The 70,111-nt window shown below is 52.4% G+C and overlaps 1 protein-coding gene and 2 long non-coding RNA genes across 6 annotated transcripts; 2 read left to right on the top strand and 1 right to left on the bottom strand.

Annotated features, from left to right (window-relative positions):
• The first annotated feature begins 19,237 nt into the window (after nucleotides 1-19,237).
• LOC123608431 lies at nucleotides 19,238-24,322 on the top strand. Its single transcript, XR_006717231.1, has 5 exons — nucleotides 19,238-19,405; nucleotides 22,560-22,656; nucleotides 23,194-23,350; nucleotides 23,465-23,536; nucleotides 23,771-24,322. It is a non-coding gene; the product is annotated as an uncharacterized LOC123608431 (long non-coding RNA).
• An 8,385-nt stretch (nucleotides 24,323-32,707) lies between these two features.
• Nucleotides 32,708-49,458, bottom strand: VEGFA (vascular endothelial growth factor A). Of its 3 annotated transcripts, XM_045498382.1 has the most exons (8): nucleotides 48,325-49,458; nucleotides 45,178-45,226; nucleotides 41,764-41,960; nucleotides 40,942-41,018; nucleotides 40,589-40,615; nucleotides 38,342-38,413; nucleotides 37,082-37,213; nucleotides 32,708-34,636 (listed from the first exon to the last, which is right to left on the bottom strand). In XM_045498382.1, the coding sequence occupies exons 1-8, from the start codon at nucleotides 48,388-48,390 to the stop codon at nucleotides 34,615-34,617; spliced, it is 642 nt and encodes a 213-aa protein (XP_045354338.1). In that variant the 5' UTR covers nucleotides 48,391-49,458; the 3' UTR covers nucleotides 32,708-34,614. The 3 variants fall into 3 exon arrangements, with proteins under 3 accessions (XP_045354338.1, XP_045354339.1, XP_045354340.1); XM_045498383.1 differs by lacking the exon at nucleotides 38,342-38,413 and having other exon boundaries at nucleotides 48,325-49,457; XM_045498384.1 differs by lacking the exons at nucleotides 37,082-37,213; nucleotides 38,342-38,413.
• On the top strand, nucleotides 47,705-55,158 carry LOC123608430. Of its 2 annotated transcripts, XR_006717230.1 has the most exons (5): nucleotides 47,705-48,079; nucleotides 50,128-50,250; nucleotides 52,721-52,886; nucleotides 54,483-54,616; nucleotides 54,717-55,158. It is a non-coding gene; the product is annotated as an uncharacterized LOC123608430 (long non-coding RNA). The 2 variants fall into 2 exon arrangements; XR_006717229.1 differs by having other exon boundaries at nucleotides 54,483-55,158.
• The last annotated feature ends 14,953 nt before the right edge of the window (nucleotides 55,159-70,111 follow it).

Below are 70,111 nucleotides of genomic sequence, written 5' to 3'. Positions count from 1 at the left end.
AAACTACTTCAGGATCACAGCTATATTTCTCCATCTTGCCCGTCAAAGTACCGGAGAGACTTTATCAAGGCCTTTGTGGAGTTCCCACACTGCCCACAATTTCTGCATCTGCCAGTCTCCAATCTTCTTGAGAGTCAGAAAATCCATTAGTCAGAAATCTTAAGAGAAACACCCATTAAAACTAGAGCTTCCTTCTCTCTGACCACCAAGCAGCAGTAAGACCTGAAAGTTTGAACACGCACGGTTAGCCGAAAAATATGGGGAAGCAGACCCTCTCGTGTACTAGGATGGGGACAAAAATCGACAAAACGTATGGGGGGCTGGTTGAATCAATGACATTGGGCCATACCACAGTACTCCCACAGTGTTGAGAGAACGACGCACATGCACTGTTGTGTAAAAGTCTCCACAATCTACTGTTAGAGGAAAAGAAAGTTGGATAAAACCTGGCAAGTGAAATATGCCACAATTTGCCTTTTTTAAAGGGTAGGTAGATAGGTGGATAATATATATAAGCAATGGTAATGCTGGTTGCCTTTTTTTTTTTAGGCTTATTTATTTATTTTGAGAGAGACAGAGACCGCATGAGTGGGGGAGGAGGAGAGAGAGGGAGAAAGAGAATCCCAAGCTGGCTCTCCACTGTCAGCGCGAAGCCAGATGCAGGGCTCGAACTCACGAAACCATGAGATCATGACCTGAGCCGAAACCAAGAGTCGGATGCTTAACCGGCTGAGCCACCCGGGCACCCCTACACTGGTTGCCTTTGAGGAGGGCATCTAGGGGACTAGAAGGCAGGGGTGAGAGGGGGACTTTTCACTGTATACTCTTTGGTACTTTTTGAATTTTATTCTACGGATATTTCTCATCTATTTCACAACACCCTTGTCTTTAATTGGCCTGACATACTAGTTCTGGTGAGCCCGTGCTGACCCCTGGGCACCCCCTCCTTTTCTAAGCTCATGAACCATTCCTTTCCCAGTCTGCAAGGATCCTGGCCCCGGACTGCCCTCAGCTGTGTGGTTACAGATTCCAAACTCCTCCTCTTTGTGAAACTCAGAGGCACATTTCCCTGCACCCAGCCCTGTGCTCCGAGAATCCTCAGAAGACCCAGCGGTCTTGTCCAGAAGCTTCTCTTGTACCTGAAATGTGGTTTTATGGGGAGAGGCTCCCTGCACACCCCAGGAGCAGCTGGTGGGGAGGGGCTCCTCCCACCTCCAGGGGCCCCTGGGCTTCTCTTTCCTCTCCCAGTGTGGCCCCATCCCTGGTCTCTGGCAGACTAACAACACAGCCCCGGGAGCACCATTATGTAGGCCCAGCCACAGCCCCTTCCTGCCCTGGTCTCCACGGGCTCTGATCTTGGCCAAACGAGCTTGGGTTGCCCCTAGTATCTTTCAAAAGTTCTGTCTATCTTTATCTACCAGGCACCATGTTTATAGGCTCACAACCTTGTCTCGTATTTGACCTTCCCTTCCCTCTGTTCGGACCTTCTTAAAACAGCAGCCCAGCAAAGAACCGCCATGCCGCCCACTGATCTCCTTAGCGACCTCCCCTCTTTCTTCATCCTTGGGACACAGACAACCCTGTGTGTGATTGCACAATCTGATGTACATTTTGGGGAGCTTCCCAGCCCTCTTGAGACATCTGTCCCTCCAGAGATTCATGCCATGGAATCCTTCCTATCTTGTCGCTGAAATATTGGCAGACCGGTTTGGAAAATCTTACTACGGGCCCGTCTGGATGGTGCAAAAACCTCCCGGCTTCAGTCTGAGCATCTCTCAGCCTCTTCCATCCATTTTCCACACCAGAACCTTTCTAAAATCACAGCTAACCATGCTCCTCCACGGCCGAGAGCCACTCAAGACTCTACAGGGTAGAATCCAAGTCTGCGGCCGGACTTGCAAAGCCCACCGTGGTCTGGTCTCTTACCGTCTCCACCTGCACCCACCTCTACCTCCCTAACTTCATCCTTTAACTAAATATCTACCTGTGCACACTTCCCTGGACACACTATACTATTCACATCTCTGTGCTTCTGTTCCTGCTGTTCCTTCTACCAAGGTTGACCTCCCAACGGGTCTTGATCGGGGTGTTCAAGACCTCGTTCAGGGATCACCTTTTCCAGGAAACTTCTCTGACCCCTCAGGTAGGGCTAACTCTGCTCCTCCTGTGGCTTGTTGCATCCCAGGCCCGATCTTAGCTCTTACTGCATGTGGTAAATACAGTTCATTTTAGCTAACTGTCATTCCACTCCCCCCCTTCCTCCAGAAACCCCACCTTTCAGGTGGCAATGTATCCGGGCCCCAGGGGCGAATCAAGGCTCCTCAAAGCTATCGCGAGCACCCTGTTCCCCCACCCCCACCTGACCCTCCTTTTAGTCCTGGCCAATCAGACACAAGAGGTCATTTTCTGAGGGGGGTTCTGGGAAGCGCTTTTCTTCCCGGATAAAAATACAGCCCTTTCTCCTTGGCCTTTTTCTTTTCTCCCTTGAATATAACTGTAGGAGGTTCCGTAACCGCCATCTTGCCACTGTGAGGCAACAAGCGTGTGGACAATAAATGTGTTGAGGAGAGCAGAGCAGAAAGCTAGAAAAAGCCTGAGCTTTTGATAACATCACTGAGTCCTTTCACCAAACCTGGAGCCACAGCATGTTATGGGGGATGCTCTAGGCGGAGTCTGTCTCCATGGCTATATGATAGGTTCTGGAGGTCAAGAACGGCGTCTTATTCCTCTTGGTGTTCCCAGAAACTAACACAATGACTCAAAAAATGATGGTCCAGGGGCACCTGGGTGGCTTGGTCGGTTAAGCGTCTGACTTCGGCTCAGGTCATGATCTCACGGTCCGTGAGTTCGAGCCCCGCGTCAGGCTCTGTGCTGACCACTCAGAGCCTGGAGCCTGTTTCAGATTCTGTGTCTCCCTCTCTCTCTGCCCCTCCTCTGTTCATGCTCTGTCTCTCTCTGTCTCAAAAATAAATAAACGTTAAAAAAAAAAAATGCTGGTCCAACTGAACTGGACCAAATTCTGTTCCTTGACTATTCTGAATAAGGGGCAGGTTCACTTTTATCCCACGTTTCCTCAATCACTGCCACTCTGCCAATGCAATCCTTTTTCCTTCACTCACTTCCCTCAATCCTCTGAGAGATGAAGTGGTCCCCAGCACCAGTCAAAACCTAGTCAGACGCCTGGCAAGGCTTCACAGATAAGGTGCCCACCTACCGTGTCCTGCCCTGGGCCAGGTGGGCACTGTGTAACAAGAAAGCACCAATCCTTGTCCTTCTGCTGTCCCTACAGGTAGGGGACAGGGCACCCTGTCAGCACGGACCAGAAGGTCACGCCTTTCTGGAGTCTGGACCCGATCCAGATGGCTTCAGGGAAGCTCATCTTCACTCTCTTTAGGAACAGAAGTTCTTTGAAGGCAGAAACCTGGCCTACCCAGTGGCAGACCCCTAAGTAACAAAGAGGGCACTGCCTCAGCCACCCCCAACTACACTACCGACTACTCTGCCTCTCACTGTGTTTGGCTCAGGAAAATGTGAAGTTCCGGAATGAACTGCCAGCCCCGTGCCTCAGTCGGCTCGTTATCAATGGAATCAATTATTTAAGGTATAAAGCATAGTTTTTAATTTTTTTTTAATTTTAAAGAGAGAGAGAGAGAGAGAGAGAGTGTGTGTGTGTGTGTGTGCATGTGTGTGTGTATGTGTGTGCAAGCTGGGGGGAGGGGCAGAGGGGGAGAGAGAGAATCCCAAGCAGGCTCCACACCCAGTGTGGAGCCCTCCATGGGGCTCGATCTCATGATCATGAGATCATGATCTGAACCAAAATCAAGAGTTGGATGCTCAACTGACTGAGCTACCCGGGTGCCCCACAAAGCATAGATTGGTTTTTTTAAACGTTTTATTTTTATTTTTGAGGGACAGAGACAGAGACAGAGAGAGAGTGCAAGTGGGGGAGGGGCAGAGAGAGAGAGAGAGGGAAACACAGAATCCAAAGCAAGCTCCAGCCTCCGAGCTGTCAGCACAGAGCCTGATTTGGGGCTTGAACCCACGAACCTTAAGATCATGAACCAAAGCCAGATACTTAACCAACTGAGCCATGCAGGTGCCCCAAGCATAGTTTTTAAAACTAATTGGGGATGCCTGAGCGGCTCAGTCGGTGAAGCGTCCAACTTCAGCTCAGGTCACGATCTTGTGGTTTGTGGATTCGAGCCCCGCATCGGGCTCTGTGCTGACAGCTCAGAGCCTGGAGCCTGCTTCGGATTCTGTGTCTCCCTCTCTCTCTGCCCCTTCCCCACTTGTGCGCTCTCTCTCTGTCTCTCAAAAATAAATAAATGTAAAAAAAAAAATTAAACTAATCGACGCCGAGCATTTAAACCACTGATAGCATTTCACATTGATTTCCGAGGGCTCCAAATATGTGTACTAAATACTAAACACGGACTTCGTCTTCTGGTAAAACATCACAGAGAATGTCACCCCAGGACAGCTCTCTACCTTTCCCGCCCAGGGGATCGCCAGCGTGCCTGTCCACTTCTGTTCCCACAGCCAAGCCATGTGTGTCCCAAGAGCCACTGTGTTTGTCCCCAAACCTGTTTGCCAGTTGCTCTTATTACTGTAATTACATAATTTGGTTAAATACAACACAAAACAATGAAAGAGGACTGTGAAAAGAAAGAACTTTCTTGCTTTCTCAAAAATCCAAGTTGAACGCTTTGGAAAAGTCTGCTAACACGAACCGCTGAAAACATTACCATCGAGTCAGACGTGAGAAAGTCAGGCCATAAAGAGTGGGGCTGGCAGGCCAAGCGGTTGGGGGTGCTGAAAATCTGGAAGAATCCTGCCCTTGATCGGTTCTTAAGAGGTGTGAAGTTCTTGCACTATTTTAGATCAAAACTGGAACCCAAAGAAGACAGAGTGTCACCAGGTGGTTTATACAGAAAGAACATTCAAGGCTCAGGAAGGCCTGTGCCCAGGGGAGGCCTCAGCCACACATCCAAAGGCTAGCAAATGTTAGCACATCCGTAAGTCTCCAGTTAAAATGAAATATTTACCCTGTACATGTCTATGATCCCTGTTCTTTTTTAAAATTTTATTTTTATTTATTTTTGAGAGAGAGAGACAGAGCAGGAGCAGAGGAGAGGTAGAGAGAGAGGGAGATACAGGATCCGAAGTAGGATCCAGGCCCTAAGCTGTCAGCACAGAGCTCAACGTGGGGCTCGAACTCACGGACTGACTGCGAGAACACGACCGGAGCCAAAGTCAGACTGAGCCACCCAGGCACCCCACTATGATCCCCGTTCTCACAAGCCAACTACAAGCCTTGATGGTATTAGGTGTTAGGAGGGCTTCACTGTGCCAAGTGTAAATCCTACAGCACGGGACTTAGCACTCTGAGCCTCTATTTCCTCATGGATGACATCCGACCTGCCTCAGACGGCTGTGAAGATTAACTAGGAGAGTGATGTGGTTAGCCAAGCACCCAGCACATAGTAAGCACTCAATGCCAACCAATGAAGCAAGCGAGAAATCTCGGAACCACTCCAGGCAGCTCCCTCTCCGACACCTCCCAATGCCACCCAGCTGAGCCCCGGAGAGCCCACCCCGTCTGCTCCTGAAAACCCCCTGACTCTGTCCTAGGGGCTCCATCCCCACAACAGCTACCTACGCCACATCCTCACCATCTTTCTCCTGGTAGACAGCACCAGGTCCCCACCTAGTCCTGCTGCTTTCATTCTCCCCACCTCAGAGTCCAGCCTCCTCCAGCAACAAGACGGATGTTTTTATTTTTTTTTATTTTTTTTTCAACGTTTATTTATTTTTGGGACAGAGAGAGACAGAGCATGAATGGGAGAGGGGCAGAGAGAGAGGGAGACACAGAATCGGAAACAGGCTCCAGGCTCTGAGCCATCAGCCCAGAGCCTGACGCGGGGCTCGAACTCACGGACCGCGAGATCGTGACCCGACTGAAGTCGGACGCTTAACGGACTGCGCCACCCAGGCGCCCCAAGAGGGATGTTTTTAAAACACAAATCTGGGATGCCTGGGTGGCTCAGGTGGTTAAGCGTATGACTCTTGATTTCGGCTCAGGTCATGATTTCACGGTTGTGAGTTCGAGCTCCGCATCAGGCTCCACGCTGAGTGCTTGAGATGGAGTCCACGTGAGATTCTCTCTCTTTCTCTCTCTCTTTCAAAATAGAATTAAAAAAAAAAACAAAAAACCCACAAATCTGATCATGTCACTCCTTTATGTAAAACTCTCCAGGGGCACGTGGGTGGCTCAATTGGTTAAACGTCCAACTTCGGCTCAGGTCATGATCTCGCGGTCTGTGGGTTCGAGGCCTGTGTCGGGCTCTGTGCTGACAGCTCAGAGCCTGGATCCTACTTCGGATTCTATGTCACCCTCTCTCTCTGCCCCTCCCCCACTCATGCTTTGTCTCTCTCTGTCTCAAAAATAAATAAAACATTAAAAAAAATAAAATAAAAAAAAACCTCTCTAGCAATTTTCCAAACTCCTTAAAATAGCTGAGAAAGCCCTGTATGGATGCCTGCATGTACACACGCACTCAAGCACACACAGAGCACTCCAGCTGCACCAGTCACCTGTCGGCGCCTCAAAAATGCACTCTGCCCCCTCCTGCCTCAGGACCTTTGTACATACTGCCTGCCACCTAGAACAGTCCTTACCCCTCTTGACCTGGGAAATGCCTCCTCATCCTCCGGGCCTCTACTTAAATGCCATTTTCTCAGGAATAGTTTCTCTTTCAGTTATACAAAAAAAAAAAAAAAAAAAAAAAAAAGTTTATTCAGCACCTTCTACATGCCGGGCACTATTCTAGCCATTGGAAATATAACATATGCAAGACAGACAAAATCCCTGCCCTCATAAAGATTATTTTCTAGTGAGAAAGAAAGATAATAAACAATTAAATAAATAATATTTTCAGACAGTGGTAATAAAAGCATCTGTTCAAAATAGGATTCATTTTATCATCAGAAGAATAAATTATTAGAAAAAATGATTTATATTTGGGGCACGTGGGTGGCTCAGTCAGTTAAACACCCGACTTTGGCTCAGGTCATGATCTCATGGTTCGTGGGTTCGAGCCCCGCGTCGGGCTCTGTGCTGACAGCTTGGAGCCTGGAGCCTGCTTCAGATTCTGTGCCTCCCTCTCTCTCTGACCCTCCCCTGCTTGAGCCCTATCTCTCTCTCTCTCTCAAAAATAAATAATAAACATTAAAAAAAAGAAAAAGAAAAGATGATTGATATTTTTATTTGTTTAAGAAAATTAAGTTTCAACAATATATCAAAGGCATTTATTTTGATATCTGTCAAATACACGGTATAAAAATATGCACACACACATGTGCATGTAGTAATGTCACAATGACTGTCAAAATTTAGTTCTAGAATGTTGTTTCTGTTCGTGTAATTGTGAAAATGTGACTGTTGTGTTCCCCCAATCAAAAAGTAAAATCAGGGACGCCTGGGTGGCTCAGTCGGTTAAGCGTCTTCAGCTCAGGTCATGATCTCACGGTCCATGGGTTCGAGCCCCGCATCAGGCTCTGTGCTGACAGCTCAGAGCCTGGAACCTACTTCAGATTCTGTGTCTCCCTCCCTCTCTTTGCCCCTCCCCTGCTCATGCTCTGTCTCTCTCTGTCTCTCAAAACTAAATCAACATTAAAAAAACTTTTTTTAAGTAAAATCAAATACAATGGCACTGTTCGTGGGTATACACACGTGAACGCACATCCCTCAAAACCGAAATGCAGAGCCCATCATAGGCCACAGGCCACAGAAAGGTATGCCAGACTTAAAACCTCACACACACGCAGCCACAAACACACAGAGGCCAGGGGCCAGGGTGTGAGCATTCCCCAAAAAAGGCTGGCCCTCCCTGCCCGAGGTATGGTCGCCAAGGGGGGCAAATCTCTCTTCTCCTAAGACGTCATCGTTCTGATGATAAGCAGCAGCTGGGGTGGCAACAGGAGGCCCTAAGTTCTCCCCCCACTCCCGACAGTTACCCAGCAACCTGACCCCTGGCAGAGGCTGAGGTTAAATTAAAATAAAGAGAGATCAAGGTACATTGTAATTTTGTGGTCACTCTCCGCTCTGGCCTCCACGCAGCCCCCAAGCCCAGCAGCCCGCTCCGTACCCACCCCATCACCAACACAGCCCGCCTCACCCACCACACTCGCGCGTACACACGCTACATGCTGAACACACGCCTCGTGTAATCCCCCTCCTCCCCTCCCTGCACTCACACTCGCGAACCACACTCTCTTACACAAGCCCATCTCACACACGTAGAGATGCAGTGCAGCTGCCAGGCATCGTGAGAGACGGGAATAACCCGGGCTCCCCACCCTCCTCACCACTCTCTGAGTGCTCTCTCTCCTCACCACTGCCTGAAAGATGTGACTCACTGCTCTTACAACCAGAGCCAGCTGTGCAGGGCGCCCCGGCCCCAAGCCAGCCTCCAAGTCTCCCCACTGTTGTCCACTGGCACCTGACCTACCTGCCACACTGCCCATCGACATCCAAAGAAAGGCCAAAGTCTTCAGGGACAAGGTCCCTCTTGAGCGAGGCGGGGCAAGTCACAGGATCTGAAGTGACGTCAGGGGACTTGAGACATCAGGAACCCAGGGAGGATTGAACCCTGGGCCGAGCGTACAGCTGACTGCCCGGGTCCATGGGGGCCTGGCACCCTTCGGGCACAGCTGACCATGGCATCGGTGCCTATGAATGGAGGGCAGTGAGAGAGGCCACAGAGGAGCCTGCCTCATGGCCACTGGACTGAGGGATGGGTCCCAGGTATCAGGGATGGTTCTCCACCCTCCCTCCAAGGCTTGGCTTCAGGGGGCCTCTGGCTCAGCCAGTTGAGTGTCCAACCCTTGATATTGGCTCCACCCAGTGTAGAGCTTGCTTGGGATTCTCTCTCTCCCCCTGTCTCTGCCCTTCCCTCATTCTCTCTCTCCCTCTCTCTCTCTCTCTCAAAATAAATAAATAAACTTAAAAAAATGCCTAGGAGATCATCAAAAGAGTCATATCAGAGAATGTCTGGAAAGAGACACGGCCAACACCCATTCAGAATGCCTAAGAGTCTTCTCCCTGATCCCCTGGTTCCAGAGAACCAGGCAGCCAACAGGACCATAAGAGCAGGTGCAGAATGGTCCAGGCCCTTCTGTGGGAGAAAAACAGAATTGAGAATCCATGATTCTGTGAGTTGGGGCAAGGAGATATGGAGGTGGAAGAAAACGGAGAGTGGGAACCTTCCTCTAGCCGCAGCCCCTCTTGACCGGCCACCCCAGCCCGCCCAGGCCCTGTCCTAGCCCAGCCTCAGGATCCCTTTATTAAGGGTTGGGAACCAGCTTTTTTACCTCTTGTGGCAGGGTGGGAGGAGACTAAGCCCCAACTGTGAAGCAGAACGATGGAGCACAGGACTAAACATGCCGGGGAACCGCAGCAAGAGAAAACGAGGGTAGAGTAAGGAAGGACTGCCTGGTCGACAAAAGACACTTAAATTCATTCAATTAACAAATAGCGACCGAGTACCAGTTCTGCGCTGGATACTGTGCTAGGTGCTAGAGCCACAGAGACGTAGGGAATGTGTTCTCTGACCTCAAAGACCTGAGACTATAATAAAGTAATAATAAGACCCAGTACCTGTATCATGTTTATGATATGTTAAGCCCTATTCTAAGTGTTTTATGAGTCATCTGATTCTCATAACCAACCTTCTAAGCTAGATACTGTTATGACTCCCATTTCAAAGACGGCAAAGAAATCGAGGCCTAGAAGGGTTAAGTAACCTGCCCAAGGCCGCACGGCCAAGAGGAGGATTTGAACGAGGCCCAGAGTCTGTGCTCACTGCCATCTTGCTCCCCCTCCTCCTGGATGGCCACCTCACAGCCATTCTCCATGGCCCCGGGAGCCCCTCATCTCCCACCATGCCACCTCCATCCCAAATCATGTGTCACAACAGATTATCCTCACCCTTTCACCAGACACACACAGAGCACTTGCTGTGGGTAGGCCCTCTGCTGGTGCTGGCCAGGCCAACCTCAGCCAGGCCAGGGCCTGACCCCTAGGGAGCTCTCTGGTTGGTGGGTGAGGTCAGCCAGGTAGTCTGGCCGTCAACGCAGGGAGAAATAGGTATGGAACACTCTGGAACCCCAAGCGAAGGAGCCAGCACCAAGCACGACAGCCTCAAGAACAAGGGTCACTTGTGAAACTTACAATCTTTTGTGCATCAGGGTGCCTGGTGGGCTCAGTCGTTAAAGCATGTGGTTCTTGACCTTGGGGTTGTGAGTTCAAGCCCCACTTCGGGTGTAGAGATTGGTTAAATAAATAAACTTAAAAAAAAAAAACTTTGGTGCCTCAAAAGACACTGTCAACAGAGTAAAATGGCCACCGACAGAATGGTAGAAAATATTTGTAAATCACATATCTGATATCTGATAAGGGATTGATATCTGGAATATATAGAGAACTCCCCAAACTCAACAACAACAACAACAACAACAACAACAAAATAACCCAATTCAAAAATGGGTAAAGGACTTGAAGAGACATTTCCCCAAAGAAGACATCCAGATGGCCAATAAGCACATGAAAAGATGCTCAACATCAGTCATCCTCAGGGAAATGCTCATCAAAACTACAGTGAGGTACCTCCTCACACCCATCAGGATAACAGCTATCAATAAAAAAAAAAAATGAGGGGTGCCTGGGTGGCTCAGTCGGTTAAGCATCAGACTTCTTTGGCTCAGGTCATGATTTCACGGTCCATGAGTTTAAGCCCCAAGTCGGGTTCTGTACTGACAGCTCAGAGCCTGGAGCCTGCTTCAGATTCTGTGTCTCCCTCTCTCTCTGCTCCTCCCCTACTCATGCTCTGTCTCTCTCAAAAAAAAAAAAAATGAATAAACGTTAAAAAAAATTTTTTTTTAATTCTTTCTTCCTCTATCTTTCCCCCTCCCCCCTGCTCTCTCTCTCTCAAATAAAAAAATTTTAATGACAAATACCGTATGATTCCACTTCCCTGAGGTACCTACAGTAGTCCAATTCATAGAGACAGGAAGTAGAATGGCGGTTGCCAGGGGCTGGGGGCAGCGGGGGCAGAGGACAAGGGGCGCTGGTGTTTCATGGGCGCCCAACTGCAGTTGGAAAAGACGAAAGAGCTCCCGAGAAGGACGGTGGTGATGGTGGCGCAACGATACAAATGTACTTCGTGCCACCGAATCGTACGCTTTAGAGTGGTCAAGACAGTCATTTTTATGTTAAGTGTACTTTCCCACAATAAACAAAAATTAAGGAAAAGAATCCGAGGCCAAGTGTAACTCCAAAGCTGGCGAGGCTAAGATGAGAAAGTTCCCTGAGGCAGGGCCGGTGCCGAGGCAGCGAGAGGCCGCACAGGGGGGAAGCTGAGTGAGGCAAGGCCTGGTCTCTGCCACCAGGCCCCGGTGAGGCTCCGGCCGCGTCACTTCCTCGCTCCGGGGCTCAGTGTCCTCATCTGTCTAGTGGGGTTAATGGAACTTGTTCTGCCGTGCCCATACTGCGGGTGCAAAGGGCTTGAGAAAGGACAGGCTGCCTGCCGGCCTGCGGTCTCTGAGCCAGACGCTAACGGTTAAAAGCCACAGGCAGGAATCTGGTGGAAGTCATTAGATTTCAATGCCTGAGAAAAGACGAAAGGGTTCATGAAGAGCTCTGGGAACCATGAGTAGGAAAGAGCGAGCTTGAGGTGAAGGCTTCTCAGAAGTAGAGACAGCCTTGTCTGCCCCAGGCTTTCCTGTGAGGGTCATCTTCTTGTCCATCCCCCTGCCTCCTCCAGGCTTGTGCTACAGGACAGCCCCTCAGAGCCCCTGCCTCTGCCCCTGGGGAGCCCCCAGGCTGCAGGGAGGACACAGCCATATGCAACCACGGAGCCCAAGGCAGTGACAGACAACCCAACAGAGCTGAGCTCAGGGCCACTGGATTCCCATCACTTCCCACCCATCCTCGCAAGCACTAACAACTGGGGTTATTGTGACCCAATCCTTCTCTTCCTGTGGCTTTGTCTTTTTGTGACTGGCTTAGTGCACTTAGCAAAATATCCTCAAGTTTTATTCACGTCGTAGGGTATGTTAGAACTTCCTTCCTTTGGAGGGCTGAAGAATACTCCATTGCAAGTATAGACCGTGTTTTGCTTATTCGTCCATCCATTTCCAGGCTGGATGGGGCAAATCATGAAAGTCTTCTGGAGGCTTGGCTGAGCCAGCCTGCTGGAGAAACAGCAGGGCCGCAGCCCATCACCCACAGTGGCAAAAAGTACAACACTTTGATGCAACACAGACCAGGGGTCGAGTCCTGCTCTGCCCCTGGCTCTTTGTGTGATCCCAAGCCGTTACATAAGCTCTCCCTTATCCACTCCGGTAAACGTGGGGGGTGAGATTTGTCCCCTTCTCCCGGGGCTGTTGGAAGGATGACAAACGAATCTACGTATATCCCCAGGGCCCAACAAAGGGTGGCCCTTATAATCAATATTATTACTCATGATTCTGCTTCTCAAGGCTGGGGGGTGGGACAGAGATGGAGAATGGAAGGACTGGGGTGTTGCCAGGTCAGGATGGAGTGATGTTGGGGTACCTTCCAAGTGTGTGGGACACGAGTACGTCTGGTGGTTGGGGGTGAGGGGCCGGGAACTGCCTAGCCAAGGCCTGACCTCCTAAGGTTCCAAGACGTGTTCTTCCTTCTCATTTGGCTAGAAGACCCCCCACCCCTACAGTGGGAGTCCTCAGCCCAGCAGGTTTTCCCTCTCCCAAACTGCTCTTCTGCCAGAGCTGGGGGGAACAGCACCCTGGACTTTACCCTCCCTTTTGGGCTCACAAGTTCCCCAGGCCATCTGCCCTTAAAGGCACACATGGCCCAAGGCCAGCCAGGAGAGGAGGAAGCCCCTGAGAGGATGTGTTCAAAAGCACCACCATCCTCTTCTTCGGGTGTCACCCCAGGCCACCCCTTTATCACCACCTCCCACCCATCCTCATAAACACTGACATCTGGGGCTATTGGTGACTGGACAGGTAACCATTAACCCCAAGAGAAGGTCCTGGCCCTTTAAGGCTGCCCTGGGAAGAAATGACAAAATCACCCCACTGGACTTTGTGCCCTGAGGCTGCCGGGGAAAACACGGCCTGGGAGCTGCACGAAGCCTGCTCAGGCAGGCCCACAGCCAGGAAGTCCCTTCCCCTCTCCCTTCCTCTGACAGGTTTGCCCTCTGCTCTTGAGACATGGGGACTCTGCTGTGCACGCAGGTCTCCGAGAGGCATCTTCTCTCTGATGGGCATCCTCTCTGCCCCAATCACTAGGCTTCGTTCGTACCCCCACCTCCTTCCAACAGGTATCTCAGCCTGAGCCGTCCTTTCGATGACCATTGACCACTGTGCGAGGAGGGGACCCTGGTAAGGACCACCCTATCTGGGCCCAGCACCCAGCCCAGAGCCTGAGTGCAGCCCAGTGAAGGCACTGGCCTAGTGAAGACAAAGGGAGCTGGGCGATCTCTGGGAGAGAGCACGGGTGGGAGTCGGAACACTTGGATTCTGGACCCGGTTCTACCCTGAGTCACTGCCGGGCCTCAGGAGTATCTCTGCCCATCTCTGAGGCAGCATGTCTGCCTGCAGGGGACGGGCCCTCTCATTGCTAGCTTGTGTGTGTGGCTCCAGACGGAGCAGGGGTTGCTGATACAGGATATGACCTCCATTCTCCTCCTCTCCATGAACCAGGCCCCCAGTCGGGTCACAGGCTAACGGAGATGGGCAAGAACTCTCTTAAACAGCTTACACCAAATGAGGGGTTATGTAAGAATCTTTTAAGGGCCTACGTGCCGCCTCCTCGGGGAAGCTTTCTCGGACCGCCCCAACATTTGGTTCCAGCGCCGAGGACTGCTCTGATAAACATCTCACCTCCTTGAGGTTAGGAACTGTATCACCTCCAGCTCTGAGAACCGGAGCCTACTATCGAAGGCTCTGGCCAAACATCTTTCGAGTGAAAAACGAGTAAGTATCAATGGTTTTTAAACATCAGCGCCACACACAAAAGGAGCCCCAGATCTGAGTCGTGATATGCAGGTTGGGCCAAGACAGGCCCAAGCTCTTTCATTCAAAAGCTGGGTGACCTTGAGAAATAATCTGACCTTCCTGGCCTCCCTTCTGGCACAGATCCCACAGGCCAGTTAGTTAGTAAGCATCAGTTAGTGGTCTGCTGTGTGAGCGGCACTGGGGTTGGGGAGGGGCGGTCAGGGGGCCACATGAGAGAATTAGAAGACACGGTCTCTGCCTTCACAGAGCTCGCTCATGGTTGAACATACATCTGAAATAAAAGCAACAGTGAGTAGAAGTCAGGACAGGATAGACAGGCAGACCAAAGGTAGGAACGAGAGGATGATAAGAGCACGGTGGAAGTAATCCCAGGAGGTTTCCTAGAGGAGGTGAGCTCTGAATTGTAGACCCAGGACACTAGTCTCATTCCTCCATTCACCCATATCGGTTCCAACAGACATTGGCACAAGCCGGGCTTTGAGGATACAATGGTAAAACAAACAAACAAACAAACAAACAAACAAAACACTGCCTTTCCCACCAGTAGCTTACAGCCTCACTAGGAAGCTGGCCTCTAAACTCAGGTGACCACATAGCCTGAGATCTGACCTGACAGATATATAGACCACATGCCACAAACCGGAAGAGTGGGGAACGTCTCAGAAGGCTCAGTCTGGAAGAAATACCCACCAAACTCTGCTAGTAGAATCTGAGCTTCTAAGGGAGCAAGAGACACAGGACAGCAGGAACCTTATAAGGCAGGTAAACAAAGTTATTGAGGACCTGTTGTTTCTCTGGGTTCTTGGTGACCTCACCTTTGACCAACAATTTCCTGGCACTGGCTCCGGCTGCCAAGGGGGTGGGGGTAGAGGGGGAGGAAGAGGAGGGTAAACAGCAGGTGAGGCCAAAGGTGGCTTTGGAAGGCAAGGGGCACATTCCGAAAAGTCTCCCCAGCCTAGGCCGGCAGCAGGAGCCCAAAGTCCGATAGCGAACCCACACCTGCATTCCAGCCATCTGAAGAGCCATAAATACCTGAGAACCCACCAGAAAGGATGCTTCCAGCCGCCTGGGAGTTGCTCCCCTCCCCAACTCCACAGTCCAGCTCCTGTGCTCCCCAAACACCCCTTTCTCCGGGAGGCCTACTGGATTCAACAGAAGGAACCAAGGATTTCCACCTGGGAGTGACCTCTCCCTACTCCACCTCCTCATCTTCTCCCTTCTCCTTACTCTCCTTGGCCCAGACTGCCAGTAGGAGACCCCCCAGAGCCAGAAGCTGGGTTCCACGCCTGATCTGCCACCCACAAGCTCTGTGACCTCAGGCCAGTCACCGAACCTCACCAAACCTTGTCATCTGGAAAACAGGGATGCTGACAGGGAACACTGTCACAGGGCTTTTGGGAAGAATAAATGAGATAACGTACACGAAATAAAAGTAGGCATCATGATTCTAAAAGCTGGATGCTACTATAGTATCACCCACATGTGTAACTTACTGAGGAGGAAACAGGCCCAAAAGAGACATGAAAAGGTTAGGAAATAGGGTACTCTGTCTTCTTCCTCCTCCTCCTTCTATTACGCATCTTAGTCAACCTCGCCTTCCAAATATGGGCTCCTAAACTTTAGGGGGCACAGATCCCTCCGAGAAGGCAAAAGCAAATAACTTTCCCTCCCCCAGATACATTCATTGGCACATCCCCAAGCCCGCGTGAGTAATTTCAGACGTTCATTTGCCTCAGGTTGGAGATGTTTGCTCTGTGACAGACTAGAAAAAGAAACTGTCACGGTCCTGAAGCCATGCTTCCATGGTCACGGCCCCAAGGAAGCAGGAAACTACAAAGGGCAAATCCTAAACTTGGGGGAGCAAATCTCAGCCAAAGGGTCCCCCAAAGCCAGGCCTCAAGGCCCTGGGAAGGAAGTCCTGTCTGAGCCCTCCTCCAAACTGCTCCCATCCTCTCCCTACCCTCACCCATTCCCAATGCACAAAACCTCCCTAAGCTCGTTAATTCATCCTGGTCCTTGAAAGTCAAACAGAATCTTAGAGACGATCTGTACAAACCTCTTTATCTTTCCAGACGCGGAATATAAACAACAAAAGATATAGTGACTTGCTGGAAGTCACACGGATAATCAATACAGGAGCCAGGCTGAGGTAACCAGCTCAGTCCCACAAGTGTGCCCCGAGAACCTACCTTGTGTTCTCTGCCCTGCTGGCAGGGGTGGGACCACCAAGAGTTGATGAGCTGTGACTTGATTGGCCAGGCAAGCCTAAAATCCTTGGAATGAGAGCGCACACAGATTACCAAGCTCCTGACTATGTAAGAGAAGTTGCAAAATCCCTACAAGTTTAGCAAAGGCAGAGTCGGAACATTCGTTCGTTCATTCATTCATTTAACAAATACGTATTGAACCCCAAACGCTAGACATGAGCATGTGGTGGTAAATCACCCAGACGAGGTTCCTGCTCTCCTGGAATCCTAGAGAGGGAGAAAGACAAGAAACAAGGAAACAAATAAAATTAACTTAGAGAAACTAAAAAGTGACATAATTGTGGATGTAAGTGATATTGTCAAGAGGTGCTCAGGGGAAGCCTCTTGGAGGAGGTGATATTTGAGCCAAGTCCTAAAGGTGGGGAGGAGGCATCCATGCAAAGGGGTGGAGCCAGAATGTTCCGGAAGGAGGGAACAGCAAGTGCAAAGTCCCTAAGGCAGACATGAAACTGATACGTTCAAGGAACAGAGGGATCAGTGTGTACAGGAGGCGAGAAGGGCCTCGAGGAGGAAGGGGTGGTCAGGAGGCAGGTGAGGAAGGCAGGCTCGAGTGTGGAGGGTTTAGGCAGAGAGACAGCATGATCCCACGTGTTGTGTCAAAGCTTATCCTGGCTGCCGGGAGCAGCAAGAATCGGAGGCACCGGAGAGGAACAAGGAAGCCACAAAACCCAGGAGAGATGGTGGGAAGAGTGGACAAGTGACGGAAATATTTTTGAAGTCAAACAGGCCCCAGGATTGCTGATGGATTTGGATGTGGGGATAAAGCAAAAGCGGAGATCAAATACGAAAGCCAGGCTTTGGGCCTGAGCGACATGGGGGCGGCAGGACCATTTACAGGTATAGGAAAGTCACAGGTTACAAGGGAAGCCAAGGGTTACCAGTCATATTTCAGGAAAAAAGCTCAATGTCCTTTGCTCGCAAACCTGTTCCATTTAATGTGCTATATAACAGTGAGCCCACATGACAACAAAAGGTAGAGCCTTTTAAAGAATTCAAAGGAGGTTGTGACTGAGGATGGGGAAGAAGAGGCCTGGCTCTGAAAAATGGCCAAAATGGCCAGAAGTGTATCCATCACAAGTAGAATTTCAGAATTGTTTTCCTTCTGGGTTTTCCACACCGTGCGGCAGGCGGCCAGGCCTCCCCCTCGGGCCAAAGGAGAGGGGCAGTGGGGCTGGCAGGACAGCCTCATGCCTGGTGTTTGTGGTTCTTTAACTCTTGCTCGCCCTCTCAGCCCATTTTCGTGTTACACAAGTGCAATTATTTGGATTTGGGCACGGTTCTTTTTTATAAGCCAAGAGTTTCTTTTTACTGGAAAAAACTACCAGCTGGGATCAAATACGACACCACACTCTCGGTGCCACCTTCTGAGGGAGACACGGGCTTTAGACCCTGCCACCAGAGCTCCCCTTGGGAGCCTCCTGCGTTGCAGGGCGACGCTGACCGTCTCCCCTGTGCTGGTTCGTGCAGACCCCAGAGAAAGGCGACAGATTCCTCCTCTAGGGATTCTGGTTGGGAAACCCAGCCTCTTCCTCCACCTCTGTATCTTGTAAGGCCCCATTGAACCCCAAACCTAAGCCCGTGGGGTCTGGACCAGCCCATCTCAGCCCTGCCTCAGCTCTGCCTGAGGCCTCTGCTGACCCCGGCCACATCCTTCCTCTTTCTACCCCACCCCAGTTCCTCCACATGGTCCTTGTCTACTTCTGACTGGCGTTGTCAGATGGTCTTCCTCATGTGCCACTCTAGCACTAGGCCACCTCCTCCAGAAAGCCCCCAGGGGTTAAGGCTGATGCCATCATCAACCTGGCCATACAGTTTCTGGCCTTTTTTCCCCCTCTCTGCTGTGTACACAGATGTGTGATCATCCTGGAGTGTATGTGTGTGTGTGTGTGTGTGTGTGTGTGTGTGTGTCTGTGTGTCTGTGTCTGTGTGTGTGTGTCTGTGTGTGTGTCTGTGTGTGTGTGTGTCTGTGTGTGTGTCTGTGTGTGTGTGTGTGTGTGTGTGTGTGTGTGTACAGGCCTGGATGAGTATGTCCCCCACTCAGAATGGGGGATTCTTAAGGGGTCTCTGAGTGACCGATGGATACCCCTCTATCCTCTTCTGCAGGAATACCCCCACCACCACCACCACCCCCGCCCCATAGGAGCCTGTTCCTGGTCACTGTCCTGCCTTCCTACTCTCCCTGGTTTCCACCTCAAGTCCCTTCCATCAAATATTTACTGAGTGCGTGCCCAAGAGATGCCAGGATCACACCAGGGAAGAAGGTAGACAAGGCCCCAGCTCTCGTGGAACTGTTATCCAGGTGGGGGGGACAGATTATAAACAGAGACATTGATGGGTGAGTGGGGATAAGTGATAGAGGCAGAGAGAACAGGTCCCTCCAACAGGGTAAGTGCTAGTCACTCCCCCCATAAGATGAGCACCTACTATGTGTTGGGTGCTGTTCCAGGGACTTAAGAGATACATCAGTGAACGAAACAGACGGAGATACTTGCCCTCGTGGAGCTTAAATTCTAGTTGGCTGCGGGGAGACCGACAACACATAGCGCACATAACAAGTAAGTGCGTTTTATAATGTGAGAGCATTAGGAAGGGATCAACGTTTAGGCAAAAGGGTAAGGTAAGAGATGGGGGGTGGGGTGGGTGATGTTGCCATTTTAAACAGGTGGCTCAGGAGAGGATTCATTTTGCAGGTGCTGTTTGAGCAAAACCCTGAAAGACGGTGAGGGAGTAAGTCCTGTAGATATCTGGAGAAAAACATTCCAGGCAGAGGAGAAAGGTTGTGCAGAGGTCCTGGTGCAGGAGCAGGCTGGATCTGATTGAAGGACAGTAAGGAGGCCAGTGGGGTTAAAGCAATGGAAGGGGAGGAGCTGGAAATGGAAATCAGAGAGGCAGCCAGTCCTGGAAGGGATCATGGAGGTGCTTGAGGGCCACGTGAGGGCTTTACTCTGAGGGAAATGAGGAGCTGCCGCAGGGATTTGAGCTCCAAAGTGACAAGATCCGAACCACCCTTTCCTCGCTAAAGGATGTAATTGTAGAAAGTGATGGTGGAGGAGGCTGCTGCTTGAGGCCACGAGGTGAGTGGGTCTCTCCAAGGAAGAGCATCTAAGCCAGGGTCTGAGGGACAGAGAATGGATATCCTCCCTTCCCCCCGCTTCCTCAGTCTGTCAACCCGAGAAAGCCTTCTGCTGTCGAACTGCACCTCTCTCTTCTCCCTTCACCCCTCCTTTCTGCTCCTCATCCTCTCTCCCTCCTTCCCTCTTTCCTCCCCCGCCCCCTCGCTGACCCTCCCTCTCTCCTCATCTCCCTCCTTCTTCTCCTCACCTCTTTTTATCTTTGGCCTCACCCCATGGGGATGAGGGCTTCCCCCTTCCCAGAGTTCTTAAGAAACAGTTGGAAAAAAGCACTCGGAAAGGCTGCCACAGGCCCTTGGCGGGAGGGAGGGTGGCAGATTACAGTGTCTGGTCGTGGCTGCTCACCCTGTAATCAGGAGGGTGTCTCAGGTGGACGGAGACCCTGGGGCATGCCCTGCCAGGCCGAGACTTCCCATCCCCAGTCTGCTCCTCCCCAAACCCGGGATGCTGTCTATGCCCCACACTGTCTCATCCTGTGGCCCAGGCCTTAGGATCAAGCGGCGGGTCAAGGCTGTGGCGTTTCTGACACCGACCGTCTAAGGGCAGGGGCAGGGCAGGGCAGGGCGCCGCTGAGTTCTGGTTCCACAGGGGCGGGGAAAACTCTCTCCCATTAAGAGCAACCCTAACCCTATACCTCAGGGGGAGCAGGGACAGCTTGGTACAGTTCCGCCTCTGTCCCCCTAGAGGACCGCTTGGGCGGCCAGTGGATCAAAGATGCAGGGGGAAAGGAGAGCCCCACCACAGAGGCCCAGCCTCGAAGCTCTGACTGGGTGTCCTCTAGGAATGGAGACTCACAGAGTGAGCCTCCCAGGAACAGGCCCAGCTCTTCTCGGCTATCATGTGCCACGCGTGGCTGTGGCCTCCAGCACCTGAGTCATCTGTGACTCATCGGCCTCTGCCCTCGGTCCCAAGAGGGTTGGGCCGGGTGGCCTTGGCATGGGGATGGTATGTATAAGACCTGTCCAGTGTCCCTGGTACAGGCCTGTCCCTGCCCTCCCTGCCCCGAGACAGAGATAGCCAGACCTCTCACGGAAGACCCCCATCTGCTCACAGAGGGCCCAGAGCAGCTTGTACTGGACCCCTTCCGCCTTCACACGCACACACACACACACACACACACACACGGTCACAGTGCCTTCCCACTCACGCATGTGCTGAGTGGACCCACATCCCCCAGAGTCTCCATCTAGCCCAGAGCACATGCCTGGGAGTTAGGGTCTGCAGTTACTTCCTTATATGACCTCAGGAAGCATTCATTCCCTTTTTTAGGCCTCAGTTTCCTCCTCTGATCTGGGGCTCACAGACCTCCAACATCCCTTCTAGCCCTAAATCTAAGGAGGGATTTAATGAAGTGGTTTCAGACCTGTAGTCAGCCAGTGATGGGGAGAGCTAGCAGGGTGATGGTGGGTATGGCCGAGGGAAAGGACTCTTCCCTGGCATTCTCCAGACCATACCGCTCCTAAGGCTACAGGCAAACACTGCAGGGAAAAGGATAGTAATGCCCTGCTATACTCTTTGTCAAACCAGCCAGCTCAGAGCCTCCAGGGCCCTGCTGTAGCCACCATCCTAAGGAGAAGGATCAAGGAGATAGACTTCCACAGGCCTCCCCCTCAAAATGGGCTTCCCTAAGGGCAGGGATGTGTCTCCCCCTCAGACTGGGGCTCCCTGAGGGCAGGGCTGTCTCCCCTCAGACTGAGGCTCCTTGAAGGCAGGGCTGTCTCCCCTCAGACTGGGGCTCCCTGAGGGCAGGGCTGTGTCTCCTCCTTCAGACTAGGGCTCCTTGAAGGCAGGGCTGTGTCTCCCCCTCAGACTGGGGCTCCCTGAGGGAAGGACTGTATCCCCTCCCTCAGACTGGTGGCCTGAGACAAGATGGTTCTCTCCCTCCAACTGAAAGCCCACAGGTTAAGAGCTTTTGGTTTTACCTTTTTTTTTTTTTTTTTTCCCCAAACCAAATCTTCCCCTCCTTGACTGAGCCTGACCCAACTCCAGGGTCTATTCCCATTCTGCCTGTTTTACCCTAGGTGAGTTGGACCCCAGGATGACAGCACCCGCAGAGATCGAGGCAAGCAGGGATATAACATCCTAGCAATCTGCCAGGTCTTTCCCAACTTCCTCCTGTTTCATCCTCAAATTCTCCCCCAGAATATGGTTTACACCTGGATATTATTCCCCAGAGGAAAGACAGAGCCGTGAGTTTCAGAAAGCCAGAGATTTGTCAGCACAGCAGAGGGTCCCCAGGCCCTCACCCTCTCTGTCCTGTCCACCCACCCAGACCCCACCACCCCTGAAGGAGGCCCCTCCCCCAGTCCCCAGGAAGGGGTTAATGAGTGTTAGGCCTGGTAGGGTGGAGGGAAGTTGGGAAAGCTAGGGAGGGAGCGGTGTTTCTCCATTTGGCCAGAGCTTCGGTTTCCCAATACAGTATTACTGTTGGGCAGAGACAGGCAGCTGGGCAGGCTGAGGATCCCAGTACCTTCTGTGGCATTGGCCAGGGGACCAGATCAGGCCCCTGAGGGCTCTCAGCCGGGAGATGACCTGGTCTCTGGGGAGCATGGGTCTGGGCCCACAGACGCCAGCAGGACGACGGCCGCCCAGGAGAGTGAAAGAGAGCCCAGAGAGGGGGTGGCCAGCCAATCTGGCACCCAGGAGGTGGAAAAGTAGCAGACACCCACTTCAGGGTCTCCAACTGCCCTTGCCACCTTCTGTCACAATACCCTCTAAGGTACTGTCTTCCCGACATTTTGTTTTACCATAACCCACGTGAAAAAATACATCCTACACTGCGACCCCTGAACACATACGAACACACATATTTCAAGAGTTTCAACAAACAATATCTATCCTTACTGCGTGCAAGCCTGTCTGCATTTTTTTTTATTCTTTTTTCTTAAATTTATTTATTTTGAAAGGAGGGGGGGGGTACGGGGGAGGGGCAGAGAGAGAAGGAGAGAGAGAGAATCCCAAGCAGATTCTGTGCTGTCAACACAGAGCCCAATGTGGGGCTCAGTCTCATGAAACTCAAAATCATGACCTGAGCCGAAATCAAGAGCCAGATGCTTAACCTACTGAGCCACACAGGTGCCCCTCTGTTCTCTTTCAGATTTAAGAAAAAGCATAATACTGGTTGCAAACCACTAAAATGACCTCATGTCCCACTGACAGGTCACAGTTTGCAGTTTGGAAAACACTACTCCAAGGTCAGCAGGCTAGATACCTTGCCATCGTACCTGTAGAGACATTGAAGCCCTAAGAGGAACCCGAGCCTGCCCAAGGTCGCAGGGCTGCTCTGTGACCTGGCCCCAGCCAGAGCTCAGTAGGCTCCCACGGCAGAATTTCCACTGTAAGCTTCCAGATCCCGGGGATTTCTTGAGACCACTGCCTGAAAAAACAAGGCCGGGGGAGAGGATTACCACTGGCGGACCATCAGAAGAGAGGAGATGGAGGTTTGCTGAGTAACGGGCTCTGCCAGGACTCCCCCAGGCCCCAGCACTCAAGACTCTATTGAGCCTACAGAAAGGGTCAGGCCTGGGGGTCAGTTTCAGTTCCTCCAGAGAATGGTCCCGATCACGATGGGGAGGAGAAACAGAGGCTCCCGCTCTGATGGGGCCGGGGGGCGGGGGGGCGGGGAGTGGTGACACAAAGCCCCTCCCTCTCAGGGAGCCCCTAGTCTGAGGAGGGAGACTCTGCCTCTGCCCTCAGACAGCTCCTGATTTGTTTCACATGGCTTTCTGCAGGCAGACATTATGGACATCCCCAGAACAGGGACCCAAATGCAGTGTCTACACTGGGAACCTCACTGGCAAAGCCACAAGAAGGATGAGGAGGAAGGAGAGAAACATCAAAGCACCCGAAGGAATCACCTAGGGGGAAGTTTCCAGCCACTCCTTTCAGGTAGGGTTGCCAGACTAAGTACAGGATGTTCAGTTGGACTTGAATTTCAGACAATGAAGATTTAACTGAGCGTCCTGTGTTTTTATTTGCTGTGTCGGGCAACCCCACGTCCAGGACTGACGTGGCATGAAAGGGCCAGGCTGACCAGTAGGACTAACGGACAGCAGGAGAAGCTGAGGTCTCCGGGTACCCGGTACTGTTCGGCGGGAGGGGGGGTGGGGCAGAAACGAGAGTCCCTTGGAACCTTCTCAGCCGCCAGCAGGCAGCCCTCAGACCCGTAAACACCCCCAGCTTGAGTAGCCGCCTCCCCTCCCTCCCTCAGAAGTGTGGCAGGGACACAGAAAGCCAGGAGGAGCCTTTGGAGTAGGCATGTGGTGATGGGCCAGGGAGCAAATTGTTTCCTTCGTTCCTTCTCGGCAGCTGCACCAGGCCGGTTGAGATAAGAGAGTCTTCGGGGAAACTTCCTTTTAGGCACAAACCAACGGCTGGGCCAGGCACACCACCGGCATCTGTGGGCAGTTTCTCTGAAGTCATGGGGCCTGGGGGAGGGTTTTACCAGCATCAAGCTGAGCTCTCCCCCCCGCCCCCCCCACCCCGCTCATGTCTCTTCTGCCCTCCTTCCTCCCTGCAGCCCCCAACACGCCTCCCTCCCCCACAGTTTGGGCTTTTAGTATGGCCGCTAGAGTTGGGCAGTGCCAAGGGTGTGGCTGAAGCAGCCACAGCCAGAAGGAAAGGGGGTGAGCCCACTGGCCTCACCAGGAAGGCATGCCCTGATGCTCTCATAACCTCTGCGGGCACAAACATCCCCTCTCCCAGGCCCGGGAGCAGAGCTAAGGGCTGGGTCCCAGGCCCTGCTTGTCCCCCGTTACTAAGAGGAAAGGAAAAGCTGTTTCTGTCTTCCCTTGTGGGTTTCTACACGGGCTGTTTCCACATTCCATACGGACCAAGGGAATAAATCATCTGAAATGCTGAGCCTCGTTGGGTTCTGTAGATGAGCCTCAAGGAAGCAAGGCCAGAAGTTGCACCCCTTCCTCGGGGAGCACCCGGGCTGATGACGGAGAATCTGTCCCACCCCTTCGGGACCCTGACAGAGCGGTGTGATTCATGTTCATTCTTTCATTCAACAAGTACTATATTTATTGAGCCCCCCCTTAAGTGGTAATCACTTTATATTCCCTTATCTAACTTAATCCACATGAACACCTGGGAGAAAGGTAGTATCGTGCCCATTCCACAGGTAGAGACAATGAGGCCCAGAGAGGTCAATGACTTGCCCGGGGTCAGAGAGCCAGAAAATGCTACTGATGGGAAAAGCAGAGCCAGGCTCTGTTGGATCCCAATGCTCTCTTTCCACCACCCTGTGCCCAGTCACGATAGTGACAACTGACGACCTTTTCTGGGCACTCACAACATGCCAGTCACTCACCCTTCCCCCAGGGATCACATTTCTCTGATCCTTAGGTGTAATGGTACCGGTTTTTGTTTTTTAATTTTTATTTAATGTTTATTTATTTTTGAGACAGAGCATGAATGGGAGAGGGTCAGAGAGAGAGGAGACACAGAATCCAAAGCAGGCTCCAGGCTCTGAGCTGTCAGCACAGAGCCCGACATGGGGCTCGAACTCACGAACCGCGAGATCATGACCTGGGCCGAAGTCGGAAGCCCAACCGACTGAGCCACCCAGGCGCCCCAAGTCATGGTACCTATTTAACAGACAACGACTAAGGCTCAAAAAGGTAATTTTGCCCTGTGACACGATTTAGAGGCTGTCAGAGTTGGAGCTATGTTTTAGGTTTGGGTTTTGGACAGCGGGGACGCAGAATTAGCAGCTGGGATTTGAACCCAGGCGGTCAGGCCAGGCAGGACCAGAAGTGACCAGGCGTTATCAATTCTGTGGCTGCCAGATAGAGGGTTATTAATATCCATGAGGTGACTATTGCAGAATAGTCAGTCGCTCCCACAGGACAGCTCTGGGTCACAGAATTAGAGCCAGGTCAGCATCCCCCCCACCTCCACCCCCCAGCCCCACAGGGGCTCATCCTGAGAAGCCAGATCCCTCAGCTGGGCCTCACAGCCCCTGCCCTGGGAGCCCTTACCCAACCAGGCGGCCGCCCCGTGACTGGGAGGGGTGACCCCTGTCACACTTGCATGTGTGCGAGCCTGTGGATGTGCTTGTGTGGAGGAAGACCTGTCTAGCCCTGGGTGAGAGGATGCCTCGAGGGTGTCCTGCCAGAGGAAGGCCTTTCCCCACCGATCCTAGCCTCAGCACGCCCTAAATGCAGGCCCAGCCACCCTCTCCCTTTCTCAAGCCGGATGAAGGGGAGTAAGGCTAGATTCGCTGGGAGGGAAGCCTAAGGGAAGGGAGCAGAGGGAACTAGAGTGGGGATGCAGGTTCCTTTGTCAGAGGCAAAAAGAGCCTCGAACCCTCTCCCTGAATATTTCCCCAGAAGACATCCTCCTGCGGCCTCCTTGGGAAATGGAAGCTTCCAGCTCTGAGAGTCCCAGGGAAAGCCTTCCTCTCCCTGCCCCAATCCCAGAGATCTTTCCCCATACCTGTACCACCAACCTTGTCCCCCAAAGATCCTGGAACAACAGGACTGTAATCTTGGGGTGCTTCTGAGATGGACCCCCGAGAGCCTCCTCCACTGTGGACCCCTCAGACGTAAGCTGGGAACGGTTTGAGAGCGGCCGGCCCAGGCAGCCCCGCCTCAGGCCTCCAGGTTTTCTGCCCAAAGCCCAGCTGTGGAGAGAAGGGTGGACACAAGGCATCCTCTTGCAGACTGGAGGCTCTTGGTGTGTTTGGGGGGACAGGGCGAGAATGGCCTTGTGCTCTGGTCCTGTTCATTGGCTCATTAATTTCTCAAATACTGATGGCATGCCCACCTTGTGCCTGGCCCTGGGTTCAGAGCCACAGGGCATCATCCCTGGCCAGGAGGTCTCTCTCCACACCCTCCCTCCCCTCAGGACAACCCAGCTTCCCCACTCCTGGGCTCTGGGCTGAATCTGCCCTGGCTTGCCTCACTCCTCAGTGAGAGAGGAAGGCCCTAAACTTAACAAAGATCGGTATAAACCCCAGCTATGGGATTTCAGTTTAAAATTTTAAAAGTGAGGAGGGAGGAAAACAACCAAATTATACCAAAGGAGGAACTCAGAGAAGAAAAGGGCATTGACGTGGGGACTAGACATAACAGCATAATTAGAAAGACCGGCTTTGAACACAACCTTGAGCACTATATTAGCTTTCACACATCAACACCACCTCACAATGCTGGTGTGATTGTCCCCATCTTAGAGAAGAGAAAGTTAAGGCCCGGAGAAGAAATTTAGCCAGTGGCAGACACAGGATTCTAACCAAGATCTGTCCAAAGTCTTGGTGGGGCTCAGGGCAACCCAGATGGGCTCTGCAGAGGCACCAGGCAGGGCCTCACAGACCATCACTCCGTTGCCTCAAGAGACTTCCAGTCCTACGATGATGGCATAGCTGTAAACAGGGTGGGGAACAGGGACGCTGTCTCCCTGCAGCCTGAGGAGGTGGCGAATGGGGTTCTCAGACCTCCCCAGCAGAGGAGACGAGCGGGGCCCCAGGAGGAGGACACATGCTGGCTTCTGTCCCACTTGGAGCCAGACCCAGAGGCTGACAGGGGATGTGTGTCAGGGCCCAGGCTGGTGAGCTATGCTCGCCTCTTAACAAATGGGAAGAGAAGCCTTGCGGGACTGTAAATGTGTGTTGGGAGAAGAGAGAAGGAGAAGGGTGCAGGCCCCGAAAAGAGCTCCTCAGACACGGATACCCGGTGATTCCAAACATCTACCAGGCCAGATGAAGGCAAGGGAGTGCCTTCTTGAGAGTGGTTTCCATCTCAATCGACAACGAAACGTCTACTGGAAGGGCTTCTGTCTCCTCCCTCAGACCGGAAGCTCTGTGAGGACAGGGCGCAACCTGAGGGCAAGGGCCATGTCACCCCCTCAGACTGGGAGCTACCTGAGGGCAGTACTTCACTTCTTTCATTAATAGGCTACCCCCCTTCCACCCCGCCACCATCAAAGGCAAATACAACCGGGGCACCCGGATGGCTCAGTCGGTTGAGTGTCCAACTCTTGATTTTACCTCAGGTCATGATCTCACAGTCTCGTGAGTTTGAGCCCGGGTCTGGTTCTGCACTGACAGCACGGAGCCTGCTTGGGATTCTCTCTCTCTCTCTCTCTCTCTCTCTCTCTCCCTGCACCTCCCCCATTTGTGCTCTCCCTCCCTCCCTTCCTCTCTCTCTGTCTCAAAATAAATAAATAAACTTTCAAAAAAAAAAAAAGGCAAAAACGACCTTTTAAAATCTGTTTCAGATCTCAGCCCTCTTGTCCTGAGGAGACCCAGGCCCCGCCCTCCTTCCATAGGCTCCAAGGCCTGATGGTTCCTTTGCCGTTGAACGACTGCTCCCCGCCGTTCGAGCTCTTCCCCCTTCCGATTGGCTTCCATCCCTTCCTCTGCAGATGTTCAGCCAGGTCCTATCTTTGCCTTGCATTTTCCCTTTCCAGGCAGATTATAAATATTATAAATATTTACTGATCCCTTCCCTCCCCTCTCCTATTTCCCGAGTCCTGATGGATGATGTCCCGTGGATGTGGCTGAGTTGTCTCTCTCCCAACAATTCTGAGTCCAGCCCTGCAGGGCCTCTCAAGGATCACCTCCTCCACCCCCCATCTCTAGGCTGGTGTTATGCTAAAGCCACTCCTAGTGAAAGAGAGGTCATTCTATACCAGGCACAGCACATATGCCTGGTATTCCATAAATGCTTGAGGATGGGAGGGAGAAAGGAGGGAAGGGAAGGAAAAGATGCCGCAGGTTTTTCCTTCAAATTCCTCATGCTTCTCTCTCAGACTGTTCTTCTTATCCTCTAGCCTCTCCCCTCATGCTGTAGATGAGGCCCACTTTCTCCCGGTGAGATCTCATTAGAACTGACTTGCTCTCCTCACCCCCAACATTGGACAATACTTTGTCCTGCCTGGGGCAGCACTTGTCCTGACTCTTCCCACCAGGCTTCCTACCAGGGCAGACCCCTGGTCTCTGATTCTGTTATATCTACATCCCTCCTTTCTTGAACCTCGCTCTACCCCCTGAGACCATCACACATACCAATAAAACCCTATGGAGAGGAACGGACAAAGGTCCAAGCACTAGGATGTGATGGTTTAGTTGGATGATTTATAATCGCTAGGTAACACCCATCCCAAAACTTCACAGCTTGAAACAGCAACAGTCCATGTATTTGTTCACAACTGTGTACATTTGGGCAACAGATGGTTGTTGGCAAGAGCAGCTCCCTTAAGCCTAGAGAATCCAAAATGACCTCGCTCATATGTCTGGTGCCTCAGCCTGGGGTGGTTGGAATAGCTGGGAAGCATTCCTGCCTCAGCCTCTCTCTGTCTCTCTGCATGGCCTTTCTCTCCAACATGGTAGTTGGGCTTCCTTACAACATGGCAGCTGCCTTCCAAGAGGACAAAATGGAAACTGTAATGTCCCTGAAAGTCTAGGGCTAAAAGTCCAAGAACAGCTCTTTCGGCACATCCTCCTGGTCAAAGCGAGTCATACGGCCAGCCCAGATTCAAAGGAGGAAAATAGACTCTACTTCTTGATGGGAGGAGCGACACGTGTGCACAGGCATGGGAAGAACAGTTGGCAGCCATGTTGGCACACAGGCCACCAAAATGGTCTTAACAGGAAACTGATGCAGAATCACCAAGGTCTGTATAAATCTACCCAGCTTCCTTGCAGGAGGGAAGTGGGTAGGCTGGAGGTTCCTCGGAGAAGCAAGTACTCCAAAGGCCTTTGGGACTATGGCCAGGGTCTGTCACTGCTTAGGAAAAAGGAGAAGGGACTCAGGCTGGGCAGATCAGAGTTGAGAAGGAGCAGTGTATGTGTCCAGGGAAAAAAGTGGTCAGGCCAGAGGGGAGGGTGTGAATCCCGAGGGGGAGATGAGCAGGGATAGCTTGGCACTGGGCCTTCCTCTGGGGTGGGGGATGAGCAGGTCTTATACAACCAGGGGATGCAGTATTTTCATTTTATCCCTCTTTTCCCCATAGTCTATTTAAAGACTGCTTCTCTCCTCCAAGGCTGCATGTTGCAATTTCTTTCGTGCTTAGGTTTCGGATCTTCCAATGACAAGCCCCAGCCCCTAGAGACATCTCTTGCCTTGCCTTGCCTTACCACACTTGGGGAACTCTGGATTTCAGCCTGGGTTTGGCCACCACCACATCCTCCCCCTGTCCCACTTTTCTTCTGGCTGTTTGTATTCAGTCTAGACGATTCATTTTTATTTGTTGATGCTCTGCCTTAGCCTGGGGCAACCATGGTGTGGTGGAAAGAGCACTAGAATTGGAGTCAGGAAAGCTGGTTTAAATTCTGGCTTGACCATTTACTGGCTGTGCATAAATTCGGGCATGTTATTTACCTTCTCTGAGCCTCCTGCTTCCCATCTGCCAAGCAGAAATAATGAGCCCCATCTCCAGGGTGGCTAAAAGGAGGAAACAGTGCCTGGCATTGACCAACAGGCCTTTGTCCCTAATCCCTACCATCTACTCTGAGTCCCCTCCTTGCCCAGCCCTGTTCACATCTCTACCTGTCAGCCCCTCCACCAACCACCCCCACCATTGCTGGCCTCACTCACCTCCACAGCCTTGGTATGAAACCCTCAGTCACCAGGCCTCAGTTTTGCAGTCACTTGAAAAACGTGAACTGAGGATGAATTATGTTCCAGGCACTGTTCTAGGTGCTGGAGGTACAATGATGAACAAAACAGACAAAAGTCTCTGCCCTCGAGTGGCCTGCATTCCAGTGGGAGTGGCGGGGGGTCAGGGGGGAGGCAGACAAAAGAGAAAGTAAATTTTAGAGCCATGTGGTCCAAAATGGTAGCCACTAGCCACATGTGTATATTGAGCCCTTGAAATGTGGCTGTTCCCAACTGAGGTGTGTGATAAGAACAAAATACACGGCAGATTCGGAGATTTTGTACCACACAAAAGTGAAATCTCTCCTTAATAATTTTTATATTGATTAAATGTTGGAATGATATTTTTAGATATGTTGGGGTTAAGTAAAATATATTATTAAAATTAATTTCTCCTGGGGGTGCCTGTGGCTCAGTCAGTTGAGTGTCTGACTCTTGATTTCGGCTCAGGACATGACCTCATGGGTTCGAGCCCCACATCGGGCTCTAAGCTGACAGTGCAGAGCCTGCTTAGGATTCTCTCTGCCCCTCCCCTGCTCTCTCTCTCTCTCTCTCTCCCTCTCTCTCTCAAAAAATAAATGCCCTAAAAAAGGGTTTTTTTTTTTTAATTAATTTCACCTGTTTCTTTTTAACTTTTTAAATCTGGCTCCTAGAAAATTTCAAATTACACATATGGCTCACGTTACAGTTCTACTAGACCTCTCAATTCTAGAGTAAGCGAGAAGATGGCACACGCCGTGAGAAAAAAGAAGGGATGGTGAAAAGGAGCATCCAAGTGCAGAGTGAGGAAGGGGTGTTGATTGTAAACGCAGTGGTCAAGGTAGCCTCACTGAAAAGGTAACAAGACTGAAAGTAAGAGAGCCACAAGTTGCCCCATCTAGGAGAAGAGTGCTCCAAGAAAAGGGGACAGCCTGTGCAAAGGCCCTGAGGTGGGAGAGCGCCTGCAGTCTGAGGAACAGAGAGGCCAGTGTAGTTGAGCTGAGTGACCAAGGCAGATCAGAAGTCATAGAGGCAGGGAGGTAGAGGCTGCCCGGAGAGTACAGGGCCTTTTCAGGCTGTTGTGTAAACTTTTGTTTTTTCCTCTGAGTAAAATAGAGTCTCTGCAGAGTTTTGAGCCAAATGGTGACATGATTTGGCTCACAGTTTAACAGGCTCACTTTGGCTGTTGTGTGAGAATCAACTTAAGGGGGGGGGGGGCGGTGGCGAGAGGAGAATTGGGAGGCCAGTTTAGAAGGCTCCAGCAAATATTCACTTGGGATGACAAGAGCCTCTATCTCATGGGGCTATGGTGTGGATTCTGTGTTAACCAATGGAAAAGCCGACAGGTGTGATGCGTGGCTGCTAGACCTAAAGCTCTGTGGGTCAGGGGCCTTGCCTTCTGTCTTCCTCACAATGTAGCCAGGAGAGGCAGAAGTCACCACCACCCCCTCAGCACCTCCCCCTGGAGGGGTGCAACAGCCTCCTTCGGGCCTTCCTGCCTCCTGCCTGACCCACTGCTGGGGTGCTCCTTTTAAAACCCCTCAAATGCTGCTCATCCCCGACAGGCCAGAGCCTCTTGGCATTGCAGACTCCCTGCGAGCTAACCCTGCCCCTCTCCTGCCAATATCCCTCACCCCTATGCACCTGAGTCCCCCCCTAATACCTTGGCTCATACCATCCCTTCCGCCTGGGCCATCTACTTCAACCTCCCCCCCTCCCTGTTCTGTCTTCTCCTGCCCATTCTTTATGGGGCTACCAAGAGGTCAGGTCAAGAGAAGACCCCAGATTCAGCCAAGCTGGATCAGATGCCCCCTCACGTTTTATGTATCTTTCTACTGACAGATTTATAGACTGTTTCTGTGACTCCTCACCCACCCACCCTCACCAGATCGTTGAGGAGCGGAATCATCTTATTTATAACAGCATCCGTGCCCCTAGCGTGGTAGCTGGCCCAGGAAATACGATTTGAAGGAATAAAAGAAGGCAGGAGGAAATGGATTTGGTAGCATTGCTCATAAATGCCAAAGACCCAGACAGCTTCTGCCCTGGCCAGGACCGCAGGAGAGAAGGGCCTATGCAGCAAGACAGGGTGGGGAGTCCTCTCAGGAACAACCAGGGCTGTGAGTCCATTTCCCAAGGGCTCAAGAAACTCCCGGACCCTCTATGTAAAACTTAACAACACCGTGGAGTCACAGGCCCCCGTGAGCACCCCCTTACCACTCCCTAGCCTACTGCAGCCAAGGCCACATAGCCAAACTCAGCCCTCTCCTGTCTCCCGGGGCAGTAAGCTCAGACACATGGCCGGTTCCTTCCTCAACCAAAGGACCGGGCCTGGATCATGTGATTCCTGAAGGCAGCACTGCTCCCGGTAGGCCCTTGCTCCTGTCTAAGGTGCTGTCTCTCCGTCCCCCCATTTCAGAGCCCATCCCCCCCACATCATGGCAGAGGGTGAACGGGGTCCCCCAGGACCAGCTCAGCCAGAATGGAAGCACCCTGGCCCCCAGCACAACAAGATGGGCCACGCCATCGCCTACCTACCTGGGACCCTTTTCCCAGACCTAAGACAAAATGCCACTTTCCCCAAGGGAGGAGGGAAAGGGGGCAGGAAGGAGTCCAGAACAAGGACCCAATGGAGAAGGAGAAACCAGGAGGAGCTTTGAGATCAGAATTAAATTCTTTAATACAAAATGCTTTTTTTAAGATATATCTGTATTTCTTTGTTGTTGTTTAAAAATAAATATGTACTACGGAATATCTCGAAAAACTGTACTAGAGACAAAGATGTGATGTTAATATCTTTTTCCCACAATTATTACGGATAAACAGTAGCACCAATAAATAAATGATAACAAATATTAAAATTAAAAAAGGAGAGAGATTTAGTATGTAGAATTCTCTATTTTTTCTTGTTTTGTTTTTACATATAAAAAACAGAATAGCCATGTCTATTTTATCAGAATCACATATATACATAAACATATATATATATATATATATATATACACAAAAACGCAAGTTGCCAAATATATATATAGTATGTAGATGTATATTGAAACCTTATTTCAAAGGAATGTGTGGTGGGGAACCAGGGAAAAGGGGAGGGCAGAGCTGAGTGTTAGCAAAATTAAATATCTGTTCAGGACAAGCTAGCGACTGTCCCCGATCAGGGAAAGAGAGATTGGAAACATGAATTTTATACACAAAGACCAGTACAAATAAGAGTGCAAGAGAGAGCAAGAAGAGAGACATCTCATAAATAGTTGAAATTAAATATTAACCAAGAATACTGAAAAAAACCCTACTCTTTAATTAAATTAACTGTTTTAATTTCTAATTAAAAAGGGGTATTAAATAAGTATCATATATAAAACACTTTCTCTTTTCTCTGCCTCCACGGTGGGCACGTGGATCCTGCCCTGTCTCTCTGTGCCGCGGGAAGGGTCGGGTCTGGGGACAGAGGAGTTAACCACTCACACACACACAGCCAGGTCTCCTGGGGGGGGACAGAACTAGTGGTTTCAATGGTCTGAGGACATCGGGCCCTCCTGGGCTGCACCCGGGAAGGGCAGGAGGCCCTTCCCTTGGAGGACAAGCTGTCACCAGGCGGCCCTTCCTCCATCAATGTCTCTCTTCTCTTCGCCAAGACATCTGTCAGCAGCCTCCAAGGCATCTCAGAGCAAGTGACGACGAGGTGAAGGCTGCCCAGTCTCCTGAATCTTGCAGGCAGTGCCCCTGGGGGCAAGATGCCCGTGCAGCATGTGGAGAGGATCCCCAAAGTACAGCAGTGTCCTGAGGCTCCCCAAACTCCTGGTCGGAGCCAGCGTCCTCGTCCCTGTACCTGTCGTCTGTCCATGTGACTCGGGGTAGAGGCTTAGGGCCAGGGCTGGGTTTGTCGGTGTTCCCAAAAGCAGGCCAAATTTGCCCCCATGCCCTGGCCATGCACGCTTCTGGGCAGGGGAGGGGACCCTGGCCTTCCCAAGAGGGACCAAAAGATCATGCCAGAGTCTCTCCTCCCATCCTCTTCCCTGTTGGGATCTGGGTGGGGACATTCTCCTCCCAACTCAAGTCCACAGCAGTCAAATACATCCAGTGAAGACACCAATAACATTAGCAATGTTAATTTAAAAAAAGAATATATATATTTTATATATATATAAAATATATATATTTATTTTTATATATATAATATATATATATATAAATGTATGTATGTGGGTGGGTGTGTCTACAGGAATCCCAGAAATAAAACTCTCTAATCTTCCGGGCTTGGTGATTTAGCAGCAAGAAAAATAAAATGGCGATCCAATTCCAAGAGGGACCGTGCTTGGTCACCTGCCCGGGAATGCTTCTGCCGGAGTCTCACCCTCCGGACCCAAAGTGCTCTGCGCAGAGTCTCCTCTTCCTTCATTTCAGGTTTCTGGATTAAGGATTGTTCTGTTGACGATGATGGTGGTGTGGTGGTGGTCGTGGCGGCGGCATGGTTTCTGTGTCAGTCGTTCTGTATCAGTCTTTCCTGGTGAGAGGTCTGGTTCCCGAAACCCTGAGGGAGGCTCCTTCTTCCAGCCCGGCTCACCGCCTGGGCTTGTCACATCTGCGGGAGATGGGAAACAGAGGCCGGGGGTTAGGGCCAGGCGAGGGGACGCGGCGGTGAGGCAGGCAGCCTCCCCTTCCTGGGAGCCCGAGTCCCTGCAGCAGAGAGGAAGGTGAAAGCATCGTTCTGCCCAGAGGAGCCCAGCGTTGAGGGGAGAGCCAGACCCTGCCCACGGAGGCCCCGCTGGAGCAGTAGCTACGTCCAGACTCCCATCTGCCCTCCAGAGCTTACAGTCTAGTCGAGACAAGACAAGGACGAGGGGACATTTCATCACAGGCAACAAATGAGCACGAACTAAAGAACAGTCCCTACTTGACATTTCAGAGCTAGTGGTGACCAGAGTTGGACCGAGTTAGTCAACAAAGAGTCCCCGCAGAAAGAGGGGTTTCAGCTCTGCCTCTATGGGGCTGGTTTGGACAACAGAGTGGGGAGAGGACCCCAAGCAAGGGGTGGGGCTGCCCCCAGGAAAGTGAGGCTCCCACGGGAGCGGGAGCCAGAGAGGCGGGGAGGGACACATCTCCCATCACCACGCCCTCCCCTCCAGGCTCCGGCTGCAGGCCCCATCTTTCTTGAGCATGTTGGCTGCAGCAGGCCTCAGGTACCGGGGTGCCCCTCCTTCCCCGTGTGCTGTGTAATTGATGGTGGGGGAGAGACGATCATCAACTGTGAAAGCTCCTGTCTAAGCAGAGGGGACGCCAAGAACTTTCTCGTCATGCCCCTGGCTCCTGGGCTGATTATCTTTTACCTTCTCTACTGTGAGAGATCACAACTGGCCCTGCCCTTCTGAGAGCCTGGGAATGAGGATCCTAAGCCTCCAATTTGGGGTACTGAAGCTCCCCCTTACAGGGGAGGGCTCTAGAGGTTGGGGTGACTTCTGTCAGCCCCCAGGTCACTTCAGACACCCCATCCCAGACATCTCTCTGCAGAATCATCACCACAGAAATCCTAAAATGACAAGTCCCTTATCCACCCTGAGGCCCCTAGGGCATGTGGAGACCCCTCATCAGACCCTGGAGGTGGGCAGAGCCCAAGCCCAGCACTCATATACACTTCCTGTCTTCACATACTACCAAGACAGACAGAAGTCTGCACAAACACCCCAGGGCCTCATCCCCAGCGCCCCCAGAACATCCACAAGCCACACGAACATGGGGGTGGGGAGGGCAAGCACATTCTAAGAACTTTGATAATGGAACATCTGGACTAGCTGGGGGACCCTGACCCTGCCCAGGAGTCCCCATAAGCCCCCCACTAGGTGAAGTTTACACTGGCCCAGAGGGCTCCCAGCCTTTGTGCCCAGGCCGGACTGGTATAAGCTCCATTCAAGGCATCAAGATTGCCAGCCAAACTGTCAGGGCTCTGCGCTCCTGACCTTCCCCCCGAACTCAGTCATATATTCACTTGCACACTTGCCACTTTCTAGGTCCTCACTGTGGTCAAAGGACAGTGGTACAGAGGCCTGGAGGGTTACACAGGTGAATAAAAGCCAGGCCCTGCCGTGAGGAGTTCACAATCTAATGTCAGGAAAGTGGGCACGCCAGGGCGCCTGGGTGGCTCAGTCGGTTAAAGCGTCCAACTTTGGCTCAGGTCATGATCTCATGGCTCACAAGTTCGAGCCCTGCCTCGGGCTCTGTACTGACAGCTCGGAGCCTGGAGCCTGCTTCTGTTTCTGCGTCTCCCTCTCTCTCTCTGCCCCTCCCCCCGCTCGCACTCTCTTTCTCAGAAATAAATAAAAAAACATAAAAAAAAAAAAAAAAAAAGGAAAGTGGGCACGTCCCACCCCCCACCCCATCCTGGGGGCATCTGGAAATACGTGGGTTGTTTGAGGCTGTCACCATGACTACTGGAGTATTAAAGGTATCTAGTGTCCCCAAATGTTAAATATCTTAACCACCCTAAACCAACAGCCAGAGCCTGTGCCCTCTGGGACCCCAGTCTAGGAGGGACTCAGACCTGCCCCTATGAGAGACACCGAGGGGATGAGATGCCCAGCGGTGTGGACTCCAGAGGGTGGTGGCAAGGCCCTCGAGAGTGTTTGCACTTGGTAGACGGCAGCGTCCCCCGCACCAGGAAGGGCCCTCGATACTAGTAGCAAAGGTAGTACTAACGACGTCAGGACCAACAGCCACCACAGGACACCTCAGGACCACAGGACACAACACTCAGCCTGCGTCCACACCGTCACATTAAGCCACACCAGCCTGCCCCCTCAGGCAACCAGGGCCACCTCTGAACAGGCCCTCCCAGGCCAGGCCAGCACCTGGTGCCCACCACAGGGGCCTTGCGAGCAGAGAAGGCAGAGGTCAGTCACCAGGCAGGCAGCTAGAAGCCGAGCAAGCAGCTGGCCCCTCTCAGATGCGCCCGTGCGCACTCTCTCTCTCTTCCTCTCTCTCCCGGTCTCTGTGTGAAGCCCCTCTCTGACTCGCTCCCCCTCTGGGAACCAACCTGCAAGTACGTTCGTTTAACTCAAGCTGCCTCGCCTTGCAACGCGAGTCTGTGTTTTTGCAGGAACATTTACACGTCTGCGGATCTTGTACAAACAAATGCTTTCTCCGCTCTGAGCAAGGCCCACAGGGACTGCAAAAAGGCAAAAGGAAAGACATCTAAGCTAGAGCATCAGCAGAGAGAGAGAGAAAAAAAAAAAAACAAAAACCATGCAACACCCCCTAACAGTCTGCAGCTACGCCCCCACCCAGCTTGTTGGCCCCCATACCCTTCCATGCCCTGGAAGGATCCAAGTGCTGTAGCAGAAGACAGAGAGAGCGGCGGAAAGAGGCAGCACTGGCTAGGAAGCCTGCCTGCAGGAAGAGGCAGACATAGATGGGCAGAGAGTGCAAGGAGAGGGCCACCATAAGGGGACTGCTGTCCCCTGGGGACAAGTACAAGCCTTGAGCCACAGGGCTCAACCCAATAGCCACCACCCCAGAAGGAGCACACATTGACTCTCCACCTGCTGGCGACAGCAATCTGAGCCGCCTTCTCCCCGTGCAAGGACTCACGCCCAGGCCCCTCCACCGAAGGTGGGCCGAAGTGGGATATGTCGGCAGGCCAATCCCGGAGGCAGCGCCCACGGCCAGGCCACTGGTGACCAAAGGGCCCACCACAGCCTCCGACCCAGAGGAAGAGCCTCCAAACCGACAGGGAGGTTTCATTGGGTGCCGTGGGTTCGACCAGAATATGGGGCTCCCCTCCAGAGGCCCCAAATCCACGAGAAGGGGCTGCCATATGGTGCCTGACCCCACCCTCAGATGACAATACACTGCCTCACGTCATTCGCGCCCCTTCCTCGTGCCACGTCTGCCCTCCCCACCACCCTCAGCTTCCAGACAAGTGCAGAAGCCTGGAGCAGTGGAAACCAGTTGGGTGAGCAGGCACCAGTGCCTGGCACCCGTGCCAACGTGGGCCCGCCACCAGTGCCCAGTGGGTGAGAGAAAGGTGGTGCCCAGCCAAGCCGGTGTCCCCTCCTTGAATCCCCCAGGCCCGCTCTGCCCACCTGCCCACCCCGACCCCGGACCAGCACCACCACCACCAGGTCTAGCCACTGGTGCCAATTAGTGGAGCGAGAGTGAGAGAGAGACACTGGGGGGAGAGGAGGAGGAAAGCCGGGAGAGGAAGGCAGGGGCAGGGTTAGGGGGTCCTGCAGGCGGGACTTTGATTGGGGGCCAGGGAGGCTCCAGGCAATGAGACAGCGGAGGCACCACGTACACGCTCCAGGATTTATACCGGGATTTCTTGCGCTTTCTTTTTTGCCCCTTTCCCTTTCCTCGAACTGATTTTCTGGAAAATAAAAAAACAGAGACAGACAAAGAGAGAGCGAGGGGGAAGGGGAGAGGAAAAGAAGCAGTGAGGAGGGCACACTTCCCGGAACGAGGCATCAGGAGGCTAGGGGACTCCAGGAAAGAGCTTGCGCACGAACACGCATGCACAGGCTGGGGTAGCAGACACTCAATGGCTTCTTCTTCTCATTTTGGCCACCCTAGGGTGGCCAACCCAGCCTCCGGCAATGCTTGGATGGGAAGCAGAGACTGGGTGGAGGGCACAGGACCCAAAGGCCTGCATGCTCCTGGCAGCTCCTGGCAGGGGACAAAGCCCCCTGGGCAGGATCTTTGTCCAGAACCCTGTGCAAGTGTGACCCTGAAGGTCGGGGGCTGTAAAAGGTAGGCCAGAGTTTGGGGAGGGCAGAGACTTGATGCGATGGGAGCAGGGGTGGGGGGTGGCAGGCTGTGCTTCAGGCACCTGCCTTCATTTCCCAGTGCAACAGCAAAGGGGTCCCTCCAGGGGCCCCGCCTCTGCAAATCCCAGCGTTGGGGGGGGGGGGGGGTGAGCTACATTGGGAGCTGGCACAAGACCAAGGGCGGCACATGAAAGGCGCCAGCCTGCCCAGCCATACCCTGGGCCGAGAGGCGGGGACGGGTGCCCTCAGAGCCCCAGGCGGGCGGTAGGGTGGAGTGGGAGTTAGGGAGGCATGGGAGGAGGAGCCTGGGCGTTACTTGGCAGGGAGTTCTCTCCCCAGCCTGTCAAAGCCTGCTACACCATCTCACCAGACTCTCTTCCGAGCCCAGGCGAGCCCCCCACTCTCCCTGTGGGCAAAGCAGGCATTTGGGAAACCGGCAAGGGGGGCAGGCTGAAGCCTGTCCCCCTCAAGGGAACCAGCACTCTCCACACCTGCCAGGCCAGAGGATGCCCAGAATGTCTGCCACATGGGGAAGAAATGAGGGGAAGGCACTGAGAAGAAGGGCCAGACTATTCCCTCCAGGAGAAAGCACTGGGAAAGGGGAAGGTCTACACACACACACAAACTCACTCTCTCTCGCTCTCTCTCTCTCTGAGCCTGCTCTCCCAAACCACTGCTCTGGTAGCCACAGCAATTCTGGAAGTTGGGGACTTAGGGAAGAGGTAAGGGGCTGGGGCCTAGGAGTTTCTATGTCCCTAGAGCTTTGGGGGCAGACGGGATGGTGAGGTGGGGGGGGGGGGGGAAGGGCACAGGTGCTCTCTCTCATTCTCTTTCCCTGCAGGCCTGCCCCCTTGCCAGTTGCTCAGCCAGTTTTGAAGCCTCGCTGCCCCCAGACTATGCCCCCCTGCTCCATCCTGACCCAACCCTCCACACTGAGCAACTGGAAGCCTCAGAAAATGACCAACATTCAGGGGCGCCTGGGTGGCGCAGTCGGTTAAGCGTCCGACTTCAGCCAGGTCACGATCTCGCGGTCCGTGAGTTCGAGCCCCGCGTCAGGCTCTGGGCTGATGGCTCAGAGCCTGGAGCCTGTTTCCGATTCTGTGTCTCCCTCTCTCTCTGCCCCTCCCCTGTTCATGCTCTGTCTCTCTCTGTCCCCAAAATAAATAAATGTTGAAAAAAAAAATTTTTTTAAAAAAAAAAAAGAAAATGACCAACATTCAACTCACTTCTCCCTGGCCAGGAGGGCTGAGTGTCTCTGGCCTGCCTCACTGCTACAGGAGGGCATCACCAAGGAAACATCTCAGCCGGACCCAAGTCCAACTGCGCCACCACAGCAGCCGCCGTAAGAGGCCGCTTCCCCTGGCACACAAAAGGTCTCTGTCACCTACTCCCTCTCCCTGCGGTGGGTGATGGGAGACTAGAGCAAGCCAGGGAGCCAGTGTCCACACTGCCCCCTGACACACCAAAACTTCAAGTCCCGGCCAGGAATGACCCGGAGACCTGGAATGCATTGTCTCTTCCAAAGGAAGCTCCAGGCTCCAGGCTGGGTTTTGTCCCTAATTCTAGAGACATAATCCTCGAGTCTGCTCAATCCCACTGCTACCACCACAAGTCCTCAGGAGACCAACTCCCTGACCCAGTGAAGCCATCAGACCCCCCTCCCACACACCGCCCCCTCCCCCCCCCCCCCCCCCCCCGCCCGACAGAGGAAGCCAAGAACCCCAAACCAAGATAACGGGCCAAGGAGAGGGAGAGGAGCTAAAGTCATGGCTACTTACTTTTCTTTCGCTCTATCTTTCTTTGGTCTGCAGCGGGCAGAGAAAAAGAGAAGAACAAAACAGAGAAGGGTTGAGATGGTGATGAGACCAACAAGAAGAGTCACATACTACTATGACACATCAACGCAGTTTTAATTTCTTGACGCAAACTAACGCGTTTAATCCTTCTAACGATGCTATGGGGTACCTAGCGTTATTATGCCCGTTTCCAGATGTAGACTCTGAGGCACAGTGAGGTAAAATTAAAGTCGCCCAAGGTGCCACAGTGGGAAGGTGGGCATGGGCCAACACGTGGCACGTGCTCAACCCTGCCGCCACGTACTGAACGAATGAGCCCGTGACCCCATCCTCACCTGCATTCACATTTGCTATGCTGTAGGAAGCTCATCTCCCCTATGTGCTGGCCTTGATGAGGTTTGATCCGCATAATCTAGAGGGAAAGGAAGCAGATCACAGAGGTTAGTGACCCAGCCAGCCATACCCAGATGGGACACCCCATGGCTCTTGCCACTCAGCACCCAGGGGTTCTACAGAGCAGGGGTGGGGGACAGAGGTAGGAGGGACCAGGGGCTCCGCCAGAAAGAGCCTCGGGCCCACCCCAACGTCCCCAACCCTGCTGATCTCAAGGAGCCCCTGTTCTTCTTGAGGGCAGACATGGCTGCACGGGTTGGCCAGGCTGGGAATTCAGGTCCTGGGTTCTCACCGGTCCCAATCCCTCCCCTCCTTTTATTTCCTCTAGGCTTTACCCTCATCCCTGGTAGCTACCCAAGAGCCACCCTCCCTGGGGTCTCAGAGCTCCCTCCCACCCTGCTCAAGCTGAGATGTGCCCTGTCGCTGCGAAGCACCAAACAACTGGCTTTTAAACCTCTCCATGGACCAGGCTCATCCAGCTTCCCAGATAGAGCCCCCAAAGAGGAAGGGCCCTCTTCCTCCAAGCGAGGAAGAGAAGGCCTCCTGTCACAGGCGTCAGCCCCTGTGGGACTGGGGAATGTAGGCATCTTTTTCTCCAAAGAAAGCAAGACTCCCCCACACGTCCCTGCGACGGACTCAGGGGCAGGAGCGGAGCAAGTCAAGTCTGGCTCCTCCTCTCAAGAGCTGCCCAGCAAAGGACCTGGGACCACCTGTTCCCCAAGTCTAACCCCCCCCTCCCACCCCCACTCCCTGCCGATGCCCACCTGCATGGTGATGTTGAACTCCTCCGTGGGCACACACTCCAGGCCCTCGTCATTGCAACAGCCCCCGCATCGCATCAGGGGCACGCAGGATGGCTTGAAGATATACTCGATCTCATCAGGGTACTCTTGGAAGATGTCCACCAGGGTCTCGATGGGACGGCAGTAGCTGCGCTGGTAGACATCCATGAACTTCACCACTGCGTGGGATGGGGTGACACGTGAGCCCAGCAGGTCACCCGAGAGATGGCCGGCTCCTAACTCCGCCCAGCTTGGGAAGGCCGCCCCTCAAAGTTCCTGTGAGAGGTACCCACTTTCGGGCCGGTCCTTCCAAAACTCTAACCTAAGTCCCTCCGGCTGTGGTTGGCATCCTTCCCTAAGCTTTCCACTATCAGCACTGATGAAGGCCTGGTTTTATTCCCAAGATCACACCAGGCTGTCAGGTTCTGCCAGAGATAACCTGCCACATGTGATCCCGCTGCCTCGCCATGACAGCCGAGTGCATTCTTGGGTCAGCCTCGATGCCAGGACATAGTTCGAGCACGAGTTTACTTGTTGAGGGGTGATCTAAGTTGCCCGTGAAAGGAGCAACAGCCAGCTTGGCAAACCTACTCCCCGTTTTCCTACGACCACTGCCACACCACCCTCCACCCCGACAGCCAATTAATGAGCACTTATTATATGCTGAGCAAGGTGTGCTGTAGTCCATAGTTTTCATGGCCAACAATTCTCCCCGCACGACACCATCAGGTTCCAGTAGGAGGCCCATTTTACCAAGAGGGAACTGGAGGTTCAGAGAGGCTGAGTAACTCGCCCCAAGGCCACACTTCACTAAGTGTTAAGAGTTCAAATCAGTTCTGCCATGGAAGCCTTCCCAAGGCAAGCGACATCGTGTGAAAACAGAGGGGAAGCACCACAGGGGGCGCTGTGCCACCTGCCAGACCCCTCCCCAGACGCAGGCTGGGAAAGCGGTAAGCATCAGCACAGGGCCTGGGCCGGCCGGGAATCAGCAGGTGGCAGTGGGTGGGCACACTATGCAGGCCCTGCCAGCCACCGATAACCCCGCCCAAGAGGGCAAACTGCTTGCATCATGGAAAAAACGGTGCTGCCATTGCAGCCACGGAGCATTTCTAGAAGCTGATCTGGAGGGAGAGCAGGGTAAAGACAGCTTCCCAGGCCGGCCGTGGAGCCTGGGGTGCATTGGAGCATGAAGGGGTAATTCTAGGCCACAGGGGCGGGGTCCTTGAGAATAGATGCAATCAGGACCTGGACTGAGGACTCCAAATTGTGGCCCAGACTGCCACTCTCCCTCTCTCCCTTTCTCTCTGACACACACACACACACACACACACACACACACACACACACACACCACACACAGTAATCCTGTCCCTGAAATGTATTTCCCCTGCACAGGAAGAAGGAGCAGCACCTAGGCCATGAAGTAGTCCAAGCTCAGTCCATGACTTGGTGTAACCTTGGGCCAGTTCCTCCCTCTCTGGGCCTCAGACTGCACATCTGTGTAAATGGGTTGGCGGGGGCGGGGGGGGGGGCATGTTTAAAGACACTGAGAGCGAGGCTGAAATGTGGGGTTTTGTCTTCCCTTTCTAGCCCTGTGAATAAGCATTCTTTCTCAGCCCAGGTAACAGTCTGGAACCTCACCAAGGCATGTGAAGGGCCACCCCCTAGCCTGCCTCTCCCAGAAACAAGCTGAGCCTCCTCCTCCCTCCAGAGGGTAAAGGAAGATGAGCCCGGGGAGCAGGGTTGGGGGGCATATACACAATAGGTGCGTTGAAATTTGGGAGCTGAGGGGAAGGCCACAGTTGTGACAACAGCAGGATAGTCCCTGGCCTTGCCTGAGATCTACTTCCCCTATGCAGACAACAGGCATAGAATTCTCTCCTCCACCCTCAGAGGGGTTAAGGCAAAGCACCTTCAAAAAGAATGAAGCCCAGGGATCTGAAGAAGCCCTTTTCTAATCCAAGTCTATATCGAAGATGACTGAAGAATTCTTGACCTGACACTGTGTTATGGCTGGGGACACAGGTGGCCAGGTTTGGGGCCCCACCCAAGACAGGAAAGCAGAAAGGTCTGGCCTGGGCCGTGGCCGTGGGTTGCTGAAGCTAAAAAGACACAGGCGAGGAATTCCTTGGAAAAGCTCCCTGGAATCCCTAAGGGCCGTGCGGCGGAGGAAGGTAGAGGGGAGAACCTCACCCAAACCCTTCACGCCCCAGCCACTGCCTCTAAGGAAAACCGTCCCACTTCTGCACAGGCCATAGACATACGTCTACTCCAACATCAAGCTGTCTTGCTTTTCCTTATTTCTTGAAGACAATCTTTTCCCCAAGCAAACAAAGACCATTTGCTTGCCTCTCCCAGACCACAGAGACCACCGAGAGACTGATGGCGGGTGGGCACACACTGGGAGCCAGGAGCTGTGAGTGGCACAAGCTGTAGAGTGGCTGGGAAGCCAGGCCCCCGGCCAAGGAAAGAGCTCCTGAGGGAAGGAGGCAGAACCGGCTGGGCATCACCACCGGAGTGCAAACACCGCCCCTGGCCACTACCCCGGGCTACGGGCTACGCTGGCTTTGGGTCAGAAAACGCGCCCCAAGGAAGACCCCAGGGCCTCCTCTCCTCAGGGGTGGGGAGCTGGGGGAGTGGCATCAGGCATTCCTCCTCCAGGCTGAAGCAGAGGCCGCATTCAGTGTTGGGGGAGAGCCAGGGCTTCCCTGGAGAAACGGGAGGGTCCCTGCTCCAAACCACAGAGGAACAAAAGGCAGGCAGACTCTAGTTGGGCAGGGGGCGGGGCACCTGGGAGCTACAGCCAGCCCTCTGCTGGCCCAGGAGGGAAGTTCACAGCACCTAAGCCTATCCCACCCAGAGGGCAGAGGAGATTGTAGGGCCTTCTCTCCACCCACTAAGGAATGCAGACTGTGGGGAGGGGTCCCACGAGGTGGGGGCCCCCCTGCACCTCCAGCTCACCACACAGCTAGTTCGCTGGACAGCAAGGGTCACAGCCCCCTCCACAGAGGCCCCACAGGTGTGATGCAGCTGGGTTGGATGTGACAGAGAAGACCCATCCTCCCCTGAGGGCAGGTGGGACAAGGGACACCTCCCTTGACACCGGGGATCTTTGAACACTGCCTTCCTGGTCTGTGCTCACGGCTGCCTCTCCAAGTAAAATTTTACTGGAAAGAGCAGAAGGAAAAGGCAACACGTCCTATTTGTAGCAGAGGCCTGACTAGGAAAGAGAGTCCTCCAGAACAAAGGGTTACTCTCATGGTGCTCCCCTCTTCCCTTCTTGGTCCCCATCCCTGCACCCCTTCCTGCCCCCATAGCCCTGAAAGAAAGGAATTGGTCCTCCCCACCCATCCCCTGGGGAGACAGGTACCCCACCCAAGAGCCAGGGGGACTCACCTTCGTGGGGTTTGTGCTCTCCATCTGCCATGGGTGCAGCCTGGGACCACTGAGGACAAAACAAAGAGCAAGACACGGGCATGAGCAGGATGCAAAGGCCCAGCCACCTGCCCAGGCAGCAGCTTCTGGCTTCTCCAAGGCTGCTGAGTGGAACAAGGCACCTGCAGGGCTCCCCACAGCACAGAGCATGCCCTCCACCCCTGCACTGCTCTAATTCTGAAGGAAGAAAGAAACTAAGCAGATATTGGGGGGTGGGAAACTAAAAATACAGGAGAAAAACACCAGAATGCTGTGCTGTCCAGGTCCCCGCCCCTTCCCCACATTACCTCCCTCCCAACTCCCCCCCCCCACTCCCCATCCCCCGCCCACACACACCCCTGGCCACAACGGTCCATTGCTGAGTTAAGTTAATTTTCTCAGACCCCTGACTCCCTGGTCCAAAGCCACGGTAAGTATTAAGGTCAAATAGGAGGACAAATTTGGACTGAGGCAGGAAGGAAAGACTGGGGGCGAGAAAAACAACATGGTGACCTTCTCTTGCTGACATGACAAATACCAGGGTGAGCTGGTGCTGGGGAGGGAGGGGGGGTGCAGAGGAACGAAGGGCACCAACCACCCTCCCCCATCCAAACTCCTCCTTCCTCGGGAACATTCAGCAGATATCCTCAGGTATATTCAGCAAACCCACAGGTTGTCTAGATGGTAAAACCAGGGAGGAAACCCTGCAGGAGGGGAGAGCCCATTGCTCCCAGCACACAAATCTCCCCAGAGCCTGAATGTATCTCCAGAGCCCCAAGCCTCACACTCCCACCTCACTCTCTGGTTTCTTCTCCCTCCCAGACTGAGGGGGGTCTCAAGCCCCTCTCACCTGGCTGTGCACTCTCCTCAAAGGCAACCAGGAAAGCCTTCTATGCCTTAGCACTACCCAGCCCCTAGGGGGCCCCCTGCACCTCCTAGGCCTGAGGCTTCCCCTATCCTCCCCATCCCTCCCCACCCCCACGAGATCATTCCTCCCCTCCCCACAAGCTGTGAAGGTCAACAAGCCCAACCATGTGGACCTGACAGCTAGGAGCAGGCAAAGGCTTCTCCCAGCCCTTCAAGGAGGCCTTTGGTTCTCACCAGCTGGCCACCTCACTTGCCCTTCTTTGGGGGCAGATCCCCAGCAGCAGAACTGTACTCCAGCCCACGGAACTGCAGACCCCCCTGACAGAGTCTCACTGTCTGTCTGTCTGTCTGTCTCCTTCCCACACATCCCCAGGGCACCCCAGATCCCCCAGCCTTGTCCCTAGGGCCAAGGTCAGGTAACAGTTTCCAGGATCCCGGCTGGATAGACTTCCATTGCAGCTCTCCCTCAGGGACCCCCTGGAGTCTCCACTTTGCCTCTCACCCATCCCAACGATACCCTCTGGTTTCCTTCTGCCAATGTCCTCTCTATGTCCTCTGCTCCTCTTGGGCCCCAATGAGGAAAGGGGACAGAAACTTCTTAACCCCCTCCAAGGCCAGGGGGCACTGGGAGGGGTGGCTCTAGGCAGGGAGAGGCCAGGTGCCCTTCTCTGGGGGCCTCTGAAGGTCACAGTGTGGCCAGGCTGCCATTCCTCCCCCTCCCCCCCCCCCCCTCTTGGAGGCCTGGAGCCAAGGCCTTTGTGCCAGGGTCTGAGGAACTCAGAGTGGCAGCAGGGACCCCAGCCCATTTCCTTCCTTCTGCCTCTCTCCAAGGGGACTCTGGCTGAAGGAAGGTACAAGAGAAGAGCATAAAAGGACCCCTTCGGTGACTTTGAGAAGCAAGTTGGATGGGCAAGTTTGGAGTTCCAAAAAACCACCTGCTCCTGCTCCAACACCCCCCATTTCACCAGGACAAAGTGTGTTTGCAAGGCTGGCAGGAGCTCCTTCCAAAGGTGCGGGGAAAGCTGGTCCCACACTATCCATATCACAGCAAAATTTAAGCCATTTTTCCAAAAAGTGTAAAGTAAAGTGGAATAATGACACTATTTAATTCCTCCCTTAGCCCATCCCCATAAAAGCTAAAGGCACAGCTCGGAAGTGTGGGGGAGGGGAGCAAAGCAGACTGTCACCGAGTCCGGACTTTAGGTAGTCTGACAAAGCACCAGGGTGGGCCCTTGCACCCCGACCTCTGACAGTGATCATCCTTTCCCCGGCCTCTGGGGTCAGAGGCGGGTTACACGGGTCTTCTCATCAGAGGGTAGTGAAAAGTAGAAAGGTGGCAGGGGCTTCTCTCCACTTTAGGGAAGAAATGGGGAAGGGGTGTCAAGAAATTTCCTCCTAGCACAGGAGAGGGCTAGGGGCTGGGGACGGGGGGGGGGGGGGGGGGGGGTTCTCCAGATCCTCTGGCTAGGGATACCTCGAGAGGTCACCTTCCCGTGGAGGGCCGGCGGGGGGAGGGGCGCCGCTCGCCGCCCGGGGCTCCCCGCTCGGGCCGCCGAGGCTCCGGGAACACGCGGCCGGCCAGGCCCGGGCTGATGTAATCGGCTCCGCGCCGCGCGCGCCCGGCCGGGCGGGGGAGGGCGGGCACCGAGCGGGACGCGAGCGGGGACGGGCGGGGGTGCCTTGGCGCAGGTGGCCCGGCGGAGACCGGGGGTCCCCTCGGCAATCCACCCCGAAACTTTTCTCAAACTCGTGGCGAGGGCCGAAGAGATCGAGCTGCAGTGACAGCAAGCCCCCTCTCTCGCCCGCGCCCTGCCCCCTCCACGCTCTCAGCCCTCCCTCGGTCCAAGGTCTGGGCACCCCCCTGCCCGTTGGGCTCCGGCTCCTGCCCCCGCTGCCCGGACTTCCAGTTCATCGGGGACCAGCGGCCAGGAGCAAACTTCAGCCGCCGGCGGCAGCGCAAGCCCAGCCCCCTCGGCCTCCTCCTCCGGCTCCCGCCCTCCGCTGGTCGGCCCAGATCGTACGTGCGGTGACTCTGGTGGGTGGGCAGGGCCCGCGTGGGCGGTGAGATTCTATCCTGGTGCCCTCCCACCTAGCGCGCGCCCCCTCCCCCTACACGTACGAGGATTGAGGGGGTAGCCGCGCGCCCGGTGCCCAAGGACCCTCGTGGGGTACGGAGCCCCCACGCGCGCGCTCGCACGCACGTCCCCAGCGGGGAGAGGCGCTCGGAGCGGCCCGCGACGCCTGGTGGGCACGGCCGCTTACCTTGGCATGGTGGAGGTAGAGCAGCAAGGCAAGGCTCCAATGCACCCAAGAGAGCAGAAAGTTCATGGTTTCGGAGGCCCGGCCGGGGCCGGCGCGGCTAGCGCTCCCTCTCCGGCTCGGGCTGCGGGGCGGCCCGCTCTCCTCGGCGCCTAGGCGGGCTCCTCTTCCTCCCGGAGCCGAGGCCCGGGCCAGGGCCTGGGTCGCGCGCGCGGCTGGGGCACTGTCTGCGCACACAGCCGCCTCACCCGTCCATGAGCCCGGCTTCCGAGCTCCGAGTCGCCACCGCGGCCCCCTCTCCTCTTCCTTCTCTTCTTCCTCCTCCCCCTCCTCCGACTGCGGCTCCTCCCGGCCCGGGCTAGCACTTCTCCCGGTTCCGCTCGGCTCGGCTGCCCCGGCGCGGACCACGGCTCCTCCGGAGCGAGAACAACCCAGAAGTTGGACGAAAAGTTTCACTGCAATGCCGCGAGCCCCGACCCCCTCCACCCCGCCTCCAGGCGCGGGCTCCGGCTCTTGCCCGCGGCTCGCCGCCGCGTCCACCCTCGGCCGCCGGCCGGGGAGGAGGTGGGCGCTGGGGCGGGGGGCGGTGTCTGTCTGTCTGTCCGTCAGCGCTGCTGGTCCGATGCAGGATCCCAAGGGGGAGGGCTCACGCCGCGCTCTGGCGGTCACCCCCAAAAGCAGGTCACTCACTTTGCCCCTGTCCCTGTCGTTGCTCGCTCGCCTGCGCGCGCTCTCTGACCCCGTCTCTCTCTCTTCCTCGACTTCTCTCTGGAGCTCTTGCTACCTCTTTCTTCTCTCTGCTGGTTCCAAAATCCGAAGTGATTTGGAGAAGTAAAGGAGCGATCTCCCCAAACGGTCGGCCCGATTTAAGCGGGGAATGGGAAGCAAAAATAAATTAAGACGGGAAAAAATGTGGATATTTAAAATTGCTTAAGAAAAAAAAAAAAGAGGAGGGTAAACCCTGGACAAATGAATATCAAATTCCAGTGCGGAGACCTCTGGCTAGTGACCCCGCCGGTTCGTCCGCCTCGCCGCTGCGCCTCCCGACCCAGCGCCGCTGCCGCCGGCTCCACTCGCCCCCCGCGCCGCGGCCTCCTCGCAGCCCGGCTGCCCCAAGCCTCTGAGCTCCTCACCACTAGCGGCCGCTTAAAAATCAGACCCGGCTTGTCCCCGCCTGGACCCCGCCCTTGGAACGCCCTGGGGGCGGGGACAGGCCCAGTCTCGGCGCCTCTCCCGCTGCCCCGCGTGCCCCTCGGGCCTTCCCCTGGGACGTGTAGCAAAGCCTGCCCCCCTACCCGTAAAGGGGAAGCTCGACCCCCACCTAGGTTCACAGCCCGAAAATTACCCATCCGCCCCCCTTTGCCCAGACACACACACGCCCGCGTGGTATTGGGGGGAAGGGAACAGGAAAGTGAGGTTATGTGCGGACAGGGCTCGAGAGCTATTCCTTCTTTGCTGGGAATATTGGAGGGAGGGGCGTCGGGGCGGGCAGGGAGTCGGATAGGGACGGGTGGGGAGAAGGACATACAGATCTATTGGAATCCTGGGGTGACCCCTGGCCTTCTTCCCACTCCAGCACTCTCAGCCCGCCCCCCACACACACACACACACACTCACACTGACACACGCGTCCTCACTCACACGCAGACGCTGCTCTCCCAAGTTCACCAGCTTCCCTGTGGTGGCCGAGCGCCCCCTAGTGACTACTGCCTGCACACCCCAGCTCTGGCTTAAGAGGGAATGGGCTTCAGGAAGAGGGTGGAGGGACCCTACCCCTGACTCCCTCGTTTCTGACCTCCCTAACAGAGGCATGTTTGGGACTCGAATGGACCCGTGTGCAGCGAGCCCAATGCTGGGCACAGGAGACATGATGTAACCATGTGGACAATGTGCCCATCTGGAGACCTCATCTGGCCTGCTGACATCAGAGTGAGCTACAGCCAACAGACTGGGGTGACTGGGGTCCTTTGGGAAGTGTCCAGGGAGACTTTCCTGGGGAAAATTATTTGGCACTAAGTTTGTGGGGCTGAAAATGGGAAGCCGTGTGGTTCTGGGGTTAGTCAGTGGCCCAGAGGAAAGAGGACCTGTTGGAGCCCACGTATGCACTGTGGAGTCTGGCAGAGCCCAAAGGGAGAGGCAGCCGGGCAGACAGAAGCCCTTGTTCCTGCTCTCCCCCCCAACCCCAGATGTTGCCAGGGAACTGAGGCCAGGGGGCTGGTGGGGGCGGATGGAGGCCAGGGCCTAAGTGATGATTCAAACCTACTCACCAACGCTAAAGAACGTCTGTAGGCCAGCTGCCCGGAGCTCCCACCAGGCTGGGGGCCAAGCCTTCTATCAGCCCCAGCCCAGGCTCTTAGCTCATCTTCTGAACAGAGTTGGGGTTTCTCCTTGGTACCCCTAGACCCCCAGGGTCCCTTGCCTACTTCTCCCAGCTGGCGGCCTCTCTCCTCTTTCCCCCAGCGCCCCCCTTCCTTCAAAGCTCCCTTCTCCCCCACTCCCCTGGTCTTCCCTGAGTGCTCCCGAGGCCCCCCACCCCACCCTTGCATATAGGAACCAGCCTGGAAAAATTCCCGGTTGGGCTTTGACCCAATAGCTCCCAGGTTCCCCCCAGGGAACAAAGAGGGGGTTCTGATACCTGAGGGAAGAGAGGGACCAACCAGTCTCATTATGAATCCAGATCAGTGCCAGGCCCAGGGCTGATGTAGCCTCTGTGAGTGCCGGGGCTGAGAACTGGACTGTGACGGCATCCCCCAAATTGACCAAACGATCCAGGGAGGTTACTCAGCCAACCCCCTGCCTCAGCACATGGTGCTAGGTTACCTTTTTAGTAGCCCAATTCCACACGAGTGGTGTCCTGATGCCCCTATGAGCAGAATGGCTGCCCACCCCCATCCCATCCTACCCTTTCCATCATTCATGCCTCCAGTCCTGCCTGAACCACCTGGCAGGCTCCCCAGCACAGGGACGAGGTCTCCTTCCAGTTAGGAAATGTTTATTTGCTGGCTCAGGGCCCCCCTCCTTACCTAGGCTCCATGCTCCAAGCTCTGCATGGAAGATAGAAGCGAAGCCCTTAAACATCCTCCTTCCAAACTGGTCCACGTCTAGTGCAGCCAGAGCACAAGATGTGTGGGGGCTTTGGCAGAGATCCCCTCCCTCACCCCTGCAGAGCAAAGGAGCAGGCAGAGCCCAGGACAGAGTCTCCCAGCAGCACGAGCAGGGGCTCACCCTGGTCCCCTCCACGGCATCCTTCTCACCTCAGCCTTCCCTGGCCCCTAAGGGGCCAGAAGAAGGGGTCATAGTAAAAGACCCTGAATTTGAAAGGAGAATGGAGGAGTTCCAAGGTGGAGGTGGGTGTCATTGTCATAATAATCCCAGGGCTCTCCCCAAACTGACCCAAACATCCCCCTTGGTGGTATTCAGCAAGGTGTGTTTCAGCTACCTATGTGAGATTCCCTCTGTGGGCTTGGCCCAGGGAACCAAGGGAATGAGGGGGCCGAACTGCACCCTGACCTGAGGAGCTTTTGAGCAGACTTCATTGGTGGGGAGGGGTCTCCCAGCCCCGCCCTTCATTTCAGAGACACAGCCTGGTGGTGACTCAGAGGAGGGTCAACTCTGGATGCTATCCCCCAGGGCGGTGTCACCAGCTTTCCCGACAATACACTGTAATGATGTACAATACCCGGCCAGTGCCCACGTGAGCATCGCATTGAGAGCCCGACACACCTGGGTCGTCAAAAAAGGGGACGAAGCACACAGAATCAGGAATGCAAATCAACAATCGGTAGACCACCTCGTGTCTCTCCAGCACCATCTCCTCTGACAGACTTAATCCCCCCAACATGCTCCCTCCACAGGTCGCTGAAGGGCTGGGAGTCCCAGGACACACTGAACCCCCAGAGAATCCCAAGCACACAGAAGGACCCAAGGTCACCTAACAACATGGGGGGGGTGAGGCACGGAGCAGAGAGCAGCCCAGACAGAGGTCGTGCTGGGTCCCTTCCAAGGGCATCCTCTGCCCCACTCAGAGGGCCCCACCTCAGGACCAGGGCAGTCTCAGCTTATGGCTCTGAGTTCAAAAGGAGCCAAAGAGGAAGGGGAAGGTGTTCCAGGTGAGGGGGAAGTGAGGAGAGGGGTGGGGGTGGGGGTAGAGAAGAGCGTGAAAGGTGGCCAGGAGCCAACAGTGGCCCCAGACAAAAGAAATAGTGATGAGGCCCAAGGCACAATAGTTGTACTTTGTCCTAACGTCCTGTTACTCTGATGTTCAGGGAAGCTCTTGCCTGTGTGGGTGTGGGCGATTAACCTCCAAACCCTCGGATGAAGGGACAGAGCCCCTCCGAAGTGAGGAAACAAGGAGAGGAGAGAGTTGCTGATTCTTGCTGTTGCCTTAACATTTCTCCAGGTGGTTCCACTGTGAGGGAAGAAAGGTCTCCTCCCTCACACCATCCCCTGACTCCCAGACACCTAGCCGGACACAGATCGGATCCACTGGAAGGGCAGGAATACCAACGTGTTGGATTGAAGGAGAGAGAATTGGAGTGGTTCCCTTCAATTCCCTCTCTCCGTCGGTAAGTCAATCTCTCTGTCTCTGTCTCTTTCTCCCCCCACCCCTCTCCTCTCTCTATCACTAGGTCTTTCTCTACCACTATGTCTTGGCAACAAAGCAATGGAAAGACAAAGCACAAGCAAGGAAGAAGGGCCCCTTTCTCTCCCAACTTCGCGCCCCAATCTGGAGCTGGAGGTTTGACGTGGGGTCATGATAGGCAAGGATGCTGACTGGTAACGAGATTGGAGCGGAGAAAGCCCAAGAGGGTAACTCCCCCAGAGAAATCAGTCTGAAAAGGAGGAGGGAAGAGGGATGGCGAGCAAGCAGGAGAAGGGGCAGAGGCGCGGGGCAGGGTCACCAGCCGGGGGGAAGCACGCCGGCCCATGCCAGTCCTCGTCCCTATCAGCCAAGTCTATGCCTGTCCTTTACAGGCCTCAGTTTCACAGCCCCTGGATGGCTTCTCCCTGCCAGCCCCAGACATGTTCACTTCCTGACACCCAGTCTTTGCTACCCCTCAAAATCTGGCCCCCATCCTGCCCATTGAAGCTCCTGTTCATACACCCCCACTCAGTCTTGGAGGGGGCCCTCTGCTGGGAAGAGTGGTGGCAAGAGGTAGCCACTAAGGTCCTAAAGCTGTACTCTCCCTTGAGACCTGGGCCCTGCCTGGGAGCGGAGCCTTGTCCCATCGTGGCTCTTTCCCAAGGCCGACCAGGCATCAGACACCGTGCTGACTACAGGAGATACAGAGACACCGGAGTAGGCAGTGGAAAGTGCAGGGCCTTTGGATCCAGATGGACACAAGTGGCACTCCTGGCTGCCATTCTTTAGCTGAGTGACCTTAGGCGAGTTACTCAGCCTCTCTGACCCACAGTTCCCCTCGCCTGTAAGACAGGAGTGCAAATGCCTGCCTTGGAGAGTCGCTGTATGCGGACAGGTATCCACACAGCTGCACTGGCAGGTAAATTAGGAAAGAGGCCCTAAGGGAGGGGCACAAGGTGCTATGAAGGCAGAGTTGGCTGGGCCGTGGGGCTACAACAGTGTGGAAGGGGCTTTCTGTCTGGAAGAACCACAGGGTAAACTGAAAATAAAAACTCTCTGAGGGGGCCACTGTAACTGCTGGCAGTAGGAGAAGGCTTCCTGGAGGAGGGGACACTTGAGTGTAGATAGAAGAGCAGAGTTTGGCCCGCTGAGTGGACAGGGATAAAGAGCAGGCAGGGGAAGTGAGGTCTGGAGGATTCTGATGGCTCACAAGGCTCTCGCAGTACTCCTCTGGGGGTGATAGAGACTTTGAGGCTAGGTAGGGCAGGGGATTAGGGCTTCTTCAGAAACGTTCCCAGCCAAAGCCCACAGGGACCATGCAGCTCCCTCAGGGGGTGAGCCCCACACTGATTTCCCCGCCCTCTGGGACAGGATGTCTCTGCCAGAGAATTTAAACAAACAAGGAGACACTAGACGTTGGTCCAGCTTGCACATTTAGCACTGCTGTTGTTTGCCCAGGAGTGAGAGGAAGAGGGCAGAGGACACCAGCCCATGACAAGCACAGGGCCACTCAGCTGGGGCAGGGCACAAAGCAGAAAGAGGTTTTCTCCAGCTTTGTCCCCTCCCTACCCCCCAACAGGTGCCCAGAGGTCTCCTGTCTGCCTGTCACAGACATGCAGAGACCTGGAAACAGCACCAGGAGCAGTCAAGTCTGCTGCATGCCATGTGACCTTGGCCAAGTCAGTCCCTTTTTGGACCTCAAGATCCTCCTAGGTAAAAGCATGAGGTTATATTCCCTAAGCTTTAAGGCTCTGTTACAGCTCCATCAAACACTCCAACTGAGATCACTTATATAAAATGTCACATCTTCCAGGGGGCTGTGTATTTTGAAAGGCTCCCCTTGGAGAGGACAATGCTTAATTCAAAGATGGGTGAAATCTGGGGCACAGTACCAAGTGGTGGAGAGGAGATGTGGTTCCAGGGAACGTCTCCAATCCCAGCAGGTAGGGAACTGCTTCCTCTCCTACCTGGGACACTAGAACCTCTGTCCTTTTTGAAAAGACACTGGCTTGGTGAATCCTCACTGTGAAAAGCCCCCACCAGCTACCCTGCCCCACCCCTACACCCCCATGGCATGTAATGGAAAAAGCCACACAGGCTGGACTCAATCTTGGTTCACCCATCCAAGCCTGGAGACTTTGAACAAGTCACATCATCTGCCTGAGCCTTGGTTTCCTCATCTGTGAAATGGGAGTTGTGGTGCTGTACCTCCCAGGGTAGTAAGAAAATAAATGGAGACTGTGAATATAAGCAAAGCTCCTGGTCTAAAGTAGGTATCACATACATGTTACTTCCCTTCCCTTTCTCTGTTCCTACCCCCATGAGTGAACAAACTCAGAGAACACAAACTCACTATCATCTGACTAAAGTCAAACAGAAAAAATTAGGGAAATGGGTTTATCCCATCTCCCTGTAAAGAAGAAGAAAGGGCGCCTGGGTGGCTCAGTCAGTTAAGCATCTGACTCTTGATTTCAGCTCCGATCATGATCTCACGGTTCATGGGTTCAAGTCCTGCATCGGGCTCTGTGCTGAGAGTGTGGAGCCTGCTTGGGATTCTTTCTACCACTCCTCTTGTGCTCTCTTTCTCTGTCTCAAAAAAATAAATAAATAAACTTGAAAAAAAAAAAGAAGGAGGAGGAGAATGAGAAGAAGGAGGCAGAGAAGGAAGGAAGGAAGGAAGGGAGGAAGGAAGGAAGGAAGGAAAGGAAGGAAAATAAAGAAAGAAGGAAAAGAACAAAGAGAAAGGAAGGAAGGAAGAAAAGGAAGGAAAAGAAAGAAAGAAAAAGAAAGAAAGAAAGAAAGAAAGAAAGAAAGAAAGAAAAAAGGAAAAGGAGAAAGGAAGGAAGGAAGGAAGATGCCAGAGATGACTAGGGGTGAGGGATATGTCGGCTTCGTTCCTTCTTTAGCCTTTCTTCAGAGCAACTGTGTCACAACCTTTTCAGAGCAACTGTGTCACCAGGTTGTCACTGAATTGGCTACACTGTGGGTTCCTCAGGAAAATCCTAGGGGGGGGTGGGGAAAGAGGCAGGTATCCCGCCTCTTAACAGGAAGGGTCCCTTCCCTCCTCTCCCAGTGATCTTTTCGGCCTGGGCCAGAAGCTTGGCCCATGACCCAGGCCACCCCCAGGATGGTTCACAAAGATAAAGTCAGTTAATGATTGGCCCCATGAGAGAAGGCACTCCCACCATCCTGCCTGCCTTCCCAGACCCAGAAGTGCAGGGCAGGCCACAGAGAGTGGGGGAGACCTCCCCTCAGCTTCCAGTAGCAGCCTGGCCTAATATCCTCAAGATAATCGGTGAAGCAGACAATTGGTCAAGAGGTATCCATGTCAGGAGAACATCAGACCAGGTTCCTGGGAGCCTCGGGAGGTCCTAAGAGACGGGGCGGGGGGGAAGGCTGCGGGAATGGGCACACAGCACACCCAGTTTTATCTGCCTTATTTATTGGAGTTTCACTTGAGATTTCATTGGAAGTAAAGGCTCCACTACTGAAGAAGTTTGAAAATCCCTTCGCCGACCAGATGAGCAAAATGTGGCCCAGAGTGGTCCAAAGCCATACAGCTGCAGAGAGGCAAGACCTGAGCTCGGATTTCTTGACTCACAGCTTGGTGCCCTTTTTATTTCTCCAAGGGCTACTCACTCACTTCATCAGGGCAAAGCCCTGAGCCAGGCACCTCTAGGAGAAGTGGGGCGTCAGCCCCCAAGAGCTGACCGGCTAAATGGGGAGCCAGGCAGTGCCAGGGAGGGGTCCTATGCATGTGGAGCAGGTCAGCTGCTCGGCCCAGGGTTTGGTTGTTTGCTTCTCTTTCCCACATGAAGGGGCTCCCTCATTCCAGGCAGCGCCCTGCAGAGGGCACAGCTGGTGTGAACCGTGCTCCCCTGGGGGCCCCTGGAGCGATGGTCCTGCCTACATCGCCCTGGATGTCAACCCACTCAGACCCATGTCCTTCTGAAACGCAGCTGGATGTGTCAGCAGAGGTGAGGTAGGGCACGCTCCAGGCTGCTGTGTCTGCTGCTAGCTTCCCCAAGTCCCAGGACCTGGGGGACTCCACGAGGACCAGTCCCCACACCCCAGCTGAGAGTGGTGGCCAAAATATGTAACCACCATTTATGGCTCAGGCACTAGTTCACGTAGACCTGGGGGCAGAGACCGGGCCACATGTAACACCCCAGGGTTCTAGACTGTGGGGAGGTCCAGGGGACCCAGGAAGGGACTGGGGTAACCAGAGAGGCACACAGAAGGGTGGGGAGTAGGGGGGACCAGCTGCTGGAACAGCAGCTATTTAGACCAGACGGCCTTACTCCTGCCCCAGTCCACTCTCCACTCTAGGCTGGAATGTACCGTTCCCAGCCGAGCACGAGCCTGTCTGGGGCCCTGGTCTACCTGCCTCCATGTCTCCTCCGCTCCTGGGAAGACCAGGCCAGGGCTCCCCACCTTTCTGTACATAAATATAGTCCACACCCAACATAGCAGGGATGTCACCGCTCGTGGGTTCCAGCCACTGTTGAGAAAATGGCAGACACAGCCAGCCCTAGCCCTCGGCTGGAATCCCAACCCCAAGTGCCCAGATCACCGACAGCTATAATTACTCAGAACATTTTCCTTTTCTTCCTCTCCCTCTCTTTCTTTGGATATCTCCATTCCTCTCCTGTCCTCCCTCCGTCCTTTCTGCCTGTCCCCACTGTCCCACGGAACATCCCGGACCGTCCTGTTGGCTGAGTGTTCCTGTATGCCCGTCTAAAGCCTCAGCTTCTCAGAGGCCCCTGCGAGGTTACTGCTCCCTAGCCCCCATCCACTGCTGGGGGAGGGGGGCAGGTTGGGCAATGGGGGACAAGGTAGGAAGATAGGCAGTCTTCACATCTCCCCAATTCCCACTGGGCCTCCAGGGACTAAGGGAGAGCCTGCAAAAGGGAGATTTCTGAGGAGATGGGACACCCATCTGGGTGGCACAGGTGCCAGCGGAGCTGGTGCGGCAACTTGAGAGAGCCACAAGGACAGTGAGGGGCGCCAAACCCCTTCCCCTATGTCCCCCCCCCCCCCACCCCGGGCATGACCTGCAGCTTGAAAGAGGACAGAGGTAAGTACAGTGAATCTTACGTTGGGGGGGGGGGGGGAAGCTGCTCCTCCCCCACTGTGTGACCCTCGTCCCCACCACTTACCCACCAAAACCTCTTCCTTTCTGTAGCTCCTCAGTTCTCCAAGCTGAAGGCCACAAGAACTAATAAACCACACACATATGCGCGCGCACACACACGCGCGCACACACACACACACCACCCCCACCCCCAACTCCACCCCCACCACTGCTACTACTACCCGAGACAGGGCCCCACAGAGAAGAGAGGAGAGTTCCCAGAAACCCAGCTGTTCCAGGCAAGCTGACCTGGGTCATGGCGCCCTCCCCACCCAGAGCTACAGAGGCTGGGCGCCCCCTGAAAACTCTCTCCCAAAACCACCACAAGAGTCACCTTGAGAGCCCCTCATAACAAATCGCGTCTCTGAAGCCCTGCCATTAAACACCGCTGCTCCTTGAGCAGCTCCTTGGATATATATCCATGCTCGGGGCTGTGGCCAGGGGTCGCAGCACCTGAGTTCAAAACCAGGAAGTGTCACTGCCGTGCGGTGTGACCTGAAGTAAGGCACTGCCCATCTCTGGCCTCAAAGTCCTCTCTTTAGAGTGAAGAGGTGACTGATTTCTGAAGCCCTTGTCGGGCTCCCAGCCCATGGCCATAGGGGATGGGGAGGAAGCAGTAAGGCTGAGTGAGAGCTGTGGACTCGGCCTGTGGCCTCTGGGCCTGAGAGGTATGGAGAGAGGACCAGGGAGGACCAGAGAGCACCGTCTGGGACCACCTTTTAGAGATGTTTATAAAGATTACTGGAACAGAGGTGAGCAGGGAGACAGAGAACAAACTCTTCGGTCCGTTGCCTGACCAACAGCCCAGGTTTGCCTATCGCCATCAACCACAACAGCTGGGATTGCAACAAGAAGGATTTCAGTTATATAAGCAGAGGCCCACCAAACTCATCTTCTCTGGGGGACGTATGGCATGATAGCCGTGGTATGTTTATCTAGAGACTTCTAGGCCCATTCCTGGCCTGGATGAACTGTCAGGGAGTGGGAGAGGGAGCAGGAGAGGGCGAGACAGGGTGTCAGCTCCCAGGCACCCCCTTTGCGAGATGGGTGGGGTACCCATGCCTCCAATCTGAGAGCTGAAGTGGGGGAAGGAATTTGTCAGGGGTGTGGTGGGGCCGAGAGCAGGGCAGCAAGGGAATGGAATGAGAAGGCTGTCGAGTGGCAAAGCAAGTGTTTGTGGGAAATGGAGAGAAAGACCCTTCCTGGTGGGAGGGGATGAGAGGGAGCCTCAGCCCAGGACTCCGTGCCCTGGGCACCCCCAGCCCCACTCCGGGCACAACACATCCTCATTGGGGCAGGTCCTGCACTGCCACTGTGACATCAGCTTAGGTAGAGGAGCAAAGAGCCACAGTTTGAGAAGTAGAGATGACACCCACTGAGCCTGGACCAGGCATTGGGGAGAGAAGGCTGGGGGCGTGTCCACAGGACAGACTGTGAGGACAAGGGCCCTTCCTTCCCCCGAGAGTGCTGGGGTGCTCAGGCCAGACCTGCTTTTTCTCTGGGTGTCATCCCACCTCTCACCTGGGGGCAGCTGGTAGACCATGAAAGTGTCTTCCCTTGCTCTTTACTTGGGCAGATCGGACAATTCTGTGACTCATGCCTCCTCCTCTGTCCTGCACCCAGGAATCTCAGGGAACGGATGCTGAAAAACCACCCAGGAAGGAAGGCCCTTCCTCTTTACTGCAGTGAGGACCGGGGAAGGGGAAGGATGAGCAAGAGGGTAGGGCCAAGCCCCCCTGGATACCTCAACCAAATAATGGACAATTTGAGGTGAGGCCGGGGGTACCTTGATGTGAGGAGATGTGCTGAGCCGCCAATGATTTATGCCTGTGTATTACAAGGAAGCTGGGTCGGCCCTGCCCAGTCCCCTCTGGAGGCCCGGGTCCCCAGCACCCAGTCTTCCAGGCTGGAAAGGCCAGCCAGGCTGGCTCTCCCCACATCACCACTCTCTTCCTTCTCTGTCCGTCCTAACAGACCAGGAGTTGAAGATTTCTCCCATCTTCCCACACTCTGTCCTCACCAAGCCACCTTGGACACACTCTTCACCCCTCTGCCCCTCCTGGCCTAATGCTCCTCAGGGGACCCCTGGCTATCTGAGGAGTTGTCTCCACGCCTCCCCAGGGATGGCAGGGGGAAGCCTCCCGCCTCTTTAAGGCTGCGCAAGGGGAAGGTGAAAATGGAGAGGGGTCATCCTGCTGGCTGGGTACAGGCTAGGGAGCTTCTTCTCTGGCGTATAGGAGGAAGGACCCTCCACACACAGACAGAGGTGGGAGGCCTTGAACCTCTTTCTCCTGAGCTGAGAGCACAAACTTGCTGGGCATCTTCCAGCAGTGGGCTTCAAATGAAGCTGCATCTGATTGTGGACACCTTCCAGACATTCTTAGAGGCCCAGGGCCCCCTCCTCAACCAGGACCCCTCCTAGGTACCTCACCCAGTGCCACCCCAAGCCTCTAGAGGGCGCGGGAGAGCAGTGCTGGACTCCCGGCCCCTGGGGCATACCCATGGTGGCTCTCTGAACAGACCCCTGGGACCAACCATCTGCCCCCTCACCCACTGCCCCAGGGGAAGGCGGTGCCCCGCTGGAGACTGCAACCTGGCATTGGAGAGTATGGGCCAGGCCTGAGAGGACTGATGCTTAGAAGATGCAGAAACCAGCTGGGCCTGGGGCACGCTGAACAAGGATGGGTTTGAACAGTGGAAAGATTATCTGAGACCAATCTGAGATTATCCTGCTGCTCATTTGGGGACAGAAAGGAGAGCAGTGGCCTGGGCCCTGGGAATTCCCACATGCCCTTGGAATAAGGAGGGGCTTCTTGGTCCACACAGCAAAGCTACAAAGCCCCCCACCCCCTTGCAGTGTCAAAACTAGGGTAAGGCTAGTGAGGCAACTAGGACACAAAGTTCAATGTTGGCCCTGACAGTGGGCACCTTCTTAAATACTTCACCCTGTCACCTCACTCCCTCATCTCAGTCCCAGCCCTGCCCTCTGAGCGGCCTGTCCTGGGGACTAAAACCACAGGAATATTTGAGGCAGAGGTAGCATAGTTGAGCAGAGGGGTTACTTTGTCACACAGGACCCCTCAAAGGGAAGAACTAGCCCTTAACTCAGCTAGAGGGGAGGGGAGCAAAGAATGAAAAGAGAGACAACTGTCTGTTGCCTGAGCCTGGGCCCCTGTGTGGGTCTGTCTGTGTCAGTGTCTGTGTGTATTTGTGCATTCAGATCCCATGTGGGTCTGCCAATTTCTAGCTACGTGTCCTTGGGCAAGTTAGCCGACCTCTCTGAGACTCAGTTTTCTTGAAAACTTGTGATAATAGTACCTACACCTATCATAATACCTAACGAGGTCGGAGTGAGCATCAAATGAGGTCATATATGCAAAGGGTGTAGCATAAGCATCTGGTCTGCACTAAATAAATGTTGCTAGCTATTCCCAGTGTTATTAGTAATATAATAGTGTGTAGCCCCAGTTTACTTTGCAACCTTCTCCCCATTGCCTACACACACACACATACACACACACTCACACACACACACACACACACACACACACACACACACACATCCCACTCTAGTCAGACAGGTCTTCTGACAGCCCCAAACGCACGTTGCTTATTTCTTCATCCCGGTCTCGCCAGCCATGAAATCTCACCTCTTAAAATAAGACTTTCTGGAACATTTCCACTCAGTAGTCTCCCCAAAACTCCTACAGCATTAGCTGTCTAGCCCTCGCAAGCTTCATGTTGTGGATCAATGCTGATCATTTAATTTTGTGAGGGAGTCGTGTGTGTGTGTGTGTGCGTGCGCACACGCATGTGTGTCTTGAAGCACCCTTACATAGGAAGAACTATATTTTTCCATGATCTGTACATCCCACACCTCAGCCTAAGGACTAATACAGACCTGGAGGTGTAGACATCCATATGTAGAGTCCCTGAATGATGATGGTAATAATGGTAAATGCTGCCTTTGATTGCATTCCTACTACGTGCCTTATATTTTTTCTCGTGAATCCCCACGTTAACCTTGTAAAATTACAGCTTAGAATTTAAGTAAAAAAATTTAAATCATCCAGCAAATAAACAAGAAAGCTGGGATTTAAACTCAAGTCTATCTGGTTCCAGAGCCTACACTCTTAACCACTGTGGTTTAAATAGAAGAATGAACCAAAAGCCAGAATTTCCTTTTTGTGATCAAAGATGGAAATAACAATAAAACAAGGCGGTACTAGAACTTCAGTCGAATGTTTTCAGGATTTCAAATCAGAGTCCCCTGGGGTCAGGTCCCATCACACATTGTTCAGAGTGAAGCCAGAGAGCCTCAGTCATCCAAGGAAGAGGTACCAATAGGGTTAAAACAATATTCATCCCAGAGTGAGTCAGAAAAATCACTTACCTTGATTGATTGATCAATCACCAGAATGTTCTGGTTGATCCTAGCTCTATTTCAACTGTCTATAGGAGAAACTTTTATTTTTTTTTCTCTTTGTTGGTCAACAATTAAGCATCTTTTTGATAATTAAATGGACAACATTTAATTATCAATATTTGCTGGTCAGTCAGCAAAGATAACATGGAGTAACCACCAGAAGACCACCCACCGGCTGATTTTCACATATGCTTCATCAATCCCCAGTTTTTTGTGATTTTTTTTTATTTTAATGTTTATTTATTTTAGAGAAAGACAGAGTGAGAGCAGGGGAGGGGCAGAGAGAGAGAGAGAGAGAGAGAGAGAGAATCCAAAGCAGGCTCCAGGCTCTGAGCTGTTAGCACAGAGCCTGATGTTGGGCTCAAACTCACGAACCATGAGTTCATGACCTGAGCGGAAGTCCGACGCTTAACCGACTGAGCCACCCAGGTGCCCCATTCCCCAGTTTTTACAATAAAATCTGGCCATGGGGAATATATTCCCTTCAGGTATCCATCCTCCTTTGCCATCTCCCTCTAGTCGTTCTGGGCCTCAGTTGACTTGGAATGTCTACACCATATTCTTCTCCCTGTGACTTAACTTCCTTACCTGGAAAATGGGGATTTATTTTTAAAAAATTTTTTTAACATTTATTTATTTTTGAGACAAAGAGAGACAGAGTATGAACGGAGGAGGGTCCGAGAGAGAGGGAAACACAGAATCTGAAACAGGCTCCAGGCTCTGAGCTGTCCGCACAGAGCCTGAAGCGGGGCTCAAACTTACGGACAGCAAGACCATGACCTGAGCCAAAGTTGGACGCTTAACCGACTGTGCCACCCAGGCGCCCCGAAAATGGGGATTTAATAAGACCACCAACCCCATAGGACTATGGCAAGGACCTAATGAGGCAACATGTGTAGGGCTCAATGGCTGGCATGGAGTGAGTGCATGATACACATTTGGAGCTGTTAGTGTTGGCATTTCAAGCTGGGTAGAGGTGGCCAGATTCTGAACCCCACTTTGGCTTCAGAGAAGCAGCATCTCCCAACACCCCTTCCCTCTTGCCTACCAGGATGCACGTCCCAGAGAGTCAGAATTCTGCACTCTCTTGCCCCTCCAATCATACCTGAGCCCCCAGAGACGTAGAATCATCAAACCCCATGGCCAAGAAGGTAGTAATAGCTCATCTGGTTCAACTTTATTTCTTCTGAAAGGGAAGGCAGAATCTTTGGCAGCTCAAATGGCTTGCCCTAAAATCATGTAACATTTACTTCCTTTAGTGAATTGACCTCAGATTTCATTGTACACCAAACAAGGAAATCAATCTCATAACTTGGTGCCACACCCTGTTTTGGACCCAAAAAAAGGTGTTGTTATTACCTGCTTACTTTGCTCACTCCCCTAGTTCACACATCTTGGCACTAAACAACTTTTGGTTATTTCCACATACTATTCCGTTCCCCAAGATGAAGTCTTGACATCATTGAGGAAATTTTTCAGTGCAATAAAGGTTCTGAAGGCAGCTCATTTGTTTATTTGTTGATTCATAAATTTGGTAAATATTTATTGATATCTTCTTATATACCAGGCCCTGCTCAAGGGAATGAAACGCCACAGTAAAGCAAACTCACACGGTTCCTGCCCTCTTGGAAAGTATAGGTTAGCACCTGAGCAGAGCACACCTGGTCTGTTCTTTTAGTATGATTACATGGAATTGGCAATAATTAAAGCCTCTAATAATGGATTAAGGGACTTCCAGGAAAAGATAGCCACCTGAACACTTGTGTCCACTTCGCTCCTTTCCTGAAATGCCACTAAAGCAAAGTTAAAGGCTCTCTACATTTTTCTTTTCATTTGATTTTGCTTTTTAAGGCATACACCCACAAGGACGGGAAGAATGGGAGAGAAGGTAACAGCAACAAAATTTTGGAAGCTAGAAAGCAGGTGGTGGGGAATACCATAACCACCTAGTCTACACCCTAGAATTTCTAGAAGGCTCAGGAAATAGTGATGGCAGTTACCTCTGGAAGTGGGAGTTGAATTGAGTAAATAAAGAGGACTGTTCCAAAGTGTTTTTTAAAAGCAGTCAGATTCTTTCCTCAGGTTCTTTCCCTACCTCACACAGCCAGGCAAAGGGCTCTAGGTTTATTCCCTGGTGAGGGGGAAATGGAAGGTCTTTGGACAAGGAACCCCAGGACACTGAGAGCAGATATATCTTACTGAAAATGTTCACATTGTGGATGCTGGGACCCAGGCCCCCTGGAATACCAGAAAACTGGCCTTTGTCTTCCAGGCAGGAAACCGGAGGGTGCATTTCTGTGGAATCTGACTAACCTGAAAGGAAGAAAAGACCCAAGATACGAACATAAGAGGCTTCAAATGAAATATGCAGTCAGATCACCCTAGTGTGAGGCTCACAGATGACAAACTAAACACACACACACACACACACACACACACACACACACAGACACTCTTAGAGCTCCCAACCAGCTTTTCAGACCTCAATACAGCATATTGGTGTACTATATGCTAACTAATTTGGATGTAAATGTTTAAAAAATTAAATTTAAAGAAGTAAAAAAAAATAAAAATAAAAATAAAAAATAAAAATATGAATGAATATACAATAAAATGAGAGGACCAGTTCAGGCAATAATATCCAAATAGTAGAAGAAACAGAAAAACTAAGGGAAAGATATCATTAATGACATAATATAAGAAAATTTCCCAGAACTGAAGAACTGAGATCCAAGGGCAATGGATAATCGCTTTTAAAAGTATTATTTTTAGGGACACCTGGATGACTCAGTCAGTTGAGCATCCAACTCTTGATTTTGGCTCAGGTCATGACTGGGTTGTGGTGGGATTGAGCCCTGCATCAGGCTCTGCACTGGGCATGGAGGCTGCTTAAGATTCTCTCTCTCTCCCTCTGCACCTCTCTCTCTTTCTCTCAAAAAAATAAAATAATAATAATAATAATAAAGTATTTTTTAATTTTAGCGTCAAATTGTTCACTACTAATATGAACACAATTGATTTTTGTATATCTATCTTGTATCTTGTAACCTTACTAAATCCATTTCTTAGTTTTAGTAGCTTCATTGTATATTCCATCAGATTTTCTACACAGTTGGTCATGTCATCAGCAAATAATGACAGTATTACTTCTTCCTTTCCTATATGAATACCTTGTATTTCTTTTTCTTGCCTTACTGTACTGGTTAGAATTTCTGGTACAATGTTGAAAAGACATAGTAAGAGTGGACAACCCTGTCTTATTACTGATCTTAGAGGGGAAACATTCAATCTTTCACCATCATAGGTTTTCTTTTGCAGAGGTTCATTATCAGGTTGTGGAAGATCCTTTCTATTCCTGACTTGCTGAAATTCTTTTATGAGGGAATGCATATTGAATTTTGTTAAATGTTTTTCCTCCATCTATTAAGATGATCATTTGTTTTCTTTTTAAATATGATGAATTATATTGCTTGATTTTTTTAATGGTACTAACCTTGCATTCCTAGGATAAATCCCACTTAGTCATGATGTATTATCATAGAAGGCAGGAAAGAGTGAGATTCAATTTCCAAATATTTTGTCGAGAATCTTTGCATCAATTCTCATGAGAGATACTGATCTATGGCTTTCTTTTCTTGTAGTATCTTTGTCTAGTTTGGGTATCAGAGTAATGTTGGCCTCATAGGATGAATTGGAAGTATTCCCTCCTCTATAATTTTCTAAAAAAGTTTGTGTAGAATTGGTATTATTTCCTCATTAGACGTTTGGCAATGCTCATCAGTTAAGCCATCTGGGCCTGGAGTTTTCTTGGTGGGAAAGCTTTAACTACAAATCCAGTTTTTAGGAAATAGATATAGGTCTATTCTGGTTATCTATTTCTTCTTGAGTATTTTTAAGGAATTTGTTTATTTTATGTAAGTTATGGAAATAATTGGAGTAAAACAGCTCACAATATTCTTATCTTTTTAGTACCTGTATAATCTATAGTGAAAACGCCATTTTCATTCTTGATATTTGTAATTTGTGTGTTCTCTTCTTTTTCTGATCAATCTGGCTAAAGGTTTATCAATTTTATTGATTATCTTGGAAAAAACAGCTTTTAGTTTCAGATTATTTCTAATGTTTTTCTGCTTCCTACTTAATTTTTCTTTATCTTTCTTCTGCTTACTTTGTGCTTAATTTGCTGTAGTTAAAGTTTTTAAAATTTATTAAAAATTTTAAACGATGAAACAAAAGTAATGCAAGAAAAATTTTTCATCTATTTTGTGCTGTGGAAGAACCTTCGCATTTCAAAGGCTCCCAGTAGGTATAAAAACACATCCAATTATTCATTCATCAGATATTTATTGAGAAACTACTATGTGTTAGGCACTATTCCAGGCATTAGGTATAGAGTAGTGAAGAAAACAAATTTAATGCCCTCACTGAGCTTACTTCCGGTTGGAGAACACAGGCAATAAATAAGTGGACAGATACATATATAATACATCAGGTGGTGATAAGTGCTGTGCAGAAAAATAAAGCAAGGTGAAAGAATAGAGATTGAGATGGCATCAGCAAAAGGCTGTCTCTGTACAGAAACCTGAAGGAAATAAGACAGAAGGCCATGGATATGTCCGAGGGACAGCACCCTAGACTGAGAGAATAAATGCAAAGTCCCTAGAGTTAGAACATGCTTGTCTTTTGAGGGAAAGTAAGAACGTCTAAATGGCCAGGGAGAGAGGTAGCTAGGGGTCAAAACATGTGAAGTCTTGTTAGCTGCTGTAGAAACTTCATATTTAATTCCGAGTGTGGAAGGAAGGATTCTAAGATGGCCTCCCAGCAGTCCCCAACCCTGGTGAACACTATAATCCCTGGATGGTGAGTCTGATCTCTTGCACTCCTGTGATTAGCTTCTGTTATATGGCACAGTTGACTCCAGAAATGGGAGTTTATCCCAATGGGCCTGACCTAATCACAAGAGCCCTAGAGAGTTTTCTCAACAAAAAACAACACAATTCAAAAATGGACCAAAGACTTGAAGAGACAGCTCTCCAAAGAAAACATACACACGGCCAATAAGCACATGAAAAGACGCTTTACAACGCTAATCATTGGGGCCGTGCAAATTAAAGCAACAATGAGATACCACTTCACTTCCATTAGGGTGGCTATTACCAAAAAGAAATTTTTTTGCAACAGAAAATAAATGTTGGCAAGGATGTAGAGAAATTGGAGCCCTTGTGCACTGCTGGAGGGAATGCAAACTGGTGCTGCCACTATGGAAAACAGTATGGAGGTTCCTCAAAACGTTAAACACAATTAATCATATGATCCAGCAATCCCACTTCTTGGTATATACCTGAAAGAATTGAAAGCAGGGTCTCAAGAAGATATTTATGCACTCGTGTTCATGGCAGCATTATTCATAATAGCTAAAACATGGAAGCAACCCAAGTGTCAGTCAATAGATGAATGGGGGCACCAGGGTGGCTCAGTTGGTTCTGCGTCTGACTTCAGCGTAAGTCATGATCTCACAGTTTGTGAGTTCGAGCCCTGTGTCAGGCTCTGTGCTGACAGCTCAGAGCCTGGAGCCTGCTTCAGATTCTGTGCCTCCCTCTCTCTCTGCCCTTCCCCCATGCTCTCTCTCTCTTTCTCTCTTTCTCAAAAATAAATAAACATTTAAAAAATTTAAATAACAAAAATGAACTACTGGGACCTCATCAAAATAAAAAGCTTCTGCACAGCGAGGGAAACAATCAGCAAAACTAAAAGGCAACCGACAGAATGGGAGAAGATATTTGCAAATGACATATCAGATAAAGGGTCAGTATACAAAATCTGTAACGAACTTATCAAACTCAACACCCAAAAAACAAATAATCCAGTGAAGAAATGGGCAAAAGACATGAATAGACACTTCTCCAAAGAAGACATCTAGAAGGCCAGCCGACGCATGAAAAAATGCTCCACATCACTCATCATCAGGGAAATACAAATCAAACCACAATGAGATACCACCTCACACCTGTCAGAATGGCAAACATTAACTCAGGCAACAACAGATGTTGGCGAGGATGTGGAGAAAGAGGATCTCTTTTGCATTGCTGGTGGGAATGCAAGCTGGTGCAGCCACTCTGGAAAACAATATGGAGGTTCCTCCAAAAACTAAAAATAGAACTATCCTACAACCCAGCAATTGCATTACTAGGCATTTATCCAAGGGATACAGGTATGCTGTTTCAAAGGGACACATGCACCCCATGTTTCTAGCAGCACTATCAACAATAGCCAAAGTATGGAAAGAGCCCAAATGTCCACCGATGGATGAATGGACTAAGAAGATGTGGTATATACATACAATGGAGTATTACTCGGCAATCAAAAAGAATGAAATTTTGCCATTTGCAACTACGCGATGGAACTGGAGGGCATTATGCTAAGTGAAATTAGTCAGAGAAAGACAAGTATCATATGACTTCACTCATATGAGGACTTCAAGAGACAAAACAGATGAACATAAGGGAAGGGAAACAAAAAGAATATAAAAACAGGGAGGGGGACAAAACATAAGAGACTCAAATATGGAGAACAAACAGAGGGTTACTGGAGGTGTTGTGGGAGGGGCGATGGGCTAAATGGGTAAGGGACACTAAGGAATCTACCCCTGAAATCATTGTTGCACTATATGCTAACTAATTTGGATGTAAATTTTAAAAAATAAAAAATTAAATTGAAAAATTTTTAAATAAAAAAATAGATGAGTGGACAAGCAAATGTCTCTACACACAATGGAATACCATTCAGCCTTAAAAAGAGGGGAAATTCGGGGGCGCCTGGGTGGCTCAGTTGATTAAGCGCCTGACTTTGGCTCAGGTCATGATCTCACGGCACTTGAGTTCAAGCCCCAGGCTTGAACAGGCTCGATGCTGACAACTTGGAGCCTGGAGCCTGCTTCAGATTCTGTGTCTTTCTCTCTGCCCCTTCTCTGCTTGTTCTCTGTCTCTGTCTCTGTCTCTCTCTCTCTCTCTCTCTCAAAAATAAATAAACATTAAAAATTTTTTTAAATAAATTAAAAAAACATTATAAAAAAGACTTTTTTAAGTTTTCAAAGAGGTGAAATTCTGTAATATGCTACAATATGGATGAAACTTGAAAACATCGTACTAAACAAAATAAGCCAGGGGGCGCCTGGGTGGCTCAGTCGGTTGAGCGTCCGACTTCGGCTCAGGTCATGATCTCACGGTCCATGAGTTTGAGCCCCTCGTCGGGCTCTGTGCTGACCGCTCAGAGCCTGGAGCCTGCCTCAGATTCTGTGTCTCCCTCTCTCTCTGCCCCTCCCCCCGCTCATGCTCTGTCTCTCTCTCTCTCACACTCTCTCTCTGTCAAAAATAAATAAACATTAAAAAAAATTTTTTTAAACATAAGCCAGGCACAAAAAGATAAATACTGTCTGATTCCACTTATACAAAGTATTTAGAGTAGTCAAAATCATAGAGACAGGAAGTACTATGGTGGTTACCAGGGGTCAGGGAAGGGGAGAATGGAGCGTTAGTGTTTAATGGGGACAGGGTTTCAGCTTTAAAGAATGAAAAGAGTTCTGGGGATGGATGGCGATGATGGTTGCACAATGTTCTGAATGTGTTTAATACGGCTGAGCTGTACACGT

This window comes from Leopardus geoffroyi, chromosome B2 (genome assembly GCF_018350155.1).
Source record: "Leopardus geoffroyi isolate Oge1 chromosome B2, O.geoffroyi_Oge1_pat1.0, whole genome shotgun sequence".
NCBI lineage: Eukaryota > Metazoa > Chordata > Mammalia > Carnivora > Felidae > Leopardus > Leopardus geoffroyi.
This window is presented reverse-complemented; position numbering and strand designations above follow the sequence as displayed.

Bases quoted from the DNA above. Each gene is read 5' to 3' on its own strand.
- VEGFA (XM_045498382.1), bottom strand. From the start codon at position 48,390: ATGAACTTTCTGCTCTCTTGGGTGCATTGGAGCCTTGCCTTGCTGCTC. The intron at 40,616-40,941 runs GTGAGGATGGGG...TGCCCGCTGCAG, and splicing joins CATAGCAAATGTGAATGCAG to ACCAAAGAAAGATAGAGCGA. The intron at 37,214-38,341 runs GTACGTGGTGCC...GCCTTTTTGCAG, and splicing joins CGGTATAAATCCTGGAGCGT to TCCCTGTGGGCCTTGCTCAG.